Genomic DNA, 72,089 nt, shown 5'->3' on the forward strand with positions numbered 1-72,089 from the left:
ATATGTTCCTGGTTTCGTCCTGCTCAAAGGTGAGATTCTTGAATGGAACTGTAGCTTTTTGCACAACTAATCTCTCTGTTCCCCAGGGAAAGACTATAGATTCACCAAATGTGCTATTGGTCAGAAGGGGCAGGATGGAAAGTGCTGGGCTCAGCTCTGCCCAGTACCATCCATGGCAGAAAAAACAGCCCAATATCTGACTGTGAGGGTTTGCTTGTAGTTTCCTCACATACAAAATATGACACATGTGCAAGTGAAGGCAGGCCTCCGTCTCCCACTGAAGGACTGCAGACAGTGTCTGCCTGCAGAGTCCGTCTCCAGGGCCTGTGTGAGGGAGGCAGAGCAGAATGGGTAATGCAAAACATAAAAAAATACAGCGGAAACACAGAGCCACAGTTGCAAATGGCCCTTAACCAACACCAGGCCTTATCTGTTGTGAGTGTTTGAAGTCTGTAGACAGAGGACGGTGCCATTCCACAATAATTTCTCTTGCTGGAGCTCATCAGCAGTGGAATGTAGAGAGACTAAGCTTCTGGCTAAGTTCTGCTGTCAGGATCCAAAACCAGGTCCATGGGATGGGGCAGTGCATGCCCTAGATAATCCAGCTATCTCTTAGTAGCAAGGGATTTGTAAGGTGGTTGTCAGAGGTACCCACACTGGGAAGAATGTGACTGGTCTGTTTGTCAGATGGAGGAAAAGTGAGTCAGGTTGTAAAGAGGGAAAATAGTGCCTTATAGAGGAGGGTCAATGAGGAGCTAGAGCAGTGACTTCTCAAAGATGTCCTCAGGGTTCCGACCCTCAGATGGGTCCACAGAGAGAAGCATGGAAGCTTGGTGTTTGATAGTACATTTTCATCTTCCTCCAGGGTACTCTGTTGGGAAGGGGCAATCAATCTGAACCCTGTCCTCTGTCTTTGCCTCTCTGCATTACCAGAACACTGGGAGCTCCAATTGGTAAGGGAACCTTAACTAAAATCTTTGATTCAAGTCACCTTGGAGTTACTGGTAATTAATGTTATGGTTCAATTCAAGCCCCTGTCCTGGACCAATCCTCCAAACGACAGATGTTCCTCAATCTCTTCTGCATGAACTCTGGGCGTCTCTGGATCTACTCTTCTTCATTCAATTTTCAAGAACTTTCTGGTCCTTAGTACAATAAAACATTCAAATTTTCTTCTTTCTGTGTTAATTTTAGATTTTTAGGGGGATCATCCATGTCTAGAATCAGGAAAATAAATCACCAGGCAAATCCAGCAAAAATATATGTCATATTCATTTCAAAACATCTAGCCCTTACTTGGCCATATGCATCATCATGATGTTAGGGGAGAGAGTCTTTAGTTTTCATTCATTATGTCATGTATTCAACAATTACATATTGAGACCTAATATGTGTCAGTTTTCTTCTAATTGCAGATCAATTCTTGCTTAAAAGCAGATTCTCAAAAAGTAGTGTGTTTTTCAACAACTAGAACCTCAGCTTATTTGCTGTGAGCAATTCTCAATAAATAATTTGGAAATTTATATGGTCCTGTCAACCATGCATCTCCTGAGGAAAATTTGTTTAGCAGAGAACCTTTGTATTTTTAGGCATTTTTTCTACAGTACAAATTAGGTCCAGAGAAGATAGTATAGGATTGTTTCTGTCTGCTTCTCCTCACTCAATGCAATTTAAAACCTTGGAAATAATTCAAGATGTAACCAAAAGAGAACCTTGGAAGGTAGACAGAGGAAGGCAACCTGGTTAGGTACCCCAGCACGGGAGGATAAACACAGTCGCATTGCCTCTTATAAACTTCCACTCAGCAGAAGAAGACAACCCAGACACCATGTTTCCTCACACCTAGCCTAGGAAAAAAGGTTGGCTCTTGTAGATTCATTCCTCCACACTATTTAGGAGGCGAGCCCAGCAGCACTAGCAAGAGGGCACCACTGACAACAGGCAGCCAGGGGAAGCACTATCCTTCTCACCAGGACTGGGATTCTCCTCCCCTACCCAGAGATGCCTGGCAGCTCATCAAGGGGGAATCTCACCACAGTAATCACCCTGATTTAGGAAACACTGTCTCTCCTCTGGACCTGAGAATCTCCTTACAACTAAGAGATAACAGGCAGCTAGGAGTGCCTGCAATGAGGATTCAGAAACAATAAGAGGCCAGCTCAGGAAGCCCTTTGTCCCTACAAGACCTGAGACTCACCTCCTGCACCTAAACACATCCAGTGACCAGGTAGCACCATGAAGCGGGAACCTTGGCATAATAGATGTCCTGGACCAGGAAGCCTCTTCCTCCCAATGGACCAGACACTCCCTACTCCACCAAGATGCAGATAACCTGGAAAAATTCTTCAATTTCCTAAACAGTGACCAATGGGAGTCTCATTTGCACCAGATATACAAAGCAGACCAAATTAACCACAGTAAACATTCTGAAATAAATTTGCCATTGGTACCAGAGCCCACAAAAGTAGTCCAGGATGTACATGTTGAACCTAAAAAGAGTTGCCTGCTAAAATAAAATATTTATATTTAATATAGGGTTTTCTGACATAATAGTTTAAATGTCCAGGATACAGTAGAAAATCACCTGTTGGAAAATCACAATTTGAATGGCAAAACACAATCAAATGATGCTGCCATCAGGATGACGAAAATGTTAGAATCATCTGACAAGAATTTTAAAACAGCCATCATAAGAATGTTTCAATACACAATTATAAATTATCTTGAAACAAATGAAAAAACAAAATCACATGAAAGAAATAGGTTATAATAAATATATCAACTGGAAATTATATGAAAAAATATAGAAATTTTAAAACTTGCTGTATTTGCTCAATAGTAGAGTTGAGATGACAGAGCATAGAATTGATGAACTTGAATACAGATCAATAGAAGTTACCTAAAATGAACAATAGAGATTAAAAAAAAAAAAAGACTGGGGAAAAAATGAACAGACCCTCAGGGACCTGTGCAGAAATGACAAAAAGATCCAATACTGGATCTAAAAGGGGAGGAGAAACAGAGTGGAGCAGAAAGAGTATTTGAAGAAATATTCAGAAAACTTCCCAGATTTGGTGAAAGACATAGATTGATCGGTTCAAGAATCTAAACAAACTCAAATAAAGTCACACCAAAACACATTATGATTAACCTTCTGAAGAATAAAGACAAAGAAAAAATTGTGAGAGCATTTGGAGAGAAACAATGTATTACCTATGGGAAAAAAATAATCCAAATGACAGAAAATTTCTCATCTGAAACCACAGAAGTTAGAAGGAATTGGCACATTTTTCAAGCGGTAAAAGAAAAGAACTGTCAGATGAAATTCTATGTCCAGGGAAACTATACTTCAGAAATGATGGGGGAATACAGACACTTTCAGGTGAAGGAAAACTAAAAGAATTTGTCACTAAGAGACATACTCTTAAAGGGACATAAATGCAAGCAAGTCCCACACTTTACTCAAAGTAGAAAAATGTTGATAACTATAGGCTGTTCACAAGTCACATATGCATATTGTACTATGCCTAGCACTTAGAAAACTATGGAAAGAGAAACAACACAAAAACACTGTAAACCAATTAAGATTGAGTCCTAAAAAATGTTCAAGTAATCAATGGGAAGGCAAGAAAAGATAGCTAGAAGAACAAGAAACAGAGGAAACAAACAGAAAAACAAATAATAAAATGGCAGACTAAAGCTCTAACATATCAATAATTGCTTTAAATGTAGAAGGTCTAAAGAGGTCAATTAAAAGGCAGAGATTAGTAGTACAGATTTAAAAACAAAGATACAAACACAACCCAAGCAAATGCTGTTTACAAGAAACTGACTTCAAATTCAACAACATAGACTAATGTAAAATAGAGAAAAAGATATACCATATAAGCATTATTCATTAAAAAGGAGGAATTGTTTTATTAATATGAAAATCTGATAAAGGCGACTCCAGCAAAGAAATTTACTAGAGACAAAAAGAGGAACATCAGGTAATGATTAAAGAATCAATCCACCAGGAAGATATAACAATTCTAAGTGTGTATGCACCAAAAAATTAAGCTTCAAAATACATGAAGCATATTCTGACAAAGATGAAAGGCAAAATAAAGTCCACACTAGGGACTTCAACATTCACCTCTCTGCTGTAAAAATTTAATAAACAGAAACCTCAATTAAATATAGTTGGGAAACCAGATGGGGGAGCTCTTATGCCCTACCATGATAGCAAAGCCCAACAGGAAGAAGAAAGACTCCTCTTCTTTCCTGGCAAGGACTTAGCCAATGAAATGCCATGGACTCTTTGTTTATTACAGCCCTCCCAACTTCCTTTTCCTCTCTATAAGAATGGTCTCCTTCCCTTGACCTGCAAGGACTTGCACATGGCTTTCCATGGTTGCAAACCCCAAATTGCAATTCTCTACTGGTTCTGAATAAACCAATATTTGCTGGAGAAATATTTGACAACCTATTTATTTCAGGTCAACATAGTAATTCATACAACTACTACACAGAAAATCAACAAGGATGTGGAAGATCTGAACAATACAATCAAGCAACAGGATCTAATTCACTACATATCAGCGAACAACTGCTGAATACACACTTTTATCCAAATGAGTATAGTATGTTCACCAAGATAAACTATACCCTAGGCCATAAAACATACCTCAAAATTTTTTAAAGAGTTGAAATTACACAAAATATGTTCTCTGAACATAATGGAGTAAACCTAGAAATTGATAACAGAAAGATGAGAGAAAAATTTCCAGGCACTTGGAAATTAAACATCATGCTCTTAAGTCATCTATGGGTTAAAGAGAAGTCTCAAAAGAAATATAAAAATACATATAATGAAATAAAAATGAAAATATAACATGTCAAAATATTCAGAATACAGGTAAATCAGTCCCAAGAGAGAAATGTATAGCACTAAATGCCTATATTAAAGAGAGAAAATATCTCAAATTAATAATCAAAGTGCCTTCCTCAAAAAATAGAAAACTAACAGGAAAATAAATCTAAAGAAAAAAAAGCAAGCAGAAAGAATAAAGATAAGAAGAGAAATCAACTAACTTTTAAAAAGTAAAACAGAAAAATCAATAAAACAAAAAGATTGTTCTTCAAAAATATCAGTAAAGTTGATAAACCTCTAGCAAGACTGATTGGGGGAGAAGGGGAGGAAAGGAATAGGAATAAAGGGGTATGTCACTACAGACCCTCCAACCATTAAAAGGATATTAAGTTCATATTAGAAAAAGCTTTGTACTCATAAATTTAACACCTTATAAGGGATGGACCAATTCCTTGAAAAATCACAAACTTTGAAACCCAACCAACATTAAATAGATAATGTGAATAGTCCTATAACCATTAAAGAAATTGAATTCATGATTTAAAAGCTCCACTAAAAGAAATCTCCAGGCCCAAATGGTGTCACTGGAGAATTCTACCAAACTTTTAAGGAATTAACACCAATTTTATGTGATCTCTTCTAGAAATTAAAAGAGGAATTAACATTTATCAACTCATTTTATAAAGTCAATCTTACAAAGATACTTAGATGATCACAGTATCAAAAAAAAAAACCCTACAGATCAATATCTCTTATGGTATAAATGATGTGGAAAAATTGGACATCCATAGGTGAAAAAAATAATAAAGCAAACACAAATTCAAACTAAGCCTCATACCTATAGAAAACTGACTCAAAATGAATTATAGACTTACACATAAAATGTAAAAATGTAAACTTTTAGGAAAAAAGCATAGGAGAAAATCTTCAAGATTTAAGGCTAGGCAAATATTACTTAGACTTGATACCGAAAGCATGAGCCATAAAAGGAAAGCTTGATAAACTGTACCTCATCAAATTCAAAATTTTTGCTCTGTGAAATTTCCTCTTAAGAGTATGAAAAGACAAATTATAAGCTGAGATAAAATATGTGCAAACCTTATATCTGCCAAAGGAGTTGTGTCTAGAATATATAATGAACTCTCAAAACTCAACAGTCAAAAAAGAAACAAAAAATCAAATTTCAAAATGGGAAAAAGACATGAGCAGACATTTCAGTAAAGAGAATATAGACATGGCAAACAAGCACATGGAAAGATAATCAACATCAATAGCTATCAAGGAGATGCAGATTAAATCCACCATGGACTCTCACTATACACCCTTTAAACTGGCTAAAAGGAAAAGTAGTAATAACAGAAAATGCTGTTTGCTGGAGGGAATGTAAAATGCTATAGCCACTCTGGAAAATACTTTAGCCATTTCTTATAAAACTAAACATACAATTATCATACAACCCAGCAGTTGCATTTGGTGAATTTATCCCAGAGAAATACAAAACTTACATTCATACAAAAACCTGTACTCAAATGTTCAGAGCAGCTTTAATCATAATAGTCAAAAAATATAAACAACTCATATATTCTTCAGTGGATGGGTGGTTAAACAAAATGTAGTACATCCATACCATGGAAGAACATCAACAATAAAAAGGGTGTACTCTTGATAAAAATAACAACTTGGATGAGTCTCAAGGGAATTATGCTGAGTGAAAAAATCAATCCCCCAAAGTTACATATAGTATGTTTCATTTATATAACATTTGTGAAAAGACAAAATAGAAATGAGAACAGTGTAGTGGTCTCCCAAGTAAGGAGTGGAGAGATGGGAGGCAGGTGTGTGTGGCTATGAAGAGCACTGGGGTAATGAGACTCTTCTGTGTCATTACTGTGGTGGTTAATACATATACCTATACGTGTTATAAAATTGTATTGAACTAAGTACACACACACACACACACACATACACACAAATGAGCACAAGTAATTTATTTTATACCTAGTAATTTGTACCTCTTAATCTCCTTCACCCATCTTGCTCCTCCCCCCATCCCTCTCCCCACTGGTAACCACTACTTTGTTCTCTGTATCTGTGAGTCCAGTTCTGTTTAGTTATATGTATTTGCTTGTTTTATTTTTTTAGATTCCACGTATAAGTGAAAACATACAGTATTTGTCTTTTTCTGTCTGACTTATTTCACTAAGCATAATTCCCTTCATGTATGGATGCAATATACAGCATAGGAAATATAGCCAATATTTTGTAGTAACTTTATCTGGAGTATAATCTATAAAAATATCACATCACTATGTTGTACACCTGACATTAATATAATACTGTTAGCCAACTATACCACAATAAAACAAAACAAAAACAGAAAAAGAGCACAAGTAGAATTAAGAAAATTTGGAGAAAGCAGTATAAAATCTATTCAGTTCATGGACCATACAAAAGCATATCCATGGAGAAGCCGTTTGTTGAGAAATGAGATGATTCTCATCTCCATTAAGACATAAATAAGGCCACATTACTGTCGAGGGATATTAGGTAAGACATTCAAACTAATAGGTAATAGTAAAGGATGGAACACAACAATGACAACCACAAATTAAGGGACACAGTAGGGAATGGCTTAGAGAAAACAACCTCTCCCTGCCATTTGTGCCACTATTATTGAACTTGAGGAAATGAGGAATGGCAGGCCAGTTTAGGAAGATGTTTCAGGCGGTTCTAAAGAAATGTTTCCTTTCTCCAAGCAGAGCATCTTGACCTCCCCGGCATCTCCCCAAAAGGGTGTCAGGAGTGGTGTCTTGTGAGGTCTAAGCCCTACATGGCTGCCATTGTCTGGGAGGGCACCTTGTTGACCAAACAAAGTTGAAGGGATATAGAAGCAGTTTTGGTATAGCTTCAAGTTTTGAGCAAAAAAAATCACAAAAATAATTTAGCATCAGAAATCATTTTAAGAACCCTCAGTTGAAAATTTTCTAGATTTTTCCTTCATCTTTCTTGAAAGCAAAGATTTGGAAATAATTGAAATGCAATTATTTAAAATGTATGATCCTTTATTAACATGTAAATGCTCCTGGTGCAGATATTATTGAACTGAGGTCAGCTGTCCACATGTCAGTATTGACATGTTCATCTCATTCTTTCATTCATCTTACCTAGTAAGTAATTAACTATAATTCATTGTCAAAGACAAAATGAAGTCTCTGGGCAGATCCTCAACTTCCATATGAACACTTTGCTGAAAGATCCTGCCAAAGAATTTTTTAGACTTAACTGACTTTCTTGCTTTCCAAGTAGACCAAAAAAGCTTTATTGTAACTTATTAAATATTTGTTACACATGGTCCTCTATCATTCAAAGAAACTATGTTTATGAAACTATAATTGGATGAAACTATGGTTCTTTTAAACTCATAAATTTGGAGTTTATGGTACATTTACGTTGGCAGTTAGCAAGGACTATCTGTGTCAAATTTGCATTTTCTAGATAGTTTTGAAGTACAATAAATGTCATGACAGAAACAGAAAGACATTTGAGAATCAATATAGACATGCATTAATAATCTTGGTCAAAAACAATTGCATTTGCACATATGCATTTGACAGAATTAGAATAGAGTATTAGCATCTGAGAGAAAGAGATTAATCCTAATAAAATGAAGCTGTTTCTGGTATCATCTTTAATTTCTTTCATCATTGTCTTATAGTTTTCTGCATACAGGTCTTTTGTCTCCCTAGGTAGGTTTATTCCTAGAGCTTCTTGGTAATGTTTTCAGAAGTCATTCTGTTGTATACCAAGATAAAAGCTGATATTCTGCTTTTAAGAGTGTAGTTTAATTTATCGATACTTTGTGGAAATTAGGAGCCAAAAGAAGAGAAGATATTGGACCACTAGTAATTGTGGAACTTACAGAAAACAATTAAGGTGCAATTGTAAAGAAAGACATTATTTAGAGTGTAATCCACAATATATTCCAGTTAATATAATTCTAATAAGTAAAAATTAGGAATGAATTACTGAGCAGAGAAATAATTGACAAATGACAGGCAGAGGAAGACTTGTACCCAAGAAACAACAGTGAATTTAAATTTACATTATCAAGTAATCTTTTAATTACTTAAGCAATTTAAAATTACTTTTAATAGTATTTGGCACATTAATGAAAATATTTTTCTATGCATTTTAATATATGTTCAAGAAAATATAAAACATGGTCTTACCTGAATATATGGTACATTTGCTTGAAGACATCATGTAAATTCATGAGACATAAATACGAAATTTTCACCATCCTTCAAATCATGCAGAATGTGCAAACAAGACATTCAGTCAATGAGAGTATGCATCAAATTCTTTCTCATTATTAATAGTGAAAACAGAGGGTGCCGTTCTTTGTGATTCTTAGTTCTCAGACTGTTTTATATAAATATTTGTTATTCCATCAGGAAGAAAATGAAGGAAGGAAGGAAGGAAGAAAGGGAGGGAGGAAGGGAGGAAGGAATTGAGCCTTGTTATGAATCTGTAGCCTAATTAAAATAAGGCATCACTGTCTTCAATAGTCTTTACTAACACTCATTCACTTTGCCTGGGTATCACAGGATTCCTATTAAGAACAATGAAATCTTTGAGAGTATTAAGGAAATGAAAAAGGTAATTTTGATACCAAGCATCCCACTGTTTAATATATTTCAATTCACAACATCTCAACAAATGTCATTTCTACCATCATTCATCATTTAATAGAAATACAAAGGAAACAAAGACAAAGCCCTCCTGTGAGATATGGTGCCTTGATTATCAGAGACGTTGCTAATACCTATATTTTGATTTTTTCCTTTAGTTTAGCACCTCATAGAGTCAGGCTTTGTGGGTGGTATGCCTAAAATGAGAGAAAGATTGTTATGAAAAGGAAGATGGGAAAGGAAATCCCACTTGAAGCCCCATCAGCATGGCATGATCTCAAGTGGCTCTGTTTTAGTGAAATGTTCATATGGAAGTTGAGGATCTGCCCAGAGACTATCATTTTGTCTTTGGCAATGATTTATAGTTAATTACCTACTAGTTGAAGTGGGTGAAAGAATGAGATGAATGTGTCAATACTAACATGTGGATAGCTGACCTCAGTTCAATATCTGCACCAGGAGCATTTACATGTTAATAAGGGATCGTGCATTTTAGATGGTTGTATTTCAATTACCTCTAGGTATCTTGAGATGTTTGGAGACAGGTAGATTCTCATACTTTCTCTAAAATTTTACTTCATTTAACATATAAGGCCAGTAAGGGATGTGAGCACTGAATTTGTCTATTGTACGTAATATCTTTCCTTAAATTATAGAATCATTCTTCTAAGAACCTAAATTTTGTTTTTCTAAGTACCACCCATCAGATAACATATATTTCATTGAAATGAAAGATAACATATACTTATTGATAACAGTTACATGTGTGGCTCTTTGTTTCATCAAAAGATATTAAAAAGCAGAATAGAGTGATTATGAACAGCTTAAAAGTACAATTTGCTGGGCTACAGTGTAAAATCTGCATTTAAGTGATCCAGAAGAGTGGAAATAAATCATTAAATAAGAAATGATTCCAAATAAGTGATCAGTCTTCTTCTTTTTAATTTTTTTGTTCTTATTAATCATCAGTTTTATATACATCAGTGCATATATGTCAATCCCAATCGCCCAATTCATCACACCACCACCCACACCCCCCCAATGACTTTCCCCGCTTGGTGTCTATACTTTTGTTCTCTACATCTGTGTCTCAATGTCTGCCCTGCAAATCGTTTCATCTGTACGATTTTTCTAGGTTCCACATATATGCGTTAATATATGATATTTGTTTTTCTTTTTCTGAATTACTTCACTCTGTATGACAGTCTCTAGATCTATCCACGTCTCAACAAATGATCCAATTTCGTTCCTTTTTATGGCTGAGTAATATTCCATTGTATATATGTACCACAACTTCTTTATCCCTTAATCTGTCGATGGGCATTTAGGTTGCTTCCATGACCTGGCTATTGCAAATAGTGCTGCAATGAACATTGGGGTGCATGTGTCTTTTTTAATTATGGTTTTCTCTGGGTATATGCCCAGTAGTGGAATTGCAGGGTCATATGGAAATTCTGTTTTTAGTTTTTTAAGGAACCTCCATAATGTTCTCCATAGTGGCTGGATCAATTTACATTCCTACCAACAGTGCAAGAGGTTCCCTTTTCTCCACATCCTCTCCAGCATTTGCTGTTTGTAGATTTTCTGATGATGCCCATTCTAACTGGTGTGAGGTGATACCTTATTATAGTTTTGATTCGCATTTCTCTAATAATTAGTGATGTTGAGTAGCTTTTCATGTGCTTCTTTGCCATCTGTATGTCTTCTTTGGAGAAATGTCTGTTTAGGTCTTCTGCCCATTTTTGGATTGTGTTGTTTGTTTTCTTAATATTGAGCTGCATGAGCTGTTTATATATTTTGGAGATTAATCCTTTGTCTGTTGATTCATTTGCAAATATTTTCTCCAATTCTGAGGGCTGTCTTTTCTTCTTGTTTATGGTTTCCTTGGCTGTGCAAAGGCTTTGAAGTTTCATTAGGTGCCATTTGTTTATTTTTGTTTTATTTCCATTACTCTAGGAGGTGGATCAAAAAGCATCTTGCTGTGATTTATATCAAAGAGTGTTCTTCCTATGTTTTCCTCTAAGCGTTTTATAGTGTCCGGTCTTTCATTTAGGTCTCTAATCCATTTTGAGTTTATTTTTGTGGATGGTGTTAGGGAGTGTTCTAATTTCATTCATTTACATGTAGCTGTCCAGTTTTCCCAGCACCACTTATTGAAGAGACTGTCATTTCTCTATTGTATGTCCTTGCCTCCTTTGTCATAGATTAGTTGACCATATGTGCATGGGTTTATCTCTGGGCTTTCTATCTTGTTCCATTGATCTATGTTTCTGTTGTGCCAGTACCATATTGTTTTGATTACTGTAGCTTTGTACTATAGTCTGAAGTCAGGGAGTCTGATTCCTCCAGCTCCGTTTCTTTCCCTCAAGACTGATTTGGTTATTCGGGATCTTTTGTGTTTCCATACAAATTTTAAGACTTTTTGTTCTAGTTCTGTAAAAAATGCCAGTGGTAGTTTGATAGGGATTGCATTGAATATGTAGATTGCTTTGGATAGTAGAGTCATTTTCACAATATTGATTCTTCCAATTCAAGAACATGGTATATCTCTCCATCTGTTGGTATCATCTTTAATTTCTTTCATCATTGTCTTATAGTTTTCTGCATACAGGTCTTTTGTCTCCCTAGGTACGTTTATTCCTAGGTATTTTATTCTTTTTGTTGCAATGGTAAATGGGAGTGTTTCCTTAATTTCTCTTTCAGAGTTTTCATCATTAGTGTATAGGAATGCAAGAGATTTCTGTGCATTAATTTTGTGTCCTGCAACTTTACCAAATTCATTGATTAGTTCTAGTAGTTTTGTGGTAGCATCTTTAGGATTCTCTATGTATAGTATCATGTCATCTGCAAACAGGGACAGTTTTACTCCTTCTTTTCCAATTTGTATTCCTTTTATTTCTTTTTCTTCTCTGATTGTTGTGGCTAGGACTTCCAAAACTCTGTTGAATAATAGTGGTGAGAGGGTATCCTTGTCTTGTTCCTGATCTTAGAGGAAATGCTTTCAGTTTTTCACCATTGAGAATGAGGTTTGCTGGTGGTTTGTCATATATGGCCTTTATTATGTTGAGATAGGTTACTTCTATGACCATTTTCTGGAGAGTTTTTATCATAAATTGGTGTTGAGTTTTGTCAAAAGCTTTTTCTGCATCTATTGAGATGATCATATGGTTTTTATTCTTCAATTTGTTAATATGGTGTATCACATTGATTGATTTGCCTATATTGAAGAATCCTTGCATCTCTGGGATAAATCCCACTTGTTCATGGTGTATGATCTGTTTAATGTGTCCTTGGATTCTGTTTGCTAGTATTTTGTTGAGGATTTTTGCATCTATATTCATCAGTGATATTGGTCTGTAATTTTCTTTTTTTGTAGTATCTTTGTCTGGTTTTGGTATCAGGGTGATGGTGGCCTCATAGAATGAGTTTGGGAGTTTTCCTTCCTCCACAATTTTTTGGAAGAGTTTGAGAGTGATGGCTGTTAGCTCTTCTCTACATGTTTGATAGAATTCACCTGTGAAGCCATCTGGTCCTGGACTTTTGTTTGTTTGAAGATTTTTAATCACAGTTTCAATTCATTACTTGTGATTGGTCTGTTCATATTTTCTATTTCTTCCTGGTTCAGTCTTGGAAGGTTATACCTTTGTAAGAATTTGTCCATTTCTTCCAGGTTGTCCATTTTATTGGCATAGAGTTGCTTGTAGTAGTCTCTTAGGATACTTTGTATTTCTGCAGGGTCTGTTGTAACTTCTCCTTTTCCATTTCTAATTTTATTGATCTGAGTCCTCTCCCTCTTTTTCTTGATGAGTCTGGCTAATGGTTTATCAATTTTTTTTTATCTTCTCAAAGAACTAGTTTTTAGTTTTATTGATCTGTGCTATTGTTTTCTTTGTTTCTATTTCATTTATTTCTGCTCTAATCTTTATGATTTCTTTCCTTCTGCTAACTTTGGGTTTTGTTTGTGCTTCTTTCTCTAGTTCATTTAGGTGTAAGATTAGATTGTTTATTTGAGATTTTTCTTGTTTCTTGAGGTAAGCTGGTATAGCTATAAAATTCCCTCTCAGAACTGCTTTTGCTGCATCCCATAGGTTTTGGATCATTTTGTTTTCATTGTCATTTGTCTCTAGGTATTTTTTGATTTCCTCTTTGATTTCTTCAGTGATGTCTTGGTTATTTAGCAACGTACTGTTTAGCCTCCATGTATTTGTGTTTTTTACATTTCTTTCCCAGTAATTCAATTCTAATCTTATAGCGTTGTGGTCAGAAAGGATGCTTGATATGATTTCAATTTTCTTAAATTTACTGAGGCTTTATTTGTGACCGAAGATGTGATCTATCCTGGAGAATGTTCTGTGAGCACTTGAGAAGAAAGGGTAATCTGCTGTTTTTAGATGGAATGTGCTGTAAATATCAATTAAATCTATCTGGTCTATTGTGTCATTTAAAGCTTCTGTTTCATTATTTATTTTCATTTTGGATGATCTGTCCATTGATGTAAGTGAGGTGTTAAAGTCCTCCGCTATTATTGTGTTACTGTCGATTTCCTCTTTTATAGCTGTTAGCAGTCGCCTTATGTATTGAGGTGCTCCTATGTTGGGTGCATATATATTTATAATTGTTATATCTTCTTCTTGGATTGATCCCTTGATCATTGTGTAGTGTCCTTCCTTGTCTCTTGTAACATTCTTTAATTTAAAATCTATTTTATCTGATATGAGTATTGGTACTCCAGCTTTCTTTTGATTTCCATTTGCATGGAATATCTTTTTCCATCCCCTCACTTTCAGTTTGTATGTGTCCCTAGGTCTGAAGTGGGTATCTTGTAGAAAGCATATATATTTGTCTGTTTTTGTATCCATTTAGCAAGCCTGTGTCTTTTGGTTGGAGCATTTTATCCATTCACGTTTAAGGTAATTATTGATACGTATGTTCCTATAACCATTTTCTTAATTGTTTTGTGTTTGTGTTTGTAGGTCCTTTTCTTCTCTTCTGTTTCCTACTTAGAGAAGTTCCTTTAGCATTTGTTGTAGAGCTGGTTTGGTGGTGCTGAATTCTCTTAGCTTTTGCTTGTCTGTAAAGTTTAATTTCTCCATTGAATCTGAATGAGATTCTTGCTGGGAAGAGTAATCTTGGTTGTAGGTTCTTTCTTTTCATCACTTTAAGTATATCATACCACACTCTTCTGGCTTGTAGAGTTTCTGCTGAGAAATCAGCTGTTACCTTATGGGAGTTCCCTTGTATGTTATTTGTCATTTTTCCCTTGCTGCTTTTAATAATTTTTCTTTGTCTTTAATTTTTGCCACTTTGATTATTATGTGTCTCGGCATGTTTCTCCTTGGGTTTATCCTGTATGGGACTCTGTGCTTCCTGGACTTGGGTGGCTATTTCCTTTCCCATGTTAGGGAAGTTTTCAACTATATTCTCTTCAGATATTTTCTCTGTACGTTTTTCTCTCTCTTCTCCTTCTGGGACGCCTATAATGCAAATGTTGTTGCATTTAATGTTGTCCCAGAGGCCTCTTAGGTTGTCTTCATTTCTTTTCATTATTTTTTCTTTATTCTGTTCTGCAGCAGTGAATTCCACCATTCTGTCTTGCAGGTCATTTATCCATTCTTCTGCCTTAGTTATTCTGCTATTGATTTCTTCTAGTGTAGTTTTCTTTTCAGTTATTGTATTGTTCATCTGTTTGTTCTTTAATTCTTCTAGGTTAAACATTTCTTGGATATTCTCGACCTTTGCCTCCATTCTTTTTCCGAGGTCCTGGATCATCTTCACTATCATTATTCTGAATTCTTTTTCTGGAAGGTGGCCTATTTCCACTTCACTTAGTTGTTTTTCTGGGGTTTTATCTTGTTTCTCTATCTGGTACATAGCCCTCTGCCTTTTCATCTTGTCTATCTTTCTGTGAATGTGGTTTTTGTTCCACAGGCTGCAGGATTGTAGTTCTTCTTGCTTCTGCTGCCTTCTCTCTCAGTTATTAGTCTTCTATTTCATTCTCCTCACCCCCCCAAAACAATTCATTGATTTCTTTATATCACAGAGACCAAATAACAGCTTGAATGGTTATATTTCTCACGGTTCATTTAACTCATCTTCAAATATCTGATCAGAACCTCAGGAGTGGAGATTTTAAGACTTGAAGCTCTGGATTATCTAATAACTTCAGCTATAATGTCATTACTTAAGTATGTATTTATTAAATTCATCCTAAAAACACAACACATGGGTTGATATCAAAATCTTTCATCTACAACTTAACAACAACAAAAAGATACAGAGCAATTTAAAAATGGGCAAAGGACTTGAATAGACGTTTCTCCAAGGAAGATAATGTAAATGGAGAGTAAGGCCATGAAAAGGTGCTGAACATCACTGGTCATTAGAGAAATGCAAATAAAAACACAGTAAGATACTGCTTCACACCAATTAAGATGGTTATTATTTTTAAAAATGGAAAATAACTAGTGTTCCTGAAGATACAGAGAAATTGGAACACTCTTGCTTTGCTCATGGGAATGTAAGGTATTGCAGTCACTATGGAACAGTTTGGAGATTTCTCAAAAAGTTAAACAGAATCACTATATGATACAGCAATTCCACCTGTAGATATATATTTTAAAAATTGAAAACTGGACTCAGATACTTGTATACTGATGTTCATAGCAACATTATTCACAATAGCTAAAACAACCCAAATGATATCCATCAAAGGATGAAAACAAAAAAACAAAATCTGGAGAGAGAGAGAAAGATGACGGAATATGATTCAACCTTAAAATAATTAAAAATTCTTATACATGCTACAACATAGGTGAAACTTGAAAATATTATGCTAAGTGGAATAAGCCAGGCACAAAAGGACAAATATAGTATGATTTCATGTATATGAATTATCCAAAATAAGCAAACTCATAAAAGACATAAAATAGAATAGAGATGACCAGAGTGTGTGGGCAGAAAGAAATGGGGAGTTGTTTTTTATTGGCTACAGAGTTTCCATTTAGGATGATGAAAAAGTGCTGGGAATGGATAATGGTGATGGTTGCACAATACATGAATGAACTGTACATTTAAAAATGGCTAAAATGGTAAAATTTATGTCACATTCATTTTATCATATTAAATAAAAGGAAAAACAACCACAATAAACTACCATTACACATCTATTAATATAGCTAAAAGTTATATGACTGAAAATAGCAAGTATTGGTGAGGATGTAGAGCACATGAAACTGCTGATGGAAATGTAAAATGGTACAAACCTTTTGTAAAACACTTTGACAATATCTTACAAAGTCAAACATATGTTCACCTCTCCTTGGTTTTTATTGAGGAGAAATGAAAACATATGTCCACCCAAAGAGTTTTAAAAGAATTCTCATCAAAGTATTATTCATAAAAGCACAAAACAAAAACAGTCCACATGTCCATCAGCTGATGAAAGGATATGTATATTTATATATCCATTCCATGGAATATTACACAGCAATAAAAAAAGGAACAAAATATTGAGACATGCTACAACTCAGAGAATATCAAGATAATTTATGCCGAGTGGAGAAACACAGACAAAAAAATAATATATACTCTATGATTCTATTTACATGTAATTCTAAAAATAGGCAAACCCCAGTGATAAAAGTCAGGTCAGTGGTTACTTGAAGCTGGGAATCAGGGTGGGTTTTTTTTTTTTTTTTTTTTTTTTTAATAAATTTTTTTTTTTTTTTTTTTTTTTTTTTTTTTTTTTTTTTTTGCGGTACGCGGGCCTCTCACTGTTGTGGCCTCTCCCGCTGCGGAGCACAGGCTCCGGACGCGCAGGCTCAGCAGCCATGGCTCACGGGCCCAGCCGCTCCGCGGCATGTGGGATCTTCCCGGACCGGGGCACGAACCCGTGTCCCCTACATCGGCAGGCGGACTCTCAACCACTGCGCCACCAGGGAAGCCCTCAGGGTGGGTTTTGAATGGGGCAGGAGGAAAATTTTGATGTGATTGTATACATTGATTGTTTTACATATTGATTGTATCTGTATTTCACAACTGTATAAAGCTATGGAAATTCATTAAACTGGATACTTAAAAAAAAATCACTCATCTTTCTCCTGTGCTGTATTAAGAACCCTGTGCTCCAGCATTCCTTTGCTGCCATTCCCGTAGAGTCTGGGAAGGGATGGGACAATGTTTGAGTTTGCCCCTTCGCTCTGCTCAAACCTCCTAGCCTGCATAGATTTCCCTAATTGCTTACAGTATTTTTTTGAAATATTATAAAGGCTATAGTATTTCTTTTGAAAGCAAAAACATTCCACTTTCAAACAAAAATAGTGATCAAAAAAATATCTACCTAGTTTTGGCATTTGCCTCTGCTCTGCCCATCCTCTCATGCTAGGCCCCACCACTGCTTCTTCAAAAACCTTAGAACAAGGTAAACTACCCTGACTCATGCCTAACTCCATAATCATATAATTTCTATCATCAAACAGTGTTTAACTAAATTATGAACACATTCCTCAGACATGCTTAACAACAAGTGTATAATGGCTTTTAATTCCTTTGCATTGAGCTTGTCTAGCAAAGAGCAAGTTGGGGGCCAAGGTGAGAGTAAAAAAGCTGGAGGAAGAAATAAAGGAAAGGCTATGATGCAAAATTATATGAAGCAATATATTATCCACTGTAGCATGAATCTTAATATTTCTTTAGAGAATGGCTATAATAAACAACACTCTCCCTGAAGGGCTGTGACACCTGCTACTGATTTTTCTCCCCTCAAATTGGAAATCATTGGTGGAATTCTACAAACAGAAGATGACCCTGGCTATTGCTTTTACGCAGCTGAGAAATGTGCTTTCAAGATGTCCAAGAGCACTCAGATGGTGGCCTGAACACAGAGATGTATGGGGGAGGAAGATCAGGAGAGACAGGCAGACAGAGACAGACCTAGAAAGATGGAGGGAGAGAGAGAATAAAATCCAGATTCAGTTTCTCATGGTAAGCCATGCTATTTGCTTAACTTGATGATTCTCTAACCACTGCTCCCATATTTTGCATTTAATAAATCCCCAATAAGCCTGTTGCCCCAAGTACCCCTTTGTGCTTAATTGTTAACCTCATATGCAATTGGAAGGAAATTTAATCCATATGTTTAATTTACACTTAAATCATCTGAATATGGTGTTTTTACCCCAATTTGTCATTCACAGAAACTTTAGAGACTTAAATAAATCTCTGGAGGTCTGTCCCAATCCCTCTGCCACTCCTTTGTGGTCCTCAAGTAAGTATATATATTTGAATTCAAGAGTCTGATGGTAAGTACTGAGATTTGGAGGAAGTTTGAAAGCAAAGTTTACCTCCCTTTGTTGGTTCCCCACCAAAAAGTGAACAGTCTTTTTCAGATTCTTCTGCTGGGTCTTCCTTTCTACTCAAACTCTTAATGTTGAGTAGGACTCAGCCTTGGTCTTTTTTTTTTTTTTTTTTTTTTCCTTTAGCTTCACTTTCTCTCTAGGGCATTTCTTTCAGTACCATAGCCTTATGTACCATCCATGTTAATGCTCTGATATTGACCTCTCCCCTGAGTTTCCATCTTGTATATATATCCCAGTTTCTGTTTGATATCTGCACTTAAAAGTTATATGAGTACCTCAAAAATGTGATATTATTTTTGTAACCTCTATAAGTATTTCAAATAAAAATTTTAAAAATTTACGCTGAAAGTAATAAAATATTTAACTCTTGCCTGCCTGAAAGGCACAACTTTCACCCAGTTGCATTTTAAAAAAGCTATTCTGGTTTCCCTCCATTTCTTCACCATCCTCTTCTAGTCCACTAGTGAATCCTGTTGGCTCTACCTTGTATTTTTCTGGCTGTATTACTTTTTCTATTGATGCACAACAAATTGCCATAAATTTAGCAGTTTTAAACAACACACATTTATTATTTTAGTTTTCTGTAGGTCAGAAGTCTAGGCATAGTGTTTCTGGATTCTCTGCTCTGTGTCTCACCAGACTAAAATTAAGGATCAGCCAGAGCTGGGTTCTCCTTGGGAGCTTAGAGTCCTCTTCCAAGCTCAGGTTGTTGTCAGAATTCAGTTCCTTGAGTTTGGAGGACCGACATCCCCATTTTCTGGCAGGCTAAATATTGGCTGAAGGCTGCTCTCAGCAATTACAGCCTGGCCCTCAGCTTTTAGCAACACGGTCCCTTCTCTAGGCCCTCTCCCACTTCTAATCTTTCTGACTTCAGGAAGGACCCAATCCCTAGTAAGGGCTCACTTGATTAGGCCAGGCCCACCTGGAAGATCTTTTATAATTAACTAAAGTTAACTGATTAGTAACCTAATCAGAGGAGTAATGTCTCATCATAACTATAAGGGATGAAATTATACAGGGTATGCACACCACAGGGTAGAAATCTTGGAGGCCACCTCAGAATTCTGCTTACCACACTGGACTGATATGAAGCCTCCTAAATGGCCTTTCTCCATCCACTCTTCCCTCTATTATTATTCCCCATACAAGAACAAACATTTACAGTTGAGCTTTAAACATGTGGATTAGGGGTCTTCCACACAGTAGAAAAATCCATGTATAACTTTACAACTGGCCCTCCATATTTGCTGTTTCATGGATCATTTAGTACTGTAGTATACATTTATTTTTTTAATCTGCATATAAATGCGCCCATGCAGTTCAAACCCATGTTGTTCAAGGGTCAACTGTATATTATATGCTTTTGCTTCACCACTGCTTAACCCGCTCCAATGTTTTACCATTTCACTTAGAGTGAAGTCCAAACTTCTTGCAATGTCTTACAGAATTCTCTATACCTGGCCCTTCCCAAAGGTGGATTTACCATGAAGCTAATAAAGCTTTAGCTTTAGGACTCTCACTTTCATGGGTCCTCATGATTACTCATGCATACCATGAGTACTCACAGAGGTTATAGATCATACTAAATGAGGAGAGAGAGTCAGTTTATAATCAGGAAACATTTTTATGTAAGCATTACTGAAAATTGCTTGCAGCTATTTCAGTAGAAAAAAACCTAACTCTCCGAAGTCTTGGTAATTTTGTGTTTTATTTTAAATAAATATCCGTGGAATGATGTCAGCAAGATGGCCAAATAAGACATCCCTTGCATGTGTCTACCCCTCATCAACAATAATTTGGCATACATCTATGAACAAAGTGCCATTTTGGGATCTTTGGGATTCATGTAAGAAGTTGTGAAACCCTGGTGCAGACCATGGAGAGCCATTTTGAAAAGGTAGGCTCCCACCCAGGGATCTAACTTGCCAGCTGTGGTTCCAGCTACAGATCTGGAAATAGCTTTATTCCCCTGAGAAGTTGGCTACAGAGCACAGATCCTTGGTTTTGGGTCTTTCATCAGCACCATACACAAAGGAACCCAGGAGAAGTCACACCACTGGTGCATCAGATAATAGACATACAGACCTCAGACCCAGTTGTGGACCAGGAAGTGGCTTGTGAACTGGCTATAGCCCTTCTCAGCCACAGTCTGGGATCCCATAAAGATAAGCCTGCCAAACTTGACCAGACTAGATTCTGAAAGAATCCTATAACTGGGCTCCAGCCCATCCCAGCTACAGCCAATGAATACTCCTTCTGACATAGGAACCCAGCAGGAGACCCTCCCTTTTGTGCCCCTGGAGATGCTGAAGTGGCCCTATACTCAATTCTAAGCCTCTTCCAGCCACAAACCACAAGCAGGCCTGCTGGTATAGAGACCAGGCAGAAGACACTCCTGGCTGCATCTCCAGAGATCTCCAGAGGGCCCTATAATGATCTCAAACCTTGTCATAGCTGCAGTCCACAGCAGGTCTGCTGCACAGGGACCAGATAGGAAACATGCATGTCTGAGCCTCAGGAATACTGGAAGGGCCCTATACTTGGCTCCAGTCTCTCCAAACACAGTCAAGAAACACTCCAGTATACCCAGAGGCTTGGTAGGAGACACACCCATTCAGAACCAGGCCTGAAGACAGATAATGACTAAGGAGATTGAAGCAGTAACAAAAAACTCCCAAAACCACCAAAAAAGTCCAGGTCCAGATGGTTTCAGTGGTGAATTCTATGAAAACTTTAAGAAGAATAAAGCCAATCCTTCTCAAACTCTTCCAAAAATTGAAGAGGACAGAACACTCCCACACTCCTAAACCCATCTTACAAGCCTAGCATAACCCTGACACCAAAGACAGATAAGGACACCACAAGAAAACTACAGACAAATATTCTTGATGAATATAGATGTAAAAATTCTCAACAAAATACTAACAAACCAAATTCAACAGTACATTAAAATGATCATACACCATGATGAAGTGGGATTTATCCCTGACATACAAGGGTGGGTCAACCAACATACACAAATTTATAAATGTGATATACCAGATTAACAGAATTAAGGATAAAAAAAATCATATGATCCTCTCAATAGATGCAGAAAAAGTGTTTCATAAAATTCAACACCCTTTCATGATAATAGCTCTCAACAAATTAGGCATATAAGGAGCATATCTCAACATAATAAAAACCATATATGAAAAACTCACAGGTAACATCATACTCAATGATGAAAAGCTGAAAAGTTTTCTACCAAAATCAGGAAGAAGAGAAGGGTGCCCATTCTCACTACTTCTATTCAACATAGTCCTAGAAGTTCTAGCCATAGCAATTAGACAAGAAAAATAAATAAAAATCATCCAATTCAGAAAGGAAAAGTAAAATTGTCCCTGTTTGAAAATGACATGACCTTATATATAGAAAGTCCTAAAGACTCCATCAACAAAACTGTTAGGGGCTTCCCTGGTAGCGCAGTGGTTGAGAGTCTGCCTGCCGATGCAGGGGACATGGGTTCATCCCTGGTCCGGGAAGATCCCACATGCCACTAAGTGGCTGGACCCGTGAACCATGGCCACTGAGACTGTGCATCTGGAGCCTGTGTTCTGCAATGAGAGAGGCCACAATAGTGAGAGGCCCGCATACCACACACACACAAAAAAACAATAACTGTTAGGACACAAAATCAGTATTCAGTAAAGATACAGGATACAAAATCAACATACAAAAATAAGTTGCATTTCCATATACTAACAACAAAATACCTGAAAGAGAAACAAAGAAAACAAGCCCACTTACAATAGTATAAAAAACAATTAATATTTAAGAATAAATTTAACTAAGGAGGTGAAAGATCTGTACACTTAAGACATTGATAAATGAAATTAAAGAAGACAAAAATAAATGGAGAGATACCCAATGTTTGTGGATCAGAAGAATTAAATTGTTAAAATTCTATATTGAATATTGAATCTATAAATTCAATATAATCATTATCAAAATTCCAATGACATTTTTTCCAGAAACAGAAAAAAAAACAAACCTTGAAATGTATACGGAATCATAAAAGATTCCAGATAGCCAAAGCAATCTTAAGAAAGAACAAATCTGGAGGTATCACACTTCCTGATTTTAAACTTATATATATATATATATATATATATATATAATAAAACAATATGATACTTGCATAAAAACAGACACATAGACCAATGGAATAGAATCAAAAGCACCAAAGTAAGTCTACACATATACAGTCAACTAATATTTGACAAGAGAACCAAAATATTCAAATACAAAAAGACAGTCTTTTCAATAAATGATTCTGGGAAAATTGATATTCACAGGCAAAAGAATGAAATTTGACCCCTATTTTCAAAACTCATAAAAATTAACTTGAAATGGATTAAAGACATGAATGTGAGATATGAAACCATAAAACTGGAAGAAAACATAGAGCAAAACCTCCTTGACATTGATTTTAGCAACAATTATTTTGGATATGACACCAAAAGCATAAACAACAAAAATAAAAATAAACAAAGGTGACTACATCAAATCAAAACGCTTCTGCACAGCCAAAGAAACTATCAACAGACTGAAGAGACAACCTATGTAATAGCAGAAAATATTTGCAAACTATGTATCTGAAAAGTGGTTAATATTGAAAATATACAAGTAACTCATTCAACTCAATAGCAAAAAAAAAAAAATCCAATTACATAATAAGCAGAGGACTTGAACCGACATTTTTCCAAAGAAGACATGCAAATGACCAACATGTACATGAAAAGATGTTTGACCTCACTAATTATCAGGGAAATACAAAAAAAAAAAAAACTACAATGAGATATCACCTCACAGCTGTTAGCAGTTTCTTATAAAAAAGCTAAGAGCTAATAAGTGTTTTCAAGGATGGGAGAAAGGGAAATCATAAGGCACTGTTGTCAGGAACTTAAAACTATGGAAAACAGTATGGAAGTACCTCAAATTTAATTTAATTAAATTTGACCTAGCCATCCTATCTCTGGGTATATCCAAAGGAATTGAAATCAGGATCCAAAGAGATATCTGCACTTCCATATTCATTCCAGCATATTCATGATCGCCAACACATGGAATCAACCTAAGAGTCCATCGATAGAAGAATGGATAAAGAAGTTGTGATATAGATAGATAGATAGATAGATAGATAGATAGATAGATAGATAGATAGATAGATAGATAGAGATATATCACAATCACACTTAAGGAAATCCTGCCATTCGTGACAGCTTGGGTGAGGGCATTTTGAGGGCATTATGCTAAGTGAAGGAAGTCAGACAGAGAAAGACAAATACTGTATGATCTTACTTATATGCAGAACCAAAAATAAAAAGCCAAACTAAGAAACAAGAGAGTAGAATGGTGGTTACCCGAGGCTGGGAGTGGGGGAAATGGAGAGATGTCAGTCAAAGGGTACTAACTTCTAGTTATGAGATGAATATGTTCTGGGGATCTAATATTCAGCATGATGACTATAGTTAACAATCTTCTATCATGTACTTGAAAGTTAATAAGAGAGTGAAGCTTAAATGTTCTCACCACGTACACAAAAAAAGTTGTAATTATGTAAGCTGATGGATGTGTTAGGCTTGCTGTGGTAATCATTTCACAATATATACTTGTATCAAATCACATTTACGTCTTAGACTTAGTGTTCCATGTCAGTTAGATCTCAATAAAGCTGGAAATTAAAAAATATTCACTTTCATACTTAATTTTCTATTTGTATTTCTGCTCTCTTTCTCCTAAACCTGTTCCCCAAACTTTATAAATTCAGGAACCAAAAACATCTACACTTTCCCTTGCCTCCATCTACCCCACCAACCATATCCTGGACCACTCCTCACCTTACTTACTGGACTCTAGACAAATTGATTCTTGATTATCCGAGTCCCTTCCCACTTTGGAGTCTTTTCATTTCTTGTTCCCTCTTCCTGAAAAGCTCTCCTCCTTTGTTCTCTGCAGGGCTGGCTTTCTCTCAATATTAAGGTCTCAGCTTGAATCTAATATCTCTTCTAAATTAGCCCTGCCTCAAACAGTTAACACAAATATCTCTGTAGTATCACATTGTTAGTTTCTCTGACATTACACCTCTAAAATTAACTGTTGTCCACTTTTTTGTGATCATCTCCTCTCCTCCTGCAACCATCACCCCACCTCCCTCAAGTAGGCTGTGTGCTTTGTGATTGCAGAGATCTCTTTCAATGATGCATCGTTGGTGAGTGGCACCACGGTCCACAAATACTTGAATCAATGTCTCACATCTGAAATTCTGATTTTATTCCCAAATTTTCCTATAGAAATTACTTCTCCTGGGAGTTTGTATTGACATAAGTGTGACCAGGGAGCTTGGTGCTCTGGTTTGTGTCATTCTTCCACATTCTAAAGATACAGTTTTGGGAAAGGAACAGAGATTGAAGGAGCAACAATAAAAGTTGTATAAATAAATGAAATAATTAACGTTTCCCCTTTTATCCTCACCTTACCCCTCTGTCTTCTTGTTTACAGTTTGGCAAACATTTTGCCTTGTGTCTGTCCTGTGTCCTTGGATTACCATAAGTAAACTGTCCCCAGTTTCTTTCTGCCCATGTTCAACTTCAAGCAACCAGGTTTCCAACGTCTGTAGGCCTGCAGTTGGAAAACTGTGGAAATATTCATTTCTTTTAGAATTTGGTCATAGGTAGACCCTGATTATATCATCAATTATAAGACAACTATTTATTATATGTGAATTAATATATACAAATTCATAAATGTTATAGAAAATGTTCAATAATAAAAGGAAAATGCATCTTTTTAAAGGCCACTTGTTTACATCTTCATTGCTCCTTCTGACCCCTGCTAGTCTATTTTCTGGTAAAGGAGGTGAACCAAAGGTGTTTCCTCTTACTAATTTTCCCTATTCATTTTTCCTCCCTGAAACTAGGAAGTCAGATAGAATGAGTGAGGCTCACAGAAAATGTGGTTCAGGACTCACTTCTGATAGAATGCATGAAACCTACACGTCTCCTTTGACAAGCCCTTGCCCTGAAAGTACTGGATGTGGAATGTTTACTCCTTTATTTTCATAAAAATGAAATCAATTCCTCATGTTCCTTTGAAGAAGTTTTCTGTGTATGGTACCTATGTGTTTAACAACACATACTGTCATTTTCTGTTGATTCCACTTGTAAATTGTCCCAGTTTAATCTGATTTTAAATTTTCTTGGATTTGTTTTTGGTAGTTGTGTAATCATTTTTACTACTAATTTATTCTGGCAGGTTGCCCTAACCTGATTTCCCTCCAAAACACCCTGCCTAGTGAGTGAAACTGGCTTTTGTGCCATTTCTTCTTAAATCAGCTCCTCTCCCAGTGTGCTCTGAAACTCCCACCCAATGCTCTATCTCAGTCCTGATGCCACATTTTACTTTATCACTGAACCAGAGGACATGTAGGAATAAAAGATCATTTGCTATAAGTTGTTGCATTCCAAGCTTTCTGCACACTGTCACACAGAAGCATGGATATGCAGATAACTTTAAATGGAGTATAACCTATAAAAATACTGAATAGATTATACTCTATTTAAAGTTATTATAAAACTATGGCTGCATTTCCCTGTACTGTATAATGCATACTTCTTGCTTTTCTATTTTATACATAGTTTTTTGTGTCTCTTATTTCTTATACCCTTTCTTGCCCTTCTTCTCTTCCCTCTCCCCACTAATAACCACCAGTTTGTTCTATCTGATTGTTTTTGTTTTGATATATACATTTATTTGTTTTATTTTTTAATATTCCACAATAAGTAATAACAGAATATTTGTCTTTGTCTGACTTATTTCATCAAGTACAATACACTCTAGGTCCAAACACATTGTTGCAAATGACAGAATTTCATTTTTTTATACATGATAATATTCCACTGTATATATTTATATCACAGCTTCTTTATCCTTTCAACTGTGATGGACTCTTAGGTTGCTTCCATACTTTGGCTATTGTGAATAATGCTGCTATGAACATTGGGGTCCGTGTACCTTTTCAAACAAGGATTTTCATTTTCTTCAGATACATACCCAGGAATTGAATTACTGGATCATATGGTAGTTTTATTTTTAGTTTTTAATAAACCTCCATACAGTTTTCCATAGTGGCTGCATCAATTTACATCACTACTGACCACATACTAGGGTTCACTTTCCCCCTCATCCTACCCGCATTTGTTATTTGTATATTTTCCTTATAGCAATTTTGAAAAGTATGTAGTGATATCTCATTGTGGTTTTAACTTGTCTTTCTCTGATGATTAGTGATGTTGAACATTTTTTCATTTCCATGTTGGCCATCTGTATATCTTCTTTTTCAAAATGTCTGTTCAGGTCTTCTGACCATTTTTAATCATTTTTTAATATTGAGTAGCATGAGCTGTTTATATATTTTGGATATTAATCCCTTATAGGTCATATCATTTGCAAACATTTACTCCATTAAGTAGATCTTTTCATTTTGCCAATGGTTTCCTTTACTGTGAAAAAGCTTTTAAATTTAGTTAGATCCTACGTGTTTATTTTTGCTTTTGTTTATTTTGCCTTAGAGACAGATCAGACAAAATATTGCTACAATTGATGTCAAAGAGTTTTACAGTTTCAGGTCTTAATCTAGGTCTTTAAACCATTTTGAGTTTATTTTTGTATATGGTGTTAGAAAATGTTCTAATTTCATTCTTTTACATGTAGCTATGCAGTTTTCCCAGCACCACTTTTTGAAGAGACTGTCTTTTCCCCATTGTAAACTCTTGCCTCTGTTGTCTTAGATTAACTGACCACAAGTGTGTAGGTTTATTTCTGGGCTCCCTATTCTGTTCCATTGATCTATGTGTCTATTTTTGTTTCAGTACCATACTGTTTTGACTTCTGTAGCTTGTATTATAATATGAAGCCTGGGAGCATGATATTTCTATCTGTGTTCTTCTTTCTCAACATTGCTTTGGCTACTTGGGGTTTTTGTGGTTCCATATAAATTTTAGGATTATTTGTTCTAGTTCTGTGAAAAATATTGTGGGTATTTTGATAGGGAATGCATTAAATCTGAGGTTGCTTTAGGTAGTATGGACATTTTAACAATATTAATTCTTCCAATCCTTGAACTTAGATCTTTCCATTTCTTTGTATCATCTTCAGTTTCCTTCATCAATGCTTTATAGTTTTCAGAGTATAGGTCTTTCTCCTCCTTGGTTAAGTTTATTCCTAGGTATTTTATTCTTTTTCATGCAGTTGTAAATGGGATTGTTTTCTTGCTTTCTCTTTCTGATAGTCATTAGTGTATAGAAAAGCAACAGATTTCTGTATATTAATTTTGTATCCTGCAACTTTACTGAATTCATTTATTAGTTCTAACAGTTTTTTGGTGGAGACTTTTCTACATATAGTATTATATCATCTGCAAACAATGGCATTTCTGCATCTTCCCTTCCAATTTGGATGTCTTTTATTTCTTTTATTGTCTGATTGCTGTGGCTAGAACTTCCAATACTATGTTAAATAGATGTGGTGAGAGTAGGCATCCTTGTGTTGTTCCTGATTTTAGAGGAAAGGCTTTCAGCTTTTCACCTTAGAGTATGATGTTAACTGTGTGTTTACCATAAATGACCTTTATTATGTTGAGATATGTTCCTTCTATACCAATTTTGATGAGAGTTTTTATCATGAATGGATGTTGAATTTTATCAGATGCTTTTCCTGCATCTACTGAGAGGATCACGTGTTTTTAATTACAACTTTTGTTAATATGGTGTACCACATTGATTGAATTGAGAATATTGAACCATCTTTGCATCCCTGGAATAAATCCCACTTGGTTGTGGAATTTGACACTTGTTGGATTTAGTTTGATAATATTTTGTTGAGGATATTTGCATCTATATTCATCAGCAATATTGCCCTGTAATTTTCTCTCTGTTTTTGTAGTATCTTTACCTGGTTTTGGTATCAAGGTAATGCTGGCCAAGCATAATGAATTTGGGAGTGTTCCATCCTCTTTAATTTTTTGGAATAGGGTGAAAGGATGTGTATTAGCTCTTCTTTTATGTTTGGTAGAATTCCCCTCTGAAGCCATCCAGTCATGGCCTTTTGTTGGGAAGGTTTTTTTAAATTACCAATTCAAGTTCACTACCAGTGATTGGTCTGATCAGATTGTATATTTCTTCCTTATTCATTCATTCTTTGTGTTTCTGGAAATTCATCCATTTCTTCTTGGTTATCCAATTGTTTGGCATATAATGGTTGATAGTATTCTCTTATGATTCTTTTTTGTATCTCTGTCATTGTTATTTCTCCTCTTTTATTGTTATTTCTCCTCTTTCATTTCTTATTATGTTTATTTATGCCCTCTCTCTTTTCTTCTTGATGAGCCTGGTAAAGGTTTATCAATTTTGTTTGTCTTTTCAAATAACCAGCTCTTGGCAGCATTGATCTTCTATATTTTTTCAACTTCTATTTTGTTTCATCTCTGATCTTTATTATTTCCTTCGTTCTGCTGACTTTGAACTCTGTTTATTCTTCTTTTTCTAATTCCTCTAGATAATAGGTTAGGTTGTGTTTTGAAATTTTTCTTGTTTCTTGAGGTAGGTTTATATCATTATAAACTTCCCTCTTAGAACTACTTTTGCTGCATCCCATAGATTTTGGAAAATTGTATTTCTATTTTCATTTGTCTCAAATTAGTTTCTGATTTCCTCTGATTTTTTTCATTGACCTGTTGGTTTCTTAGTTGAATATTGTTTAATTTCCATGTGTTTCTGCTTTTCCCATTTTCTTTCTGTGACTGATTTTTAGTTTCATGCCATTGTGGTTGGGAAAAAATGCTTGATATGATTTCTCTCCTCTTGAATTTGTTGAGATTTGTTTTGTGGCCCAGCATGTTCCATGCACATCTGAAAAGAATGTGCATTCTTGTTTTTGGATGAAATGTCCTGTAGATATCTATTAAGTTGGACTGTTCTATGGTGTCATTTAAGACCACTGTTGCCTTATTGACGTCTCTCTGGATGGTCTACCCATTGATGTCACTGGGGTGTTAAAGTCACCTACTATTATTGTATTATTGTCAATTTCTCTTTTTATATCTGTTAATATTTCTTTTATATATTTAGGTGCTTCTGTAATATGTTCATAAATGTTAACAACTGTAATACCTCTTCTTGTATTGATTCCTTTATTGTTATGTAATGCTCTTCCTTGTCTTTTGTTACAGATTTTGTTTTAAAGTCTATTTTGTCTAATGTGTGTATTGCTACCCATGCTTTCTTGTTATTTCCATTTGCATGAAATATCTTTTTCCATCCCTTCACTTTCAGTCTGTGTGTCTCTTTAGCTCTGAAGTAGCATATGAATGGCTCTGGATTTTTTTATCCAATCAGCCACCCTGTCTTTTTTTTTGGAGCATTTAGTCTGTTGAAATTTAACATAATTATTAATAGGTATGTACTTATTGCCATTTTATTACTTGTTTTCTTTTTTTTTTTTATAGTTCTGTTTTTTTTTTCTTCTTTTTATTTTTTCCCTTTTGAGGTTTGCATATTCTCTTTAGTGGTATCCTTTTGTTCCTTTCTAGTTTTTATGTATCTATTGTAGGTTTTTGATTTGTGCTTACCATATGTGGGGTTTATATATGTTGACCTATAACCATATCTACTTGTTTAAAACAGTAATTTAAGTTCAAACACATTTTTAAAGACCTAACTTTTTACTTCCCTCCCCAACATCTTGTGTTTTTGATGTCATGGTCTACATCTTCATGTCTATTCTTCCATTGTTTATTGTAGTTATAGTTGTTTTTTACAATTTTTTGTCTTTTAATCGTCATAATAACGTTTAAGTGGTTGATCCTCAGCCTTTACTATATATTTCCTTTTACTAGTTGGATTTTTCCTCTCCTTCAGTTTCTTTTTTGTTATTATTTTAAAAATTGAGGTACAGTTGATGTACAATACTTTCCCATAGCTTCTTACTTCTTCATATAGCCATTTCTTTTCCATTTAGAGAAGACCCTTTAACATTTATTTTAGGGTGATTTTAGTATTGAACTAATTTATTTAGTTTTTGGTTGTCTGGGAAGCTCTTTATCTCTCCTTCTATTCTAAATGATAATCTTGCTGGGTAGAGTATCCTTGCTGGGTAAGTTGCAAGTTTTTCCTTTTCAGCACTTTGGATATATCATGTCGCTCCCTTCTGACCTATAAAGTTTCTGCAGAGAAATCAGCTAATAGCCTTATGAGGATTCCTTAGTATATGACTCTGTTTTTCTCTTGCTGCCTTTAGAATTCTCTTTTTATCTTTTACTTTTGCCACTTTAATTATGGTAAGTCTTGTTGTGGGTCTGTTTGGATTCATCTTTTTGGGAATCCTATGTGCTTCCTGTACCTGGATATCTGTTTCCTTCTTCAGGTTTGGGGATTTTTCAACCATAATATCATGAAGTATATTTTTGGGCCCCTCTTCTCTTCCTTCTCCTTCTAGGACTTCTGTAATGCAATTCTAAGTATTTTTCATGTTATTTATTTATTTGTTTATTTATTCGTTTATTATTTGCTCTTCTGATTAGGTGATTTTCATTATTCTAACTTCCAGATCACTTACCCATTCTTCTGTATCACCTAGTCTGCAATTAATTCCTTCTAGTGTTTTTCATTTCAGTTATTGTATTCTTCAGTTCTGTTCCTTTTTTATATTTTCTGGTTCCTTGTTAAAATTCTCACTGTTCTATTCTTTTTAACATTCTTATTACAAATGCTTTGAATTATTTATTTGGTAAATTGTTTAATTTTGTTTCATTATTTGTTTTTAGGGGTTTTCTCTTGTTCTTTCTGTTAAGATCAATTCCTCTGTCTTCTCATTTTGCTTAACTTTTACCGTCTCTATGAAATTAAATGAAACAGTTACCTACTTCAGTCTTTAAGGCATGTCCTTATGTTGGAGTTTGAATGTGCCCAATGGCTTTGGTGAGAGAGCTGGATTTTGAGATGAACACAAGTCACATCTTTCCTCAGGGTGTGCTGGCAGCTATCACCTTGTTAGGAGGTTGGGCTATAGAAAGGGTGGCTAGAACTGGAGCCAGGAGTGAGCCAGGGCTTGCCCTCTGCTCAGTGGCTGTCACCACAGTATCAGGTGTAGGGTCAGGAAGCAAATTGCTAAAGCAGAAGCCCTGAGGTTTGGGTCCAAGCTGGTTCTTTTCCCTTTAAATGTGAGCACTCCTCCAACCCAGCACAGGCACTCTTGCCCTTGGGAAGAGCATTATTAGAGCCAGAGAGTTGGTGGGGCCTCTTGACATGTGATAGGATGTGGATTGTGGCAGTCTGGCCATAGACTTCAGGACTGATTCTTATAAGCTGCCTATGCAAGGTCAATAATGGCTGCCCCTACATTGTTCAGATGCCACTCATGTCTGAGTCTCCTTTATCTCTCACAGTCCATCTCTCCCCTTGGCCTCTGCTGTCCTCAGCCTGGTGTGGCACTGTGCCACAGGGCAGACAGTGCCCATGTGGGCTCAAGGGGCAGGCTGTGGCAGTCTGGCTGCAGCCAGAGGGCAGGGCTGTTCTTTTCTTTTAATTTTATTTATTTATTTATTTATTTATTTATTTATTTATTTATTTATTTATTTATGGCTGTGTTGGGCTTTGTTTCTATACGTGGGCTTTTTCTAGTTGCGGTGAACAGGGGACACTCTTCATCACGGTGCATGGACCTCTCACTGTTGCGGCCTCTCTTGTTGTGGAGCACAAGCTCCAGACGCGCAGGCTCAGTAGTTGTGGCTCATGGGCCTAGTTGCTCTGCAGCATTTGAGATCTTCCCAGACCAGGGCTCAAACCCGTGTCCCCTGCATTGGCAAGCAGATTCTCAACAACTGCACCACCAGTGAAGCCCGTCAGGGCTGTTTTTGATGTATTGCCTGTGTAAGTGCCAGTAATGGCTTCCCCTCACTCACCCCCCACTCAGAGGCTGCTTTGAGTCTGATCTGTCTTTGTGTCTCATGGCTGAGCTCTTTCCTTGGTCGTGATGGCTCTTGCTCCACTGTAGAGCTGCAGCACAAAGAAAGTGGGACTGGAGAATTCACTCAGTTTAGGCTGAGGTGTTCACAAGAAATCAGTCAACCACCTGCCCAGTTTCAATCTGCCCTCTCTGCCCTACTTCAGGAGTGAGGAAGTGTTCTGGTACTCCTCCCAAGTGGACTCTTCCCATAGCCCTTCTATTAGTCCTATTGGTTCTCCAATCAGCCAAGGAGGCTCATCTTTCCATGTTGGACCTCAGGGCCGGGGCACCCAGTATGTGGCTCAAGACGCTCACTCCCCAGTGAGCATCTCCACCCATGTAATCTCCCTTTTTCTCTGAGACCCCTCCCCGGGCCCCAGTTCCCAACCTGATCCCTTCTCTTCCTTTCCTACCTGATTCCACGTGGATCTTTCTTACAGCCTTGTTGTATAGGAAGCTTTCTGCCAGTTTCCAGTTAGTGTTCTGTGAGAATCGTTCCACATGTAGATGTATGTTTGATGTATTCATGCGGGGAAGGGAGCTCCACATCCTCCTACTCTGTCATCTTGATCTCTTCTTCCACAACCTCTTCTTTTAAACTTTCACAAATGTGTCTGCCCAGAAATCTTTAACTCACCTTTTGTCTCTTTGCTCAGGTATTTATCCTATTGTACTTTCTGCTTAACAACATTAAATATATTACCTTATGGGGTTGGTATAATTATAATCATTTATTCACATTTCTGTACTTCCCATTCCTTGAGGGTAAAGATTGTGCTCTTCACCAATTTATCTTCAACCCCTAGCAGAGTCCCTGGCACAAAAATTGACTTAAATGTTTGTTAAATTTGCAAAGCACTTTTATATACTTTATGTCATATTGTCATAACATAACGATCCTGTGAGGTAGGTATTATTATCCCATGTAGGTGTTGAGGAAATTAAGGCTTAGGGAGATTAAGTGATTGGGACAAAGGTGCACAGTTAATAAAGGTCATAAATTTGACTGAAGGCAAGATCTTCTAAATACCAAATCCTATGTTCTTTCCATTATGCACAACTGCCTTTTGAGATGTCATTTCTCTCTCAACTGAGGAAATGACCATCATCACCATTTTGCAGGTCAAGAAAAGCAGACCCTGAAATTCTGCCAGGTAATTCAGTTCTCTGGCAACAACAGGAACCAAGAATAGGAAACAAGCATTACAATTCTGCCTCATAGCCAATTCATTTGCGTGTGATTTACACCATGTGTTTCTTGATCAAATGAGCCTATACATAATACGAACATAGACCAACATACCAGTCTAAATCTTCCTCACAGTTGGCAGAGTTTAGTATTGTGCTGGACATAGAAGAAATATTTATAGTAAATGTTGTTTCCTTTTGCTTTTTACCTATCACACTTTGGAAAGTAATAATCACATGCTTGTAATGACCTCTCATCCCATGATATACACATTCTCCTACCCTCATCCTCTCTAACTCCACTTTCATGTATTTTTCACCTTGACACCACTGGGCATGAGGAACCCCATCCTGCATTTTAAAACCTCTGAAACTAGCTTTTGAACTCCTTCAGTTTTGGTTTAAAACTGGGATTTACAACAAAAGCAGGTCTAGGGATCCTGAAATACTCAGGGCATGAAGAGGATTTTGTTTCTATCTAAACGACTTGATATCCTTTCAGAGTAAGGCAGAACTCCCTGGGGCCCCACAGAGCCTCAGGACCTACTTGAGTCCACTCTCACCTCAACTTCTTTAGACTTTCAGCAGTTCTTGACACCTGTCCTCTATAGCTCTGTCTCAAAGCTTGGAAATCAACAAGTTTGCCCCTCTGCTTTCACTTACACAATGGCCCAAAGGCTTAGCCCCTGTCACTGCTACAATGGTCAGCAAGAAATATAGGAGCTGCATGGTCTCACTAAAAATTTATTTTAAAGCAAAAAGTGGTCCCACATATCTATATCCTTGGCTTCCATTTTGGAAATTAGACATTGACTCACCTCTAATTCTGAAGAGCATGTTTAGCTTTGGGGTCAGAGAATTTCCAATGAAAAATTGAGATGTGGTTTTCAAAACATAAGAGCCCTGAGTTATTAGTTAATATTTTGCAGTAAGAGTGTAATGAAAATTGGCAAAAAAATTAGCCAGAATCTGGTAATAAGAAAGAGAAAGAACCAAGGAACAATAAGATGTTCAAACTTAGGAAAGAATAAGTGATCATCGTGACCATGATACTATGTTTTACCAAAGACATCTAGAAAACAAACTTTGAAGGAATCCTGAAATCCACTAGAAATTTTATAATTTCAAAAATTGAAAGATTTGAGAATTGAACAAGATGTGAATGATGGACAAAGATGAAAGATAGTCATCAAACAAGTGTTTGGGGATTTTCCACCCTAAAACTCAAAGGTAATGTAATTCAGAATAAAATTATAATATCTTGAAAAGGATGAGCATATTTTATGGTGCCTAGTTCACAGAAACTCTTGTCTTTCTACCTTGACTGGTTTAGTGAAGTGATGGCCAATGCCCTGTACCGTGAAGATCTAAAGGATCCATCAGCTTTATCTGAGAGTCTGGTAGGAATTCAGTAAATGTTTATTAAATAAATTAAGGAGTGAATAAATGCCGAAGGGTAAGAAATTCTGATCTCACTAATAAGAGACAGTTCTCTGCCTTAGGAGGAAGACTTTAACTAGTTAGTACTTGAATACTGATCACCACTGTGCTTAATAATTAATTTAATACTGCCTGTATTACTTTCTATTACCTTCATCACATAAATATTTGTTTCACATGCTAGAAAGCAAATGTATTGCATCTGTTCAGTACCATATTCACCAAGCACCTCCCATGTGGTAGTCACCAGTGATACAAAAGTTTATCCTTATATTGATTACATTTTAATGAGTAGATAAATAAACAGAATATCATCATAATAGAGGTTAAGTTCTATAATAGCAGTAAGAGCACTGTTCAGTACAAAACAAAATAGAAATACTTAGTCCATAATCTCACTAAATTTTATTTCTCCCATGCCTAGTATCGGAATGAAATTTTTTGACAAATAAATGAACAGATAAATGGATCAGTGTTGAATTTAAACAAGCCACAAATATATGCAAATGGATAGGGCAGTCTTTCTTAGGGAATGCTGGGACTCCCATTTAAGAGGAGGTCAGTTCAGAGGCCTCAAGTCTCACCCTAGTTAATGGGCAGTATTTAGAGTAAGAGGCATTGGTCTTCTCTTAAGACCCCCAAGGTGGTAAGGTTCACCTTAGTACTACTTCACCAGATGCTTGCCTCTCCAGGAAAGAAACCAAAGGTGAATCTATCCTGGAGAATCCTCTATCCTTTAGAATTCTAGATGACATAAGTAGAGCAGTATTCATTTCTCAGAAGCTCTAACAGATATATAGCTGGGCTTGTGTGCCAGGCCTTGTTGAAATCCATACATTGGGAACCACCAGAAAATTAAAGGATCCCACAGAAATAAATGTGAATCCTGGAGTCTGACTTGGATAAGTAAGTATGCCATCTTCATCTTCACTTAATTGGGGGATGGAGGGAAGGGATCAGATCAGTGACTCTTCACATTTCTAGCACCTCCAGATGACCTTTAGCAGATAACCTGGGGGTAGAGCCAACCTTCCATTCCTTTTCTAAAATTATAAAATCAATGTCATATCAATACCACAACATGAGAATATCAGCTCAGAAAGCCACTGGTTATCTACCAATCAATCCTATCCCTGGAATTATAATTATGACTAGACAACTAAGCTGGTTCTAGGCAGCTACCCTGGATCACTTCCTTCTCATGATCTCATTCTCATTACTCTCTTCTACTCACTTATGATCTATTCTTCTATCCACTCCTCATCTTTGACACATCTTCTAATCTTGGCTTTGCAGACTGTCACATTCCTTTTAGAATCTGTGACCTTCTGATTCCCCTCAGTTTTTAATCCTAGCTTGTTCCCACAGTTTTGGTGGCCTTTTTCTCCTACACTCTTGCCCAGCTTCCACCTCACCCCAAAATCTGGGGAGGAGGTCTGGGGCACCAGAAACCATACAAATGCTTCCATAGCAGTCTATTGGTGAAACTCAGGACCCCAGACTCAGAAGTAGTTGTGATCCACTAAAATCAGCAGATACTCTGAGACAAAGGACCTGGATTTAACTGTTGGCTAAATTAGTAGCTGTGTGATCCTGGGCAAACGCACTTTTTTTTTGAGATAGAGTGACCTCATGTATAAAATAGCAATGATATAATAATAATATTCGGTCCAGGAGACCTCTATAAAGGCACAAAAGCATAAGATGTATGAATATGCTTTCTAAGCAGTATTCACCCTTATTTGGTACTCTGACCAGCTTGAAATGGAGCTTATGGAAACAAAAATCTGCACATTTGGTTTTGATAAGGAAGAGCATGTAGTAGGATTCCCCTCAGCTGATATTAGGTGATTTTAAAGTAAGATTAAAGTGAACAAGCTGGGCAGAAAAACCATACTACATTGAAATAGACTTCTACGGAGAAAGTTAGAAGAAATTACCATTAGAAAGATTAGGAAAGGAGAAGAACTAAGCAAATGTCTTGAATCAGTCTCCAGAGGAAGGAGCAGAGTTGCAAACAGAGATTAGCACAACTGCAAACCAATGTCAGCACCCAGCTGTGGGGCTAGAAGTAGAAATCACCTGCACCATGATCTCTTTAGACCAATCTGCCTACACAGAGTAGAGACACCAGCATCAAGATACCAAAAGACAAGAGCTCTGTGATGATGGAAAACTGAGGACTAAAATTCAGGAAGGAGCTATGCAGTCCCAAAGTTGTCTCACCGGCTGGGCTCAGAGGGACCAGCTTCCAAGCCAGCATCTTTGCTTATCATGCCTGGCTGCAGCGAGCACAATCAATCATTCTTTTAGAGAAGGCTAGCCTAACCATCAACTTGGAAAAAGAATTAACGTGGTGATGTTTGGCACTGATGAAAATACACTGGCAGTTTTGAACGATTTCATCTAAATTTGCCTCTATTAAGTTCACATGTGCAGCAAAGCAGTTGGCGCCTCATATCAGTTACAACATATGGATTTTGGAAAGTGAGAGCATGGCAAAAAAAAAAAAGCGGGGGCGTTAATAGTAAATGTGCTTTGTAAGCAGCCCTAAATCATCAAGGATAATTATTTTCCCATTGGGAATGTGTACATGGGTGCACATGTGTGAACATGCGTGCGCATGCCCTTGTGCACATGCGCGCACACACACACACACACACCTTCAAACACACGAAATATACTGCATCTTTGACCTCTCTCCTCAGAAGGACTATATCAAAACAATTTTTTGCCTATTGCCTACTTGGTTCAAAGTTTCAAAGCAATATCAGGGAGGCAAGGAGGGAAGCTAAGCATAAAATCAAAGATTCTTTTTTTCTTCAGGGTTGCACACCGTCTACACTAAAGCTTAGATGGTTAAATAACCACTCGCTATTTCACTTTGGACTTTTGCTTATGTCTTTGCCTTAGACCTTCTCCACCAGAAAATAATTCTGGGTAATTTACAATAGTTTCTATTAAGGCTAGAAACATCTATTTGTCTCACAGTAAAAGGAAAGGGCTGAATTTGATATTTGACAATGAGAATAATGGATTAGCTCTACTAAAAAGACAGACTGGTTTCCAAAATCCTTGAAAAAGAATTAAGTTTGTTGAGGAAAATCCTAATGACCTGGGTAGAATCATGTCTATGTAGCTGAAAGGGTGACAAAAAAAAGTTTCTGTATTTGGTTATCACTATTAGTATGCTTCTTAGGCCCTCAGCCTCAGAGAAAAAGGAAAACATATTATCTTCTGGGTCAGAATACCCTCTTATTCAATGTATGCCCCTCTGTAAATTTAATAATTTTACATAATCAAAAAAATATCAATATTATTAATCATAAAATCACTTATTATTTTGAATGCTTAAAACATGCAAAGACCACAGCTATCATTTTATATACATTATCTCTTTGAATCTTCGCACTAACCCCATAAAATAGATGTAATTATCAACAGCTTACCGATGAGACAGTGAGGTTCAGTTAAGCAACTCTCCTCTGGCCACACAGCTAGCAAATAGCAGAGACAAAATTTGAATCCACAAATCTCCAACTATAAAGGCTGTGCTCTTAAATATGACATAATTCCACCTATAAATACGTTGACTAATGATGTGTGGTTGATTATATATAACACATAAACAACAGTCACAAATTAGAACAGTGAGGAAGCCCACGTTGCAGTTGTGGTGAGATTATCATGACCTTTTGGCTCCATGATTACATGATGGCAGCCAGCCATCAACCCCACGGGAAAGAGAGCTTCTCACTCCTACTGTCTGAGACTGAAACCCTGGGAAGGACACTGGCCAGAGGAGAAACAGGCAGCAACTCCAATAGGGCAGGAACAGTTTGGAATCATCTCCATTTTAAGTTAGTTGTTTCTTCTGGAGGGCCATCTCCTGGTTTGGGGTTTACTTTCTCTGAGTAATGGGCTCACACTCTGGTGATGCTTGTCCCAGATGCCAGAAAACCACTATCTGCTCCCAGGTACTGACCCCAGCAAGCTTGTTACCCAATAAACAAAAACTTTGACCTCCCGAACATTCCTCCTAAGAGGGTGGATGCCTTGATATTGACTGCAATTGTAGGCATTTCATAATTGAGCAAAGGCAAAAGAGAGATGAGTGAAGATGAATGCTACACACAAATATTTAAATATCAAGAGACTGTATTTATAGCAAAGATGCTATCAGTACATGGTGTCTGTGTATATGTTTTTGTTGTTGTTGTTGTGGGGAGGAGGTCAGTGCATTTCCTTAGTAGGGCAAGATTTGAAGAGTACCATCATTGTACTGTGACCAGAGGCAACTAGTATTCATCAGAGAAATATTAAGACCCAGGCACAACGAGAGGCTGAAGAAAGAAATGGATATAACCAGTTGGTGCCAACCCCCAATTCCCTAGTGTTGATGGAAAAATCAGTCAGATGACTCTCTGTTGACCCAGTACTTGAGAGAGAGGTATTGGATGGCAGTTATTCCTAAAAAGAGATCAGTATTAGAGACGAGGAAAGGCAGCTGGTTGAGTCATTAACCACTGTGGTCTTAAAGCCTTGGTATTAATATAAAGCCTGGTGTTTCTTTCAAATGTAACCTAGAGTTCTACAAAAGACTACACAGTCTCTGTAGAATTAAGATGGCCCTGGTTGAAGAGATACATATTCACAAATAAAAGGGATCGTTTTTACTTATTACCATTGTCAGCCAGGAAGCTTATAGAATATATTTGCAAATCATTTTCTTTAAGTACTTCAAAACAGTTCATAGCAGGTATGTCTGTTTATTACTCAGTGGCAGAGAGGGAAACCCAAAACCATAACTCTAAAATAACTGTCTCTGGATCTCTTGGTGACTAAAGGATGCTTCAGAAAAAGGATCCCATATGACACAGGAGGTCTGAAGCATGTATGAGAAGCAATCTTGATTTCTTTTTTTTTTAATTGGAGTATAATTGCTTTACAATGTTATGTTAGTTTCTGCTATACAATGTAATGAATCAGCTACATGTATACATGTATCCCATCCCTCTTGGACCTCTCTCATACCCACCCATCCCACCCATCTAGGTCATCACAGAGCACCAAGCTGAGCTTCCTGTGCTTTATAACAGGTTCCCACTAGCTATCTATTTTACACATGGTAGTGTATATATGTCAATCCTAATCTCACAATTCATCCCACCCTCCACTTCCGCTACTGTGTCCACATGTCCGTTCTGTACATCTGGGTCTCTATTCCTGCCCTGGAAATAGGTTCATCTGTACCATTTTTCTAGATTTCACATATATGCGTTAATATACGATATTTGTTTTTCTCTTTCTGACTTACTTCACTCTGTATGACAGACTCTAGGTCTATCCACATCTCTACAAATGACCCAATTTTGTTCCTTTTTATGGCTGGGTAATATTCCATTATATATATGTACCACATCTTCTTTATCCATTCATCTTTTGTTGGGCACTTAGGTTGATTCCATGTCCTGGCTATTGTAATTAGTGCTTCAATGAATATTGGGGTACATGTGTCCTTTTGAATTATGGTTTTCTCAGGGTATATGCCCAGTAGTGGGATTGCTGGGTCATATGCTAGTTCTATTTTTAGTTTCTTAAGGAACCTCCCTACAGTTCTCCATAGTGGCTATATCAATTTACATTCCCACCAACAGTGCAAGAGTGTTCCCTTTTCTCCACATCCTCTCCAGCCTTTACTGTTTGTAGACTTTTTGATGATGGTCGTTCTGACTGGTGTGAGGTGATACCTTATTGCAGTTTTGTTTTGCATTTCTCTAATAATTAGTGATGTTGAACATCTTTTCATTTCCTCTTAGCCATCTGTATGTCTTCTTTGGAGAGATGTCTGTTTAGGTCTTCTGACCATTTTTGGATTGGGTTGTTTGTTTTTTTGATATTGAGCTGTATGAGCTGTTTGTATATTTTGGAGATTAATCCTTTGTCTGTTGCTTCATTTGCAAATATTTTCTCCCATCATGAGCTTTGTCTTTTCATCTTGTTTATGGTTACCTTTGCTGTGCAAAAGCCTTTAAGTTTAATTAGGTTCCATTTGTTTATTTTTGTTTTTATTTTCATTACTCTAGGACGTGGGTCAAAAAAGACCTTGCTGTGGTTTATGTCAAAGTGTGATTTTCCTATGTTTTCTTCTAAGAGTTTTATCATGTCTGGTCTTACATTTAGGTCTTTAATCCATTTTGAGTTTATTTTTGTGTGTGGTGTGAGGTAGTGTTCTAATTTCATTCTTTTGCAAGCAGCTGTCTAGTTTTCCCAGCACCACTTATTGAAGAGGCTGCCTTTTCTCCATTGTGTATCCTTGATGCCTTTGTCATAGATTAGCTGAGCATAGGTGCGTTGGTTTATCTCTGAGCTTTCTATACTGTACCACTGATCTATGTTTCTGTTTTTGTGCCAGTGCCATACTGTCTTGATTAATGTAGCTTTGTAGTATAGTTTGAAGTCAGGGAGTCTGATTCCTCCAGCTCCACTTTTCTTTCTCAAGATTGCTTTGACTATTCAGGGTTTCATTTCTGAATATGAAGAGAACCTAAAGAATAACATGTTATATTGCTGAAAAAGAAATGAGCCTTGAACTCAGTTTATATGTTGAACAGCTCCCAAGAGATAGCATCAATGAAGGAGTTGAAAGGAGGTCCCCAGTTCTTCAGGACTGACTGTCAGGTAACAGATCTCAGCTTTCTTCTGGATCTTGATGTCAGAAAAAAGCTGACAAGATGAGTAAATAAGAGGGAAAATAACTAGTAACTTTTGGATTTGGAAAGGATACTCACATATTTATGAGGAAGACGAGTGAGCAACAGAATGAAGTAATTTGTCTCTAGAGTTAATTAGTGACAGGAGCAATGGCCTTGTTTGCTGATGTTCCCCATCCCTAGCACAAAAGAGTTTCCAATTTCCACTCTGTTGGTTGCTTCTGAAGCTTTTCTAGAGAAGACAGTTCATGAAATGACCCAGAATTCATCCTGCATGGATGATAGGAAAATTACTCCCTCTGCCTCCCCTTAGGTGTCAGGCCATGAACGAAAAATTTTCATTTCTCTGTCTACCCCACCCCAAACAACCAAATTGTATTTTGGCAACAGGTGGAGCTGTTCCCTGTGCCTGACACTGAGAACTCAGGGCTTCACAGAGACCCCTCCAGTACCCCCAGGAAGGAATCGGAGAATGGATGCAATACAGAGGCAATTCTCCCAGGAGTGCCTGTGAACTCAGGGTTTATAACTTGTTTGGTTTTTATTGTTGTTGTTTTCTCAGAGTCCTTACCCTTAGGCCACTGGCTAACTGATTTATCCTCTCTGGGCAGTGCTGGCCATAGAACAGCTCCTGTGGCCAGAAAGGGGAGGAGCTGCTGCATCAAACTGGAATGTTGCAGATGTGTAACATTCTATCTTGTCACTCTCTACTGTAATCTCCATCTAACCACAAAAATGTGGCAGCTTTGATGCTCTGATGTTATCTTTCTCCATCTCTCACACTCTCAGGAAGAAGTCTTTAGTTCTCCAGCTTTCACTGATGTACAAACTGGCTCATCACCAGAATAGATTTTTCAGTCCCTTTCCCTCTGCTCCACACAAGTATCTGAGCTCTGGTTCGAGAGTTTTCTCCACTCAATCATCACTGCTTATCTGGCAATGGCCACTTGAGTAAGAATCTGCAGAGCCCTTGTGTAGATCCCGAACACATACACACACACACACACACACACACACACACACACCTCACACATTTTTCACCAAAGTTCTCTCTGTTGGGTAAGTCAGTGGACCATCACTGATAGTTTCTGCATCACTAGATAGGGGCAATTGTAAGACATACCCATTTCCCCATGGAATGCATGAGGAAGTATTTCACCCTGGACAGCAGTATGAACTGCTCCCAGGAAGACAAGAAAAAGAGAAGCATTTGTATTCAGTAATTGTTCCCCATTCAGTCACCTGCTTCCTTCCCTACTTGGGCTCAGGAGCTGGCTTGGCTCCCTTTTGTCACCATGCTAGTTCAGTTTCCCCTGGGAAGATTGCCCAACAGACATCCTGAGTAGTTTCCTAGGGAAAAAGGGTGCCCTAGAAATCTCAGTTACAGAGACCAGGGTCCATGTGCTCCTGTAGTCTATTAAAGAGATCTTTTCCTTGATGGGATAAGAATGCCTCTTTTTTTCTTTTTTCTTTTTTTAAGAATCGCTACAAACCTGTAACTCACAAGTCTGATGAAATATTTAAAAAAAGCCTCCCCCATCCCAGGAAAGCTGGTGCTCAGATCTTAACTGTCCAAATACTTGACATCAACTTCCTCTTGGAATGTACTCTATCTGAAGGAAAAAATAAACCAAACATTCGTTGCTTATAGGTTGGTAGGAAAAGGCCTTCACATGATAAGCCCAGACTTCTATTTTAAGGTTTTATTTTTCCAAATAAATCCGTATAAACAAGGGTTTTGGGACCTAAACTAGTCATCAGAAAGCTACGCTTCACGCAGTGGCTGAAGCCAAGACTGGGGTTTGCTGGGCAGGATTCTGGTAGGACAGGCTTTAAGCTGCAGTAAAAAAAAAAAAAAAAAACACAGAACACTCTCTCCCAGTATCCTCATTCTGGAGTCTTCCCCGTTAGCTGGCAGAGGAGGCTGGATGAGCAAAAGACCTGGTGCCCCAGGTCTTTTCTTTACGGATGCTGGATGTGCAGGAAACCACGTGCATGTGGGGCGGTGCTGTCCCTAGGGATGAAGGGGTGATGAGAAAGGACACAATGTGGGTTTTCACAAAGCCATCAGCGGGGAATCCTATAAAAATATCGTTTATAGAATGGAAAAATGTCCATACTCATATATCTCTTTAGTTCTGTGTTCCTATCTCCACCCTCCTTCTCATTCCAGTAAAGATTTTTAAAAATTGGTTTGGGGAGATTGACTGTTTTACTGTAAAGTGTGTACACAGAAAACTGAGACAGCCATTCTCCTCTTCACCCATCCACCTGAGTGATGACTTCACTGTGGCTTCTTTTTGTTCCAAAATCTTTTAGTGAACATTTGCAAAGTAAACTCCTAAAGTAAAATTACAATTATCTGTGCACTTTGAAGTAATATAAGACTTGAGGCCTGCCATCAAGGAGGTTGCTGTCTAGAATGGTTACTCTCTTTACTATGTCCCAATTGCTTGACATGCATTTGCTCATTTTGTCGTCACTGCAACTCACAAGGCTTTATTTCCACATTATCCCAGAGGAAACTAAAACTCAAGGTGTATAGGTTACTTGCCTAAGGTTACTCAGATAACACTTAAAGGAGCTTGAAACTCAGACTCATGGTTGTCTAGCTCCAAAGCCCATATTTTAAAAGTTTTAGTTGTGATAAAATATACATGACATAAAATTTACCATTTCAACCATTATTCAACATACAGTTCAATAGGCCTAAGTATATTCACATTGTTGTACAACTAACTTCTGGAAATTTTTCATCTTCCCAGACTGAAACTCTGTACCAATGAAGAACAGCTCCCATTCTTCCCTGTGCCAAGCCCCTGGCAACCTCCATTCTACTTTTTGTTTCTATGAATTTGACTACTCTAGGTACCTCATATGAGTGGAATCATACAGTGTTAATCTTTTTGTGACTGGCTTATTTCACTTAGCATAATGTCTTCAAGATTTATCTATGTTGTAGCATGTATCATAAACTTTATTTGTAATGTCAGATTTCATTTTTATAAATTGTGTACCTATTAACATAGATTTATAATTATGTTTATGCTTTTGTCTTCTAGATCCTATAAAAGAATAAAAAGCTGAGTTACAAACAAAATTACAATGGTATGAGATTTTGTATTTGTCAGTATATTCAACTTTGCCAGAAAACTTTATATTTTGTGTGATTCTTGAGTTACTGTCTATTGTCCTTTTGTTTCAACTTAAAGGATCCCTTTAACATTTCTTGTTGGGTGGGTCTAGTGGAGTGAACTCCTCCAGGTTTTCTTTTTCTTTTCTTTTTATTTCTTTCCTTTTTTTTTTTTTTGGTGAGAATGTCTTACTTTCTTCTTCATTTAAAAAAATATGTATAATTATATTTTGTCTGCATTGGGTCTTCATTGCTGCACATGGGCTTTCTCTAGTTGTGGTGAGCGGGAGATACTCTTCATTGCAGTACACAGACTCCACATTGCAGTGGCTTCTGTTTTTGTGGAGCATGGGCTCTAGGCACATGGGCTTCAGTAGTTGTGGTACATGGGCTTAGTTGCTCTGCGGCATGTGGGATCGTCCCAGACCAGGGCTCGAACCTGTGTCCCCTGCATTGGCAGGCAGATTCTTAACCACTGCACCACCAGGGAAATCCTCTCCTTCATTTTTGAAGGACAGCTTTGTCAGATATGAAATTCTTGGTGTTTTTTCGTTTTCTTTCAGCAGTTTAAATATATCACCCCTTTGCCATGTAGCCTACAAAGTTACTGCTGAGAAATCTCTGAAAATCTTACTGAGGATCCCTGGAACATCACAGTCACTTTTCTCTTACTGCTTTCGAGATTCTCTTTTTGTATTTGACTTTCAACCGTTTGACTATAATGTGTCTGTGTGGATATCTTTGGACTCAACTTACTTGTAATTTGTTGAAATTTTTGTGTCATAACTCATATATTTCCTCAAATTGGGGGGTGGGGTTAGCCATTATTTCTTCAAATAAGTCCCCCACCACTCTCTCTGTCTTCATTCTGGGACTCCCATAATGTGTATATTGATCTGCTTGTTTGTGTCTCATAAGTCTCAGGCTCTCTTCACTTTTTTCATTCTTTTTTCTTTTGGTTCCTCGGACTCTAATTTCAAATTACCTGTGTCCAAGTTCATTTATTCTTTCTTCTACCTGTTAAAGTCTTCTGGTGAACAACTCTAATGAATCTTTTCAATTCAGTTATCACACTTTTCAGCTCCAGAATTTCTATTTGGTTATTTTTTAATAATGTTTATCACTTTGCTAAAAATCTCATTTTGCTCATATGCAGTTTTTGTGATTTCCTTTAGTTGTCTGTCCATGTTCTCCTTTAGCACATTGAGCATACTTAAGACATTTGTTTTAAAGTCTGTCAAGTAAGCCTGAGGCTTGTATTTACTTACATTCGTTTTGGATATGTATTTTATTCCTTTGAATGAGCCATGTTTCCCTGTTTCTGTGTATGCTTTGTGATATGTTGTTGAAACTTAGGCATTTGAAAAACCAGTCACTGCCCTCAGTCTTTGTGAACTAGTTCTGTGAAGGAGAATACCTTCACTAATTTGCCTGGCATGAAGGCTGAAGGTCCTCGCAGACCTTTTTTGGGCATATGTCTTCCCTGGGCATATTCATGTGCATTTTAACCCCAATTCCCCTGCATACATGATTCCTTTTAAATATCTTAATTTCCCTGCAAGTCTCACCCTTGCTTCTTCTCAGGGCTTTGAGTGTTCTACCATATTCTTCTACCCCGTAATCTCTTGCCCCCAGGCACCCACAGATCTTCAGTCCCCCTGCAGATCTCATGTGCCACAGCAGCCACCACTGCCTTCAGTGTCCTTTAATATAGTATCTAAATTATGCCACTGTTCCCATCAGCACTCTGACTCAGGCAAAACAGATACTGCTCCCTTGTGTAGCTTCTAGACAGGAGGAACATTGTTTAAAAGGTTCATTGTTTTCTTTCATCCTTAGGGAGGAACCAGAAATTTAGTGACTTTCTCCTGATTGTGAGAGCTGTGCTGGGGAAGGAGTGGGGCAAGGGTGAGCAACAAAGCAACACATTTTTTTTTTAATTTTGAATTTTTTTTTTCTTGGTTAGGCATTTGCTTGGTTGCTGAAGATTCTTAACTGATTCCTAGCATTCTCACAAAGTAACTTTGGTCTGTATGTTGTTGCTCATTTACTATTTCCATTGAGGAGCAAGGGCCCAGAGCTTCCTAGTTTGCCATCTTGCTAACATCTCTCAAAAGCCCATAGTTTTTGACTAGACCATGTTGCTTCCCACCTGAAGTTAAAACAACGTATAACAGAGCCACTTAAGCCATTTTGTAATTAAGTAGAAAATCATGAGGCAGTACATGTTGAGGATAGAGAGAAATGATTAAGTCTAGAATAAAAAGAATAAACTTCATGGAAGAAAGGGTAACTGGACTGAGACTTGCAGACACACACATACATACACGCACATTCAAATCCACATCACAGGACAAGTTTCCATTGTTGAGGATCTTCCATAAAGGAAGAAACTCTGAGTCTCCAGATCCTTCTAAAATAATTCTGAAATATTTTTTATTGGGTCCAAAGATGAGGAAAGGAAATTCATTTCATCATAATACAGGGTGGGACCAATATGTTTGTTTCATTTTATTTTTGTGGACTGACAATTGACATCTAGAAGTAAGCTCTAGGGTCTTCAGTATGTGTGGAGACATAAACATTATGAAAACCCCATCATTCACCATGCAACAGACTGTCATTTGAGAGGTGTGAGCGGCTGCAGTATTACTGCCTGGAATATTTTAAAGCATGAACAAACTGCTTGGACTAAGGTTGAGCTGACATTTTGAGTCTGAGATGGTACTGTGGTTGGGGTTTAAAAGCTAATTTGAAAGGTTTGTGTTTTACTTCATATTGTTTTTAATTGTTCCATTTTCCAGATGTTTATTCCTAGATCATTTCCCACAAAAATAGGGGAACTCCTTTTGAAAACCTGGATGGCTCAGATCCCTTTGGGCCAGACATTTTAGACTAAACTAAATAAAACTGGGAGGGAAAAGGTGCTTGCAATGTGTTTGAAGATTCTGAAGAAATCCTCTGTACAAAAACAACAAAGGTGGGACCAGGAAACAAAGTATTAATTTCATGTTCCCCCATTAGCTTACCACCTGTTCTTTCTGATCTTTACTCAGCAAGGAGAGGGGAAAAGGCTAATCTGTAGCACATTTATATCAACAAACTTGCACAAAACTCTGCCTAATTATCCCCTTGAACCTGTGTCCTCTCAGTGGAAGGCAGTTTCCCAACCTGGCTGAGAGCCAACAGCGGCAAGCTGGTATCCATAAGTGTGGCTAACGACAGCCCACTTTCACTCCAGGAGTGCCATAATTGCCCAGAGCAGTTTACAGATCCATTATTTTATGGCCATATTTCAGAAGAAGGAGTCAGAGGTTGGTGGAGTGGGATTCCTAGTAGAGCTGTGCATTCGACCAGCTTGACTTTGGACTCCAGATCATTTCCTGGTGAAAATCTCATAGGCTTCCATCCCTCAAATAGCTGTTTTCCTGACAAAAGTCTATCAAGGAGCCATGGTAACGAGGAGGTGGTGTGAGGGAATAGAAGGAGCACGTGACAGGGAGTCAGAACCCCTTTTTCAACCACTCACCAGCCCTATAAAAACCTGAATGAACCACAAAATCATGGAGCTCAGAAGCTCATCTACTTCCAGATCTGTACTTCTGTTAGATAAGGGATTTAGTGAGTAGCTGCAACAAACATTTATTGTGAAACCCACTATGTGTCAGAGAATGATCTCAATACCCAGACTACAAAACAGAGTCCCTGTCCCTTATGGAGCATATGATCTCATAATAGACAATAAATAAACATACATGATATGATGTCAAGCATTGTAGTGTTATAATTAGTGATGTGAAAAAATAAAGGAGACTAAGGGGAAAGTACAGAAAGAGAAGGGGGCTGTTATTTTAGACATGGCTAAGAAGGACATCTCCCAGAGGTAATATTTGAGCAGAGACCCAACCTAAGGAGAGAAAGAGCAATATGAGTATATAAAGCAAGAGTGCTCTAACAGAGGGAGCAGTCTTTTGATTCTGTGACCTGGGATATAACGTCTTTTGCTAAATGCTTCCCATCATTGTGCAAATGATGGTTGCTGTGCTTGAGACTTTCTCCAGGTTCTTTATCTCTGTGCTAAAGCGATGGTGATCACAGTGTCCTTTAGTTATACAGTGCCCTTTAGGTATGCCAGGTCCAGAGTCACCATGGTTTTGACCAGTAGTGATATCAGCTCAGTTCACCTTTTTGTACCCTTCTTGAGAAGATATTTTGTGACACTTTTGACTGAAGTCCCACAGTGAACTGATTTCTTCAAGGACAGTCTTACAAAGATGCCCAACATCATTCTCCTGAGTTGCAGCTGAGAACTCACAGTTCTACTTAGTTTTCCCAGATGCATGTGGCCAGGTTGCCAAATTTCTGCTGACTCATATAGTTGACAATGACGTGGCATTTCAATGAAAGAAACAAGTTTATGGCTGCCTCAATCTTGATCTTAGTTAGCAGAATCACCATGCTGTGCTACTTGGCACAAGCCAAAAAGACAATAAAAATAGGTTGTAAAATGTGTGAATGATATTTTAACAGTGAAGAAGAAATGACTCAAAATGTATAGTAGGCTAATGATGTGTCATTCATTGCCACTCCACAGAAAAAGTAGTGCAGTTTGACATTTGAAACTTCATCTTTCTATATCAGAATATATTTATGTTATCTGCTGATGATTTAGCTTTACAACAATATTCATTCACAAGTACTTCGGTGAGTCTAACTGCTGGGTATGCTGCTAGACAAAGCATTTATATAACCTGGGATGTGTGCACAACATGGGATCAATTATATCACAGTAGCAAATTGAATCATTTGTCTGAAATTTCCCTTCCCCTCCCTTTCTCTGATATGCATTCCACCTACTACTAATGGTCCTTGAATTGCTTAAGAAAATAAATCCATGTTTCAAGTGTGAGTGAGCTCACTTATTCTTCTGGTGTCTACTGTGAACAAACTTCACCCTCCACCCTCCTATCCATCAAGCCCTCCAGATCATAGAGAATAACAACTTCTCATGGAAACAAACATGAAAATTATCTTGTTCCAGGCTTATGGATGTATAAATGTGACTCTTTCTCTTTCTCCTAGATCAAAAGATCGTGAACTGCTGGGTCATTTGCAGCATTGTGCAAAATGTCAGAACTCCTTAAAAATAAAACTCAGCGATGGAATCATGAGGATAAAGTAGAATGTTTCCACCAAATATGAAGTCAGTTTCCTAAGGTAACCTCTAACCTGTTTCAACCTATCTCCAGAAAAGAGAAACACAAAGCAAAGGTTACCTAATGGTTGAGGTGAAAGCTCTGTAATGCTTGGTCATCACATCCTTGTCACCCTCTCCTAAAGAAACCAACCTCTCAGAGGAATCCAGATAAGACATTACAGTCTCAGCCCTTAAGACATTCACATTCACATTCTCATTGAAAACAAGCACCTATTAAGAGTACTAAAACAAGGCAACAACAGTGATGTGAAATTGACAAGACCAGTATATACGCTACTGAAATTCCAAGGAACCCAAAATACCAGGATGGTGTACAAGGTCCGCCGATGCTGAATCTACACCTTCTTCTCTGGGCTCATCCCTGCCATTCTCTTGCTGTATCTTGTCATGTTCCAGGCAAACCAAATGAGTTGTGATGGTGCCATAGAGCTGTCTCTTATATAGGCGGTTGCTAAGAGATGGGAGGAGGGGGCAAGATAAATGGAAAACAGGAGTCCTCTCAAAGAGTTTGTGCTTGGATGACAAGGATAGTTCTAAGACAGAGATCCCCAAAATTTCAACTGGCACATTGGTCTGAAAAAAAAATCTTTTCAAAATTTGGACCATCAGGTTTATGGTTCCAAAATGCAGATAGGAAAAGCGAATGTGATATCTACTTTAATCTAAAGGCCCTGCTCCTTGGGTTAATATGGGTAATGTTGATCACTTTTTGTGTCTTTCAGGAAATGGACTCAGTTTCAAGTGTATTATTTCCCTCTGGGGAACTCAAGTCTCAAGTTAAACCAAACACAAACCTCTCCTTGAAGCATACTAGTGACAAATTGATCATTTCTCTGGCTATTGTCTAGTCAAGTTAGATTTCAAGTCAAGTTAACCTAGTTTTAACTGAGCATTCTCAAGAGAAACACCAAGCAAAATGACAGCAAAACGTCTTTTTTCTAAACCACATCAGACACTCAAATGCCAAAATCACAAGCTTAAATATACCATTGAGTATAGGAAAGTCTGCAAAATTCATCAATATCCCAAAGGCATTCCAAAATATTTTCTCTCCTTCCTGATTTTTTAAGCCAGGGTTTCTACAAGAAGTTTGAAGGAGTGAAAAGGGTGTCACTTTTCCTTACAGCCCATCTTTTTCCTTTGGTTTCATTCCACACTGATTCTGGTGAAGTCATAATAATTTTACTGGTAAAATGCTTCAATGTTTCAAGGATCCATTTGGGTCTATATCCTAGGAGATACCACCTTAAGGAACTGGGAGGTAAAATGTTATTTTCAATGATGATGTATTCGACTTTCTTCAAAAGTCAGATTGCTTCGTGAAAATAAATGTTTTCAATAAACTTGTCTTTAGTTTTGTATTTCAGAGTATTCACCCATGAAATGATCTCTTTTGTCTCTCTCAACTCTGCTGGGATTATAGTTACTATAATAAAACTCCAGGAGTTATGTACTGTACCTAATAAAACTGATAGTTTATTAAGTTCAGTAATAAAGCTATGTGCAAAACAAAGGCTGACATATTAGAGGGGTAAACCATGCTGCCCCAGACTATACCTTTATAGATTTTTAGCATATGTAGGTAGTTATGTGGGCTTTTACTATCTCCAGTTCAATATAGTCTTCTGATTAAGAACCTACTTACTACGTATCTGGTTATTCTTTTATTAGCTTGCAGTCAGCATGCGTTGCAGAATGTAATTTAGTTAGACACCTTGTCTAAGAGCAGATGGGAAGAACGCTTTGAAAAACAGTTATTCATTTACAATATAAAATGGGAAGCTGAGAAGCCAAGAGGAGCCATGATCCTTTGAGAACATTGGCTTTAGGAGAAATCTATCCCTTGGGTAGGGATCCACCCTCTGCAGCAGGAACAAGTTCTTCAACTGTTACACTGGGACTAGGAAGAGAGATGTGGTTTATGCAAAGCAATGGCTGAGCCCAAGACGTGAATATTGCAAGCTGGTACTTGGTCCAACAGGTCCCAGTGACTCCACACCTGTTCTTTCTGTCAGTGTTCCTGATGCACACTAAGGAGTGAAAACAAGGGAGATTGAGGTCTAGTGGGAAAGTCACCAAAATAAGACGGTGCATGTAAATACGTGGCTCTATAAAATGTGGGTCTAGCTTTCAAGGACAAGTGCAAAGAAGCTGGTTAGCTCAAAGACCCTCTGCAGCAGACCTGGGGATTTTTTCTTTATGTAGATGAGAAGGCAGGAGGTGTCTACAGAGTGAGCAAGAGAGAGGTTTCTTTTAAGGAATTGGCTCACACAATTATGGAGGTTAAGAAGTCCCATGATCTGCCATCTACAAGCTAAATACCCAGGAAAGTCAGTGCTATCATTCATTCTGAGTCCATAGGCCTGAGGGCCAGGGGTGCTGATAGCATAAATCTCAGTCCAAGGTGGAAGGAAACTAAGGTCCCAGCTCAAGCAGGCAGGAAGGCAGAAAATAGGATGAATTCCTCCTTCCTCTGCCTTTTTTCTCTATTTAGGCCTTCAACGTAATGGATGATGCCCATTCACATAGGAGAATGAATCTACTTTATTGAGTCCACAGATTCAAGTAGTAATCTCATCCAGAAACAGCCTCAAAATACATCCAGAAATGATTTTTAACCTAGACATGCTGTGCCCCAGTCAAGTTGACATAAAAGTAACCATCACGGATTTTAAAGCACATTTACCTCTATTATTAAACATTTGCATCAGCCCTTAAAGCTGAATATTGTCCCATTTTCAGTTTGAAAGTGAGATTCAGGTAAGTTGCATATGTACAAGCATTATTATTTCTTTAAAATCACAGAATTTTTAAGTTAAGAAAATTTAGAGATTACTTCAACATCCTCAAGTTACAAGTAGAAAATCTGAGCCTCTCCTCATCCCTCACCTGAGAGTTTAAGGATTTCTGGTTAGAGGGTCTGTAGTCTCACAGTGACATAGTGACTGATCCAGAATGCAATCCAGATATTCACACACCCTGTCAAGGGATCTTTCCTGAGGCCTTAGACGAGGTGATGTGTAAGTGCTGGCTCTGTGTATACCCCCTTTATCCTGGGCTGAGAAATGGCATGGGCTTGATCAGGAGATACTAGAGGAGATGGTGGTGGTCAGGGGACCATTCCAAGTGCCATATTTGCCACCCACTCAGAAATAGCTCTATCATACGGACACGAAAACGATACTAACTAGAGCTCTGCCTTTATGGTTGTGAAAGAAGGGAAGGCAACAGGACTGGACAAAAGGAGAAATTAGGTTGTAACACAGAAAAGGCCACAGCCCATCCCACAGGGGACTCTGCTGAAGCTGTGGTGGCCCCAGGTTGGGGGTCAAGGGATGAAGGCTTTTGTACCCTGACAATGTCTGTCTAATCATTGGACGTAAGCTGCCAGTGAGCACAGCAGATCTCTTTAGCTGTCGTCCATTCCCAGAGAAGGCTGAGGGCTGAGGGCCGTCCGCCCACAGGACTCCCAGCAGCCTAGGAATGAGCTTACCAGTCCTGAAGGGGATGCTAGGTGATGCCATCTCAGTGTGTGCCACACGAGATGAACGAAAAAGTCTGAGCACAATCCACTGCCCTGGCCCCATATTATCTAATGCTTGGCTTTAGGTGCTGAGAAAGCCTTAAATATTTTCTTTGCTGATTACATGACATGATACACATTAAGTACTTAGACATATTCCTCGCATATTGTAAACACTCGTTAAATATATGGTTATTATTACTGTTATTATCATTATCAATAAATGTCTTTTCAGAACTGCAAGTTGAGTCAAAGGAGGCACATGGACTCACTGGTGGTCCTGTTCTCTTAATCATAGGCCCCATGTGCCTGTGAGTGAGAGAACACACAAGTATATGACAATAAGCTATTGTGACAGCTGTCTACGTGACCCTGCGTTTATATTTCCATTGAATGGAGGAGGTACAGTGTGCTGCTTGTGTTTAGCAGTATTCTTATTTTATGGGAAATGGATTAGTAGAGTTAAATTAATTCATTCTATGAAGCTATAGTCAAATATATGCCAGAAAAAACACACGTACCACTATGTACTACAAGTTCCAAAATCCCCTTTATTACTGGGAAAGCATTTGTTTCTGACCAAGTGTGAGCAAACACTTAGCACAGGGGTTGGGGGGGGTAGGGGGTGGGGGGGCGGGGCTATGCACTGGGGTTTAAAAGCCCATACTGTACATCTGTTGTTTTTGCCTATCCACCATCTACTCCCCATTCTTCTGGTACCGGTACCCAGACTTTCCTCCGGAACAAATCCTCTCACCATTCCTCTCACCAGTCCAGTCCATCGCAGAGACCTTTCTTTCCCCCAGTGAGGCTGAGGCAGGAGCTACAAGCCAGGCTAACCCATCTCTCTTCTCCAGGGAGTTTAATCTACAGATGAGTGAGACAAAGCCAGAAAAGGGTTGGAGCTGATTCATCTTATTGGTGGTTGCCCAAATAAACATTCCATTAGTTCTTGTTCCCTAAATCCCTTGTTCCCAACACTTCTGAAGCCTGGTTGTCTAACATCCTCACTGATTCTGTGACAGTCTTTGTACCCTTCCAAAGAATTCCCCTTTCTTTCTTAAGTTAACCAAGGTTAATTTGTATTGCATGCACCCAAGACTGTAGGATGAAAGAACTAGATTTCTTTAACCAATCAAGTTCTTCCCTAATGTCCTTTCCCCTGGAAAATATACTTATTTTCAATAAAGTAAGGAACCATAAAACTTTAGCTTATGCTTGGCTTCTTCATCTAGAAGATTTGATAAGTAAGCTGAAGTGAGAGCCTGAGAATACAGGACACCTCCACAAAGCCCTTGAATGAAGATAGAATTTAACTATGCATATATTTTACTTAAACAACTCAGATTTTTTTTCTTCCCCACATACACAAAAATCTATAGATTAGCTGATATTCCATTAAAAATGCCAACAGTGTCCATCAACAGTGCAACATTTAGTGCATGAAACTTCAGTTATATCTAAACTGGTCTAGATATAGACTGGCTGGAATTCTGAAGAGTCTGGGTTTACCTATTAGAAATGGGCTTTTTCCAGAATGTCCTTTGCTTAGGTATATGCTTTTATCCCATGATGGATTATTTAATATCAAGAAACACATTATCTGAGATAAGACAGGATATAAAGGGAAGGTTCCAACAACAAAATATCTTTCCAAACCCTTAACCTGCAACAAAATTCAATTTAGTAATCCTTAATGAGAACTAGACTTGTGTATGACTTACTATAGTAGTTTCTTTGGGTGGTTTTAAAGTGAATAAGACAAAATCCTACTTTAAATAACTTGCAAGATGCATATGAAAAGTCAAGGATGTAAGAAAATAAGACAGGTAAATCAGTATTGGCTTCATGAAAGAAAAAGCATTTAAGCCAGGACTTGAATAGCATCTGAGCTAGGACTTGATGAATAAGTAGGACATTAGGAGATAGAGAAAAAAGATTAGAGTTTCCAGAAATAAGAAATAGCATAAGGAATTACACGGTGTTGAAAAAAACAGTCCAGTTCTCTGGGTTATCTAATATATGCAGGAAAGTGATGTTAGGTTCAAGTGCAAGAGTAGATGGGCACAATCCTGGAGAGGGTCATAAATGTCTCCTCTTTTGGATGCATTTCTTCTTTCAATAAGACAGGGCCTAGGATGTCCACAAGATTGCGCTAGAACAATTGATTCTAGTTCCCCTGGAGGTAAAATTCGGGCTAAGGAAAAGAGACCTATTTCTCTGTCATCACATACAAAAATTCATTTGAGATACAACATACACCTAAATATAACAGTTAAAACTGTATGAATAACCAGTTAGTATATGAAAATTTACATAACACTATTAGTCATGAAGAAATGTAAATCAAATCCACAAAGAGATAATACTGCATACCTATTAGGATGGTTAAAATTAGAAGGGCTGACAGCACCCAAAGTTGAGAAGGGTGCATAGGAACTGGAACTTTTATCTATTGCTGGTGGGGTGTAGAATGGGGCAACCACTTTAGAAAACAACATGAAAGCCTTCTATAGAGTTAAAAACATACCTACTCTGTGACTCAGCAATCACACTCCTAAATATTTATTCATGACAAATCAAAATATAGGTTCATAAAAAGATATAACTAAAAATGTTTCTAGCATCTTTATTCATAACAGCCCCAAACTGGAAATAACCCAACAAGAGAAAGTATAAAAAAAATTGTGGTATATACAGTGAAAGTCTACTGAGCATAAAAAGGAGTCAACTACCATAGTGGTTATCAAACTTTCTGATCTCAAGATTACTTTCCATTCAAAAATTACTGCAGACTCTAAAAGAGTTTTTTTTTAACACGGCTTATAGCTCTCAATATTTACCATATTACCAACTGAGTAATTTTAAAATATGTATTTATGATTCACTTTAAAATAATAATACTAATCCTATTACATGTTAACATAAATGAAATGTGTTTTCTTATGAAAATAACAATATTTTTCAAAACAAAACATTTGGTGAGAACAGTGATATTGTTTTACTTTTTGGAAATCACTTCAATGTCTGGCTTAAGAAAGACAGCCAGATTCTTTGATCAATCTGATTCAATATCATACTTCATTTATCCTTGGGAGAATTATACTATACCCTCATGAGAGAGTAAGAGTGGAAATGTAAAGGGCATCTTTTTATCATTATAAAAATACTTTTGACTTCATGGACCCCTTTGAGAGGGTCTTGGGGACCCCCAGTCACCCATTTTGGGAATCATTATTGATGCACAAAATGACATGGATGAGTTTCAAACACATATTGAGCCAAAGAAGCCAGACACAAAAACTCCAGACTGTATTACTCCATTCATGCGAAGTTTTACACTAGGCAGAACTAATTCATAGTGACAAAAATCAGAATAGTTGCGGCCTATGCAGGGTGAGGATTGAATAGAAGAAGAAATTAGGAACTTGATGAAAATGGTGTATCTTTTTACTGAGGTTACATCAATGTAAACATCAAGTCTATGTGTTGATGAAAACACATAGAATTGCCCACTTAAATCTGTGTACTGCACTGTACATTTTACCTTAATTTTAAAAATCAAGAGACAGCCAAAATACTGGACTATTGTAGAACATAAATGTGATTGGAGTTAAGCATTTTCTAAGGTCTCTCAGAGGGAGGGGAAAAATATTTGATTACTCTCATAATTAAAGGAGGGGACAGATATTACTCTTATAATTTTAAAGTTAATTATGCATGTTAAAATTTCTAGAGTAAGCATTAAAAGAATATAGGTAGAGAGTGTAGTTTCCAAAATAGTAGAGGGGGGAAGGATGGAACTGGTGAGGAAGAGGTGATACATTTGCAGGCTCGTGATATTTCTGTACATTCAAAATAAGCAAGATGAGGGGGATGGCAGAGGGAAGAAGGAAGAGAAAACAAACTAGACAAATAGAAAATACATAATAATATGGTAGAAGTCACATCACTGTGGCACAATGAAATGAGCTTAGCCCATGTCATTCCTTATCTGGATATATGAATTTGGACCCATCCCTTGAGTTCCCTTATAAAATAAAGAGTTTAAACAAATTAACCTCTAAGTTTTTTTCCAGTTAACTCAGGGCCTGATTCAGGACAAGTTCTACTTAAAGAGACAAAAATCTCAAGGCAGACAAATAATAACCATAATTTATATAAAAATATTCACCCTTGTGAGGTTCTAATTGACTTTTTTTAATTCAGAATGTAAACTCTGAAGCCCTTGGTTTATCTGAGATTCTTTAATGTAGTGAAAGATTTGGCTTGAAAATGCTTTCAACCAAGATGAGAGATACTCACATTAAGACTCATTTAGGAACCAGATAAATAAATCCTCTACTTCCTCACTCACTCAGTCTCTGGATCTGCACAGAGCCCTCCTCCCTCACCCTCTTTCCTAATGTTTGGCTCACTAACAAATTCATTTGACACTTTCCCCGGGAATTTGCCACCTTTGTTGGGTGACTTGGGGCAAACAGTTTATGAGAATCCCGCCTGCCTCCTGGGTGGTACTGGATAGCACAGCTCCCTCGAGGACCCCGATCTGTCCTTAATTAGTAGTGTTAGCGGAAAGACTGTAAGCCCTCCCGGATGGTATCAGGAGGTTAAATGAGTACTTCTAGCTGCTCACCTTTCAAGGCAAACTGGGGAAAAAGAAATGGATCCCTAATGGCAACTCAAAGGAGAAAACTTACAAGTGTTTGCTAAGAGCATTATGAAGTTTTACTGGAATTTTGTTTTTGGTTATTTCTTTACCACAAAGAAAATGCCTACACATCAGGGAATCACAGTGCAGTGTTACATGAAGAGATAAAATATTTCATTTAATTTTTATTTGTCTTTCTGGGAAAAAATGGCTCAATCTTTCATGCATGTTTCCTTACAGAAAAGATTTACAGCTGGGGTTGCTGGGAGATTCCCTAGGGATCAGCTGATCTCAGCGAGCACTCCAGGGAACACTAGTAAATACCACTGTGAGTCCCCTCCTTGGTGGTCAACAGCTTGGCCTCCAGCAGTATTCATCTTATAAATTCTAGTTTATTCATTCCATTTAGTTAGCATACCCCATTGAGTTTGAAATTAACACCACCTAATCAGTATCTCATTGATAGGGGAGGCAGCCATCCCATTCATTCTGGTAAGAGCCTTAGTGGGGACCCACCAAGGGTCAGATTGTCCAGAAAGTCTTTCCTCCCAGCAAAAGTAACCTCTAAACTACAGAGGACTAAGCACGATGTTTTCAACAATAGCTGGACATCTTGCATTGAACTATGAATAAAATATATAACAACAATTAACAATAGGTATGGGTACTTGGTACTTTTTTTTAGTTTCTTTTAAGCAATGTACTATATTTACAAACTTTCAAAAGTCAAACTGTATTACAAACTTTATAACAAAAGTATCTACATCAGAGCCACTGACAATTCTGTGGCCAGCAAATTAATTATTTTTTAACATCTTTATTGGAATATAATTGTTTTACGATGGTGTGTCAGTTTCTGCTTTATAACAAAGTGAATCAGCTACACATATACATTTATCCCCATATCTCCTCCCTCTTGCATCTCCCTCCCTCCCATCCTCCCTATCCCACCCCTCTAGGTGGTCGCAAAGCACTGAGCTGTTCTCCCTGTGCTATGTGCCTGTTTCCCACTAGCTATGTATTTTACGTTTAGTAGTCTATATATGTCAATGCTACTCTCTCACTTCGTCCCACCTTACTCTTCCCGCTCCCCATGTCAAGTCCATTCTCTACAACTGCGTCTTTATTCCTCTCCTGCCCCTAGGTTCTTCAGAACCATTTTTTCTTTTTTTTTTTTTTAGATTCCGTATATATGTGTTAGCATATGGTATATAAGTCAGAAAGAGAAACACAGCAAATTAATTTGAAGGGAATGTGGGTACTATTCAGGGAGCAGAAACAGTGTGGCTGCCCCTGAAATGCCAGTGTGGGGAGTGAGGGCTTAGAGGGTAGAGAGGGCACTCTGCTTACATTGCTTCTTCCAACACACTCAGCCAACGAGGACAGGGTCAGTTCAGTTTTCAGATTCAGAACCAAAGGGAGCTGCGGATATATTTTCTTCTTTCTTGTTTTTACAGTAAGAGAGCACCTTAACAAAAGCCAGAGGACATACAGCCATAGGGAGGACTGCACTGACCTGTTGGGTAGAAGGGTGTGTATGGAAGAGCGGTGGTTTCCAACACAAGCCAGCCTGTGTGCTCCACGCGACAGCACACCTCAAAGCTGCTCAGCTATGGCTGCCAGGCTTCTCGGGTTCACCCCGAAGTGGCAAGCGGTTTTGGAACTAATGAATTATGTAGACTAAACCCAGCTTCTGACTCAGTCATACATTGAGGAGTATATCAAAAGATTTCTTTTTCTTTTTGCAGGATTTATTTCTCATTGTATATTACCTCATCAAACAAACACCATTCCATGTGGGAAGGATACTCCAAAATTTTGCCAAATACATTCTCCTTGGAATGGATATTACTGTCAGAAACAAAGCATCCTCTCTTCCTTTGGAAGTCCTTGCCTCCCTTCATTGTAAATTCCACTCTATCACACATTTCCATATTTTTATAAGCTCACAAAGCACTTGAGGCACAATGATAAATAGATCCCTGTCCAAATACATTCCTTTCTATTCACATCTTCTTCTACCCATTCACCTCCAAGGGTGTCTTTCTACCAGCTGATGAATTTTGTGATTTTTAGCACTATGGTGCTGTACAAAGCTGCTTAAACCCGTGATGGATTTGTCTACCCCCCCCTCAAACTCACACTGACAGGCTATTGTTCATTCCTGACCACAGTTATCAAGGCAATGAGAAGAAATCTGAACACGACAGCAATTCTCAAGACTCACCAATAATGCACAGGTCTGGCTGATTCTGGGTCCAGGAGGAGTTATTTCTATTAGACCACAGAAAGCTACTGGGAAAATTCTTCCTGGGAGGTGTGGATATCCCTGTACACTGACTGTTCTACATAAAACAGAATTAACCAACGACACCTCAAAGGTTATTTCATAGTTATCTCAAATCTCTGAACCCAATGGTTCCCATGCAAACATGTTCATCATATGGACCAAAGATGAGGAGAAGTGAAAAAACAGGATGTCCTGTCTGTTCTTGACTGTTCTAACACGGGTCATAGTTTTAGTTTTCCAAATCATGTAGTTGAGCTCATGCGGTTTCATGCACAGAGTTGCTTCCAGCAGGAGGAATCTTGACTCTGTGACGTGAGGATAACAGCATTCACCATGGAGGATTGCCTTTACTCACCTCTTCAGACTGTTCAAATTGTTTTCACTTACATTTCCTCATTTGCTTCCAATAACCGTGCTAGAAGAAGGTCGGTATTACATGCATTGCATTTATGAGAATGGGGGAGAGAATATTCAAGTGATCTGCCTTAGGCTACACAGCTTGCGACAGGCACAACATGGGACCCCAACCTGGGAAATTTGAGTCCAGATTCAGGCATCTTTCAACTGCACCAATAATTCCATTAAGGTTTATCAAAAGCACTGCGTAAGTGCTGGGCATCCTACTGGGTGTTCTCAGTAAGGCAGTTCTTAACTTTTCACAACCCAGAGAGGACTAGTGACTCTCTACCTAAGACCTCAGAGAGCAGAGTGTGTTTTATTATAACACTTAGCATCTTCTACTCACCTAGTTATTTTCCTATCTTTCTCCTAGGATGTCGTGATTTCCTCAAAATCAGGTACCTGTTTTATTCAACTTTATATCTTCAGCGTTCATCCCAGTGCCTGGAATCCAGGGACAAGAGATGTGCAGAATAAATAACAGCTATACTAATAAGATAGACTCAAATATAAATAGTGCTAAAGTAGAGGCATGAACAAAGTCTTATGGAAACAGAGAGCGGAAAGTGACTAAATCTACCTAGAAATTCGGGAAAGCTTCACAAGGAAGGTGACATTTGAGCCAGGATTTCATGAAATAGGAGAGGGAAAGGCATTCTAGGTGTAGGAACTTCATATACATGTCAAAATCTTACTAAATGTGATCCTGCATGGCCTAAGAGTCAGTACAGTGCCTGAAGGGGAGGCACAGATGAGGACAGATATGTAATTTACAGTAAAGAAATCAATTAATTAAGTAAAGTTTAAGTAACTAAAATAATATAAGCAAATTAACAAATTTAAACAAATGAACTTATTTTAATTCACATTGATTTTCATTAATCAGCTAATTAGAATAAAATTAATTAGAGCAAAAAAAATTATAGCTCCAGAGAATATTAAGTAAGACATTTAATAAGGGGGGGAAAAATCCACGCGCTGAAGATGGTGAGGCAGAAGCGGGCGGCCTGTGGGCACCGATGCCCCCTCCCCCCGCTTTCTCCTCGCTGGGGCTCCACCCCTGTCGCTGCCTGGGAGGCGTGGCCCGACCCCCAGGTTGGCCCCGCAGCATCGCCACACCTGGCACTCATTCCAGGGGCTTCAGCCACCTCGGGGGCCGGCCTGCGTCTGAGCTGCAGCGCCTTTAGGGATCCCCAAGGCCCTCTCAATCAATAATCCCCGGGGTTTTTTATGAGGGTTGGATTATGAGGATTTGGAAAGTGGACGATTAAGTAGTACTTCAAAGAAGAGCTCCAGCCGCACCTGCAGCATTTATGAAGATCTATTAATAGAAAGCACACGATTTAGCAGTAATCTCTAATTCAGAGAAAATCGGTGATTTATGCCCGGGGGCCCAAGAGGCACTGAGGACTTTGGTTCATGGGCTGCCCGGAGGCAGCGTGTGCTGGCCCTACATCTGGACACGGCTGACACTGGGTCACCGAGGGTTGTGTGGGATATTTTCCGTCCTACCAGTAAGTGGAAAACAGTTGTGCAGACCCGCAGTCATTTCCCCGCAGGACCTAATATTTTTCTGTCTCTCTTTTTTTTTTTTTCTATCCTAGAATGTCAACCATTATGGTGCAGGGTCTAGGTAAACGGCTCAGGCCCTAGCAATAGGAGGTATAAGACCAGTTTGCTGGGAATTCGCAGCCAGACCAGGGTCTGTCTGTAGCCAAGCTCCCTTCCCCTCCCTCTTCCTCTCCGGATCCTCCCTTTTGTCGTCTGGAGAATGGTGGAAGTCAAACCAACAATCATAAGAGTACCTTGCGAGTGGCATGGGAATTCTAGAATTCGTCTGGGTCCAATTTGGTCCTAAAGCTTTATGTTTTTGAATTTCTCACTAAAAGAGTCATAGAACAGAGCCATTAATTAATGTCTTAGTTCATCTCAGAGAGTCAAAGGCCAGCTGCCCTTTGGGGATACATTTGTTGAATATAACAAAAAGAGAAAAACATGTTTAAATCACAGAAGGAAGGATTCAGGTTATATAACACTAAAAAGAAAATTCCGCAAGTGGCAAGGATAGTAAAATAACATTTTGTCAGTTTTTAAGGAAGAAATATCCAACAGAAGGTGAGGGGTAGGGGAATGGATATTTTCTTACTTAACAGAGAATTTGAGACCAGAGGATTGTTTGTATTCACGGTATGATAATTGGCGTGCAAAAGATCCAAAGTTGTACTTCACTGATAATCCATTCAACTATTTATAAATGAACAAGTGTATACGGACAGTTCTATTATTTAAAGTCTTCATATCCCCCCTGCACACATATAAATATATTTTCTACCTGTTACCATTCGTGTTAAATCCTTTAATTAAATCATCATGTATATCTTAATTCAGCCCCCAGGTAACACCTCTGTCTTATGAACAGAAATCTGATACACAATACCAAAACTTCAAAGCATCATAATTTAGGAAGTGATTAACCTTACTGTAAAGAGGTCTGCACCACCCCAGAGTTCACCACAGGGCTCCTCTCTGTGGACGGAGGTAAGTTTATAGAGCATGGATATGGAACAGGAGGGAATTCACGGGATGGGTGGAGGGGGTACAAGCAGAACCCCCCTCCCCATGATGAAGAGCAGCCAGCAATGAGAACAGCAATCTCAGTATGGAATATACTTAATGGGAAAAGAGAAAGATTCAATCACATCATTCCCCTTTGCATTGAAATTTTTTCTTTGTTATAAGCATTTTATGTTCAGATTGATTAGGAATTAATGAATTACTACATGTAGAGTGCTTAGAAACTTAAGGCAACACCTGCTACATCATAAGAGCTATACAGTTGTTGGTTGTTGCTAATATAATGAGGCAAGCTTGCTCAGATTTTCTCTAATTTTTCCAGGATTCATCCTAGCACTGCAACCATGCTGACGTTTCAGAGTATTTATTTATTTTTATTGAAGTATAGTTGATTTACAATTTTATGTTAATTTCTGCTGTACAGCATAGTGGTTCAGTTATACATATATATGCATTCTTTTTTTGTGTGTACTTTTCCATTATGGTTTATCACAGAATATTAAGTATAGTTCCTTGTTTCAGAGTGTCAGTCATTGCTCATCCTCCACATTGGGTGCAGCTGTGGGTTCTGGAAAGGTGGCAACCATGGGGCTCGATTGCCTGGACTCCATTTTCCATGACACTGTCATCCTTTTGGTGTTGAGAGGTTCACAATCCATATAGCATCACTGAAGACAGAAATCCACAGTCATTTCTTTCTTCCTTTCTTCTCCCCATCCTCTAGCTCTCACACCCACACCCCTTCCATCACAGGTCTTTTCCTTCCCACCACACACTAAGATAAATCCTCAATCCCAAGTAGATCAAGGGGAAAGAAGTCAATCCTGCGTCCATAAGACCTACCTTTGGAGTAATTTCTAACCATAATGTCCAAGGGTTTTTGTTACTTTCTCTTACAGTGTTTCTTTTATTCTCCTCAGGGCTATGATTTATGCTTTAGGCTGAATTCTATTTGGGGGACGTTATTCCTCCTCTCACTGAAGGGTTTGGAGGGAGAAGAGGAAAAATGTACAATACGTGCATATCTACAGGAAATGAGGCGGGCTCTGTCTCTCTCTTTGGAGAGCTACAGTTTGGCAAGCACCTCACCTCAGGATTTCTGACATTAATGAGGTAGCAAGGAGTGGAGAATTGCCTGCTGAGAGACAAACTTCAGGGAGATTTTTCAGAGCATCTTGCTCAGCAGAACTGATAAGATTAAACCAACCGTAACCCAGTAAACAAACCACTTGGGAAAGACCAGAAATATTTTATGATTTGCTCCAAGAAATGTAACTTTGGTGCTCTGTGTGTTGGATAAATTGAGTTATGTGGAAAGGGACTAGGTCAGAAAGGAAACCAAGGGCCTCTTTTCCTGTTTAAAAATCTGCAGTCTGGGATTAGCTTTTATAATCTTGTGGAATAAAACTCACAGGAAAGGAGACTCGTGAAATAGTACTGCTGAGATCACTCTTTCCTTTCTGCACTCTCTCTTCTCTTCCTTTGCCTTCCATGGAGTTCCATACACCTCCCCATAGGCCTAAGGCTAAATTCCCAGCTGGCCCTAATCCAGGCAGATATTTTTATAAGGTAATTCTATACTTTAGGTACTCCTTTCTGTCTAAATGAGTCAGCAAGCCTTTACCAATGTTGTGTTTATTTGCTTGCTGATAAAAGGGGTCATGTTCTCTCTTAAAGACAGTGTGTGGATATCGGTGGAGCAGCAGAGGGCCTGTGTTCAAGTACTGTTTCTGGCTCTACCGAGAACGTGTCAAGGGGAATCCACCAAGCCTTCACTTACCCATCTGTAAAATGGGAATCCTGAGAGCCAGGCCTACTGTGGAGGATCATTGTAAGGATTAAAAGAGATCATGTTTATATGAAGCACTTTAAAAATTGGAAAGAGTTCTCCCACGTACCACACCAACTGTTCCCAAAACCAGCTAACTCTTCCAGGGCAAGTCAGTCCTAATGAAAATCTTAAATTACATTTCATTCCTGGCCAGATGACACACCCCAATCACTTGCCCAGTCTCAGTTTTAATTGGCTGGCTCTGTGGGTTGGGCTTCTCCCTTCCTTTCCTAAAATTGACCTCAGCCACTTACATAGCATTCTTTCCTTGCTTCTGACAAAATTAAAAAGTCATCAGAAACAATTTAGGTCTATATTACCTCTGAATGTCAAATTTTCTGGTCAGTTGACTTCAGAGGACAGTGTATCTACACACCAAGGAATAAAAGTTGGAAGTAAATATGGCTAGCTCTGAGAGGCTAATTTTCAGAAGCGCATTTAAATTCTCTTCTTGCTTGGGACAGTAATTGGATGTCTTATGGCCATAAAAATTAGCCATAAAGCCCTGGCCACTTGTCAAGGTACATTCAGGGGAGTATAAAAACTCTGTGGGGCAATAAGCTGATGATAAACAAGAGACACCTGACTATTTACCCTGGAGCATTTACTCCTATACCTCTTTCCTATCAGACCCCCCACCAAACCTTGGTAAATTATAAAGTCATCTGATGAACAATTAAAGGTAAATCCAGGAACAGAAGATTCTCTTGGTCGAATGAAAGCAAATGGAAGTAGTTGATAACATTTTCATAGTACCAAGGGCTCTCCAAACTGGATCTCATCATCTTCAGTCCCTTTTAATTTACAAGGAGGGATAGATATACCAGGACTTAATCTTTTTGCCCATCTCTGAAGAATGCTACCTGATTGGGTACATGACACACCCTGGGAAACATGAGTTTTCAGACTGATAAATTTATTTACCTGAGGAATGTATCCACTATAAAACAAACACAACCAAACGAAGAACATGAAGCTCTAGTAATAGAATAGTTGGGATGGACAGACCAATAATGTAAAACAAACACAATAAAATACTCCAAGAGATAAAGGTATTAATAACAAAAATCATGAACAAGAGATCATAACAAGAATCAAGTAGAAATACTAAGTATAAAAAATTTAATAGCTGAAATAAGGAATCCAATAGGTGAAATCAACAACAGAATGGATAACACTTTGGAATTAATTAGCTGTTTGGGTAATCAGAAGGCAATAAGAAAAGAAAAAAATACTTTATACAAAATATAAAGGAAAATCTCAAAGATTCGGAGGATACAAGTAGACATATCAGTGTACAGATGATGAAGTTGCCAAAATAAGAGAAATAAATACAGGGGGAAAATATTTCTAAAATCATGATCAACTTTTCAGAATAACACAAAATGAAATAATTTAATTTTAAAAGGCTCACAGAATGCCTAAATGTATAATACTAAAACCTTAAAATAGCAAAGATAAGGAAATTATTTGAAATGCTTCCAAAAGTAAGAAAATATAACTTACACAGGAAAAAGAATCAAATTAATAGCATCTTATTTGGCAGCAACTTGGATGCAAGAAGTAAAAGAATTTTTCTAAGGAAAATAACTTAGAATCTTAAATTTCATATTCAAGGGTATTGTCACTTAAATATAAGGATGGAATAAAAATATCCTCAAATATATGGGCTTTAGAAGATCTTTCATATTCTCACTTTGAAAGAAATTACTGAAAACGAAACCAAGTAGGGCCCTGCAGGGCCCTCCTGGGTACAAAAGACTTTCCATGCCTCTGCTCCTTGTTTGCAGAAAAAGATTTCAGCCTCCTAGACCCTCCCTGAGTTCCAAAGGGCAGATTCAAACAGTTTCTTTTTTTTTTTTTAATTATCTTTTATCCGAGTATAGTTGATTTACACTGTTGTGTTAGTTTCTGCTGTACAGCAAAGTGAATCAGCTATACATATACATATATCCACTCTTTTTTAGATTCTTTTCCCATATAGGTCATTACAGAGTACTGAGTAGAGGTCCCTGTGCTATACAGTAGGTTCTTATTAGTTATCTATTTTATACATGGTAGCGTGTATGCTAATCCCAAACTCCTAATTTATCCCCCCCTTCCCCCTTGGTAACCATAAGTTTGTTTTCTACATCTGTGACTCTATTTCTGTTTTATAAATAAGTTCATTTGTACCATGTTTGTAGATTCCACATATAAGTGATAACATATGATATTTGTCTTTCTCTGTCTACTTACTTCACTAAACAGTTTCTAATTAGAGAAGTGAGGGAATGCAGAAACAAAGGAAAAGCAGTCAACAAACAATAGTGCAGCAATAAAGCAGAGTCCTAGTTCCTCCTCACAGGATATACATAACAATCTGACACGTATCTTTTAGTTCTTCTACAGGAACTAAGGTCCGCACCCAGGTAGAGGATGGCAAGCTCAGGCTGAGGACAAGATCCCTAGAATACTACCCTTATACCTCACCACCAACCAATCAGACACCACCAACCAATCAGAAGAAAGTCATGCAACCTACAGTCTTCTCCCCTCAATTTGCCTTTAAAAACTCTTTTCCTGAAGACCTTTGAGAAGTTCTGGTCTTTTGAGTATGAGCCACTCATACTCCTTGCTTGGCCCTTGCAATAAACTTTTCTCTGCTTCAGACTCCAATGTTTTGGCCTCATTGTGCATTGGGTACACAAACTTGGGTTTGACAACAAAAAGAGTATGCAAATAAAAATAAAAGGAAAAATAAGTCAGAATGATGTTATAAGAGATATAAGAATTAAAGCTGATCAAAGGGTTTATCTAAGTGGGAAAATTTTTAAAAAGTAAGGGAGAAAGAGAAAGAGATAGTATATCCATAACAATCAGAATTAAAATTTTAGACAAATCAATATAATGGAGTGGGGATAGGTGAAGAATTTCTTCAAGGTAGTTAAGACACACCAAGATATTTGTATAATAAATTTGCAGCTTTACATACAATTATCATGAAATTTTAAAAGTTGAAATCATATTAACAAGGAATTCAACCCAATTAAACAAAAAGGAAGGATTTAAGAAAGATAAAGATTAATTAAAATCAAATAAAGTGAAAAAAATGGGAAAAAAAAATAAAATAGATTAAAATAAGCAGGTCTTTGGAAGAATTAATAAAAAAAGAACTTTATCAAAACTAATAGGAAAAAAGATGCAAAATAAAGAGCAAAAAAATAGAACTATAACCCAAACAGTATTAAAATAATATTTAAAAGTATTATGTATACATGCTGATACATTTCTGGAAAAAATATAGTATGGCAAAATTGAGGGAAGAAAAATGGAAAACATAGTCTAATAAACATTAAGGACAATTAAAGACCTCTTCTCTAAAACACCCTCAGTCTCAGACATCTTTACAGATGAGTCCTAACAAACTTTTAATTGGAAGGTTAATTCTTGTTTTACGTAGTATTTTCCAGAAATTAGAAAAAAAGAAAAAGCTGTGAAGCTCATTTTATGAAGTTAATGTTGATTCTAACACTGAATAAGGAAAATCAGAGAAAAAGGTCTATTTCACAGGCCCATTTCCATGTGAATATAGCTGTAAAAGATCTTAGATAAAGTATTAGCTAACCAAATCCAATAGTATATATATATATATATATATATATATATATATATATATAATTTTTTTTTTTTTTTTTTTTTTTTTTTTTTTTTGCGGTGTGCAGGCCTCTCACTATTGTGGCCTCTCCCATTGTGGAGCACAGGCTCCAGATGCGCAGGCTCAGTGGCCATGGCTCACGGGCCTAGCCGCTCCGCGGCATTTGGGATCTTCCTGGACCGGGGCACGAACCTGTGTCCCCTGCATCGGCAGGCAGACTCTCAACCACTGCACCACCAGGGAAGCCCAAATCCAATAGTATATATATTTTTATACACCTTTATTGGAGTATAATTGCTTTACAATGTTGTGTTTCTTCTGTACAACAAAGTGAGTCACCTATATGTATACATATATCCCCATATCCCCTCCCTCTTGCGTCTCCCTCCCACCCTTCCTATCCCACCTCTCTAGGTGGTCACAAAGCACCAAGCTGATCTCCCTGTGCTCTGCAGCTGCTTCCCACTGGCTCTCATTTTACATTTGATGGAGTATATATGCCAATGCTACTCTCTCACTACATCCCAGCCTCCACTTCCCCCCATGTCCTCAAGTCTGTTCTCTACATTTGCATCTGTATTCCTGCGCTCTCACTAGGTCCATTAGTACCATTTTTCTAGATTCCGTATATATGCATTAGCATACAGTATTTGTTTTTCTCTTTCTGACTTAACTTCACTCTGTATGACAGACTCTAGGTCCATCCACCTCACTACAAATAACTCAATTTCATTCCTTTTTATATGTGCCACATCTTCTTTATCCATTCATCTGTTGTTGGGCATTTAGGTTGATTCCATGTCCTGACTATTGTAAATAGTGTTGCAATGAACATTGGGGTACATGTATCTTTTTGAATTGTGGTTTTCAGTATATTTTTAATTATATCAAGATTAGTAAAATTTATCTCATATAGGCAAGGATGGTTTAACAGGAAAAAAATCAATAAAATTTACCATATTAATGGACTAAGCGGAAAATTCATAGGGTTACATCAATTGGTTGAGGAAAAGTATTGAATAAACTTCAATATGTATTTATGATTTAAAAAATACACCAAATTTGGAATAGAAAGAAATTTTATTCTTAAAGGTCAGGTAACATAAATATAGCAAAATTGTTATTTTATACAGAAATTTTAGAGACGTTTGATCAGTAACAAGAATAGAATGCCAAATATCGTTGCTACTATTGTCAAACATCTGTAACTGAGTAGATATTTACTGTTATCACCTGCAAATTATATAACGAAATAAAAAAAGAAATGAAAGGTATAAGAATTGGAAAGGAAGATATATAGTAGGCATTATTTACAGGAGGGTCAACTTCATGGACATGCCACCTCTGCAGTGGCACAGGACTCCTCTCAGAAGGGCCCCAGGCTTGGCTTAGTGCTCTGCCCATGGTTGAATTCTTAATAACTTCATTTATGAACTGTTAAATGAAATCTAATAGGACAATGGAACATTCATGGGATCAGAGGGGAAAGTGTGCAGTACACTCTTTCTTCCACTGCATTTGCACAGTGTTCACAATACTTCATGAGCACAGAACTCTGGTGCACCCATGACGCACAGGAGTTCAGCAACACTCATAACAAGTAAAAGGTAAGCATGTGATATTGATGACCAAGTAAGTGGAGTCCTGATAGCCGGGAGAAGACATGCTTTCAGTTCAAACACAAAACTTACTTTAAATGCAGAAGGAAGGCAAAGATGTTCTAAGAAACATGAATGGCTAAAGAAACCTATACCTTTTTTATTCATGTTACTTGCCCGTATTAACCAAACACTTATGCTGAAAATTATGACACAGAAGAAAAGGGAAAGATATGCCAAGCCATAGCTCCCTTTCATTTCGATCCTTTCTTACCCATCAGTGAGCAGAAGGCCAAGAGTGTTGGTAGAATGCTCAGCACATATCAAGCAGTGAAATAAAAATAGTTGAGTTGGTTCTGTGCAAATCATTTCCACTGTTCTGGTAACATATGCATGTATGAGCTATGAAAAAAATGAATTGTGTAATTCTGAATACAAATTAAATGCTCTTATATTTGCATTTTAAATTGGCGTTGCACAGTATGAAGATGAATGGTAAAATTCGTGCTGATGATGAAAAATGTTAACTTCACTTTACTTAGAACAACATTCAATAGCAAAAGTAAAATACCATGGCAAGCCAAGAGAAAGACCACTGGAAAAAACCTTACATTTTAGTACTCTTACCAGCACTTTTTTTCCTGCTTTTTAAATAAAGGGTCCTGAATTTGCATCTTGTGCTGGGCTCTACATGTTAAATAGCTGGCCTTATTTGCAGATAATATGATCATTTACATAGAGGAAAAAAAAAAGAATAGCCAAACTCTTAGAAGTAATAAAAGCATGTGGGATATAGGATCTGTTTTTTAAGATCATTTCTCCAAACTATCAGTAATCAATTAGAAAATATAAAATATTTATATTTTATAAAATATATTATTACAAAAAGTATCCAAGATCTAACTTAACCTAAAGGACACAAAGCTTCTAGAGATAATTTCAACATCCTAAT

This window comes from Phocoena sinus, chromosome 1 (assembly GCF_008692025.1).
Source record: "Phocoena sinus isolate mPhoSin1 chromosome 1, mPhoSin1.pri, whole genome shotgun sequence".
NCBI lineage: Eukaryota > Metazoa > Chordata > Mammalia > Artiodactyla > Phocoenidae > Phocoena > Phocoena sinus.